The sequence below is a fragment of the Oncorhynchus keta genome, chromosome 25 (genome assembly GCF_023373465.1).
Source record: "Oncorhynchus keta strain PuntledgeMale-10-30-2019 chromosome 25, Oket_V2, whole genome shotgun sequence".
NCBI lineage: Eukaryota > Metazoa > Chordata > Actinopteri > Salmoniformes > Salmonidae > Oncorhynchus > Oncorhynchus keta.
In genome coordinates, this window is record NC_068445.1 from 27,669,774 (window position 1) to 27,735,577 (window position 65,804).

At 40.3% G+C, this 65,804-nt stretch overlaps 1 protein-coding gene across 1 annotated transcript; it reads left to right on the top strand.

The window, feature by feature from the left end:
• The first annotated feature begins 39,080 nt into the window (after nucleotides 1-39,080).
• Nucleotides 39,081-60,032, top strand: LOC118357875 (neuropeptide FF receptor 1-like). Its single transcript, XM_035735187.2, has 3 exons — nucleotides 39,081-39,499; nucleotides 56,749-56,848; nucleotides 57,203-60,032. Exons 1-3 carry the CDS (start codon nucleotides 39,121-39,123, stop codon nucleotides 58,221-58,223), a joined length of 1,500 nt encoding a protein of 499 aa, XP_035591080.1. The 5' UTR covers nucleotides 39,081-39,120; the 3' UTR covers nucleotides 58,224-60,032.
• Nucleotides 60,033-65,804: the final 5,772 nt, after the last annotated feature.

Below are 65,804 nucleotides of genomic sequence, written 5' to 3' on the forward strand. Positions count from 1 at the left end.
AGTCGCTGGTGAGACAAGGACATCCCTACCAACCAAGCCCACACATGCACATTTGTGACCTGTTGGAGGTCATTTTGCAGGGCTCTGGCAGTGCTCCTCCTGCTCCTGCTGCTGGGTTGTTTCCCTCCTACGGCCTCCTCCACGTCTCCTGATGTACTGGCCTGTCTCCTGGTAGCGCCTCCATGCTCTGGACACTACGCTGACAGACACAGCAAACCTTCATGCCACAGCTCGCGTTGATGTGCCAACCTGGATGAGCTGCACTACCTGAGCCACTTGTGTGGGTTGTTGACTCCGTCTCATTTCACTAGAGTGAAAGCACCGCCAGCATTCAAAGGTGACCAAAACATCAGCCAGGAAGCATAGGAACTGAGAAGTGGTCTGTGGTCACCACCTGCAGAACCACTCCTTTATTGGGGGTATAATTTCCACCTGTTGTCTATTCCATTTGCACAACAGCATGTGAAATTTATTGTCAATCAGTGTTGCTTCCTACGTGGACCGTTTAATTTCACAGAAGTGTGATTAACTTGGAGTTACATTGTGTTGTTTAAGTGTTCCCTTTATTTTTTTGAGCAGTGTATAAACTCAGCAAAAAAAGAAGCGTCCCTTTTTCAGGACCCGGTCTTTCAAAAATAATTGGTAAAAATACAAATAACTTCAGATCCTCATTGTAAAGGGTTTTGACACTGTTTCCCATGCTTATTCATTGAACCATGAGCAATTCATGAACATGCACCTGTGTAACTGTCATTAAGATACTAACAGCTTACAGACGGTAGGCAATTAAGGTCAGTTATGAAAACTTAGGACACTATAAAGAGGCCTTTCTACTGACTCGGGGAAAAACACCAAAAGAAAGATGCCCAGGGTCCCTGCCCAGCTGTGTGAACGTGCATTAGGCATGCTGCAAGGAGGCATGAGGACTGTAGATGTGGCCAGGGCAATAAATTGCAATGTCCGTACTGTGAGACGCCTAAGACAGTGCTCCAGGGAGACGTGACGGACAGCTGATCGTCCTCGCAGAGGCAAACCACGTGTAACAATGCCTGCACAGGATCGGTACATCCGAACATCACACCTGCGGGACAGGTACAGGATGGCAACAACAACTGCCCGACTTACACCAGGAACACACAATCCCTCCATCAGTGCTCAGACTGTCCGCAATAGGCTGACAGTCTGGCCTGTGTGCTTGTAGGCCTGTTGTAAGGCAGGTCCTCACCAGACATAACCGGCAACTACATTGCCTATGGGCACAAACCCACTGTCGCTAGACCAAACAGGACTGGCAAAAAGTGCTCTTCACTGAAGAGTCGCGGTTTTGTCTCACCAGGGGTGATGGTCGGCTTTGCGTTTATCGTCGAAGGAATGAGCATTACACAGAGGCCTGTACTCTGGAGCTGGATCGATTTTGGAGGTGGAGGGTCCGTCATGGTCTGGGGCGATGTCACAGCATCATCGGACTGAGCTTGTTGTCATTGCAGGCAATCTCAATGCTGTGCGTTACAGGGAAGACATCCTCCCTCATGTGGTACCCTTCCTGCAGGCTCATCCTGACATGACCCTCCAGTATGACAATGCCACCAGCCGTACTGCTTGTTCTGTGCGTGATTTCCTGCAAGACCGGAATGTCAGTGTTCTGCCATGGCCAGCGAAGAGCCCGGATCTCAATCCCGTTGAGCACATATGGAACATGTTGGATCGGAGAGTTAGGGCTAGGGCCATTTCCCCCAGAAATGTCCAGGAACTTGCCTTGGTGGAGTGGAGTAACATCTCACAGCAAGAACTGTCAAATCTGGTGCAGTCCATGAGGAGGAGATCCACTGCAGTACTTAATGCAGCTGGTGGCCACACCAGATACTGTTACTTTTGATTTGTTCAGGGACACATTATTCCATTTCTGTTGGTCACATATCTGTGGAACTTGTTCAGTTTGTCTGTTGAATCTTATATTCATACAAATATTACACATGTTAACAAAGTTTGCTGAAAATAAACGCAGTTGACAGTGAGAGGACATTTTTTTTTTTTTGAGTTTCTATATATATTTTTGTTTCTAAAAACATGTTTTTGCTTTGTCTTTATGGGCTATTGTGTGTATATTGAGGGGTGAAAAACGATTTAATCAATGTTAGAATAAGGCTGTAACAATGTTAAACAGTCAAGAGGTCTGAATACTTTGAGTGCACTGTATGTGTAATCTAACACTTATACAACTACTACAACCTTTTTATTGTAATTCAAATTATTTTAACTTACTATATTTTTTCGCTGCCCAGTGGCACCAGAAGTGGTCATTTGATTTGCGAACTCCATAACATGTGCGTTTACTGAACTACAGAAACACTGCTAACCAGATGGTGCATGCATACTGAAGTAAAGGGAACTACACAAAAAAAAAAGTTTCCTTCATTTTTCCCAGACCTCAAACATGGTCCCCTGATGTGATTTAGGCATTATTCTGAACACAGAAAATCCAAGGAAATCCACATTTGATATTTTCTGGCGAAACCTGAAATAAAATGGAGCAAATCCGAAACCTGAAAAAACAAAACGTAGAAAACGGAGTAGTTAAAAAACAGAATTGGATTTTAAAGTGCCTTATCAACTTTTTTAGAGTGTGTATTCTTCTGCAGCACAGCATTTGAGGAAAGTTGAGATCAGGTCCAACATTGTTTGGGCCATCCTAGAAAGAGTTTAGAGTAATACTTGTATATACCATTTATCCAAAGTGACTTACATTTTGATGTATGGGTGATCCTGGGAATCTTTACCATTATCCTGGTGTTGCAATGCTCTACCAAGATGCATGACAAGGTTATACATTTTTTGTGAAGCCTCCATTTTAATGTGATTTATAATGCCTTTATGCCACACTTCATAAAGAACAGGTTCATGTCATTTTTGACATGGTGGGTTATGTCTGATTTGACATGGGTTATGTCACACAGCTATTCCATTTTATCAACCTTTTATAGAGCATGATGAACAGTTCTAGATGCTTGTTAAGACTTTATGTAGCTCCTATGAAGGCATTATGAACGCTTTATGAAGCCTGTTTAAGCTGAACCTTTGTTGGAAGGAGACCAAATCAGTTTCTATGATTTGAAATGACCCTATATTCAAGAGAATGCTGTGTCTCAACCGATGACTGGCACAACACAAACAGCTCAGACAATGTAAACTAGGGTCCACGATACAACATACGGGAAAATTATAAACATTTGAGTTGAATTATAAAATAGTTTGACAACCTTTTTTGTAAGCTTTCAAATGACATTGATTTTGATATTTAGATCTTAAAGCATCATTGACAAATAATTAATAGAAGATTGAATATTTGACATTTTGGCCTTACCCAGGCCTCCTTTAAGACACCGTAATGATTCATCTGTAGGAGCTACACAGCAAAAATTGGTAATATATGAAGCTTTACCTCTTGCTCTGTGATGAGTATTTTTTTAATTAAATAAAAATATTGCATAAAATATTCAGACATTAATAAATAAATATATATACAGTTTTTAATTTGGCTAGTCAAAAAATATATATTGTTGAACCTATCCACTCTACGGGCATATCAAAGTTCCAGTGGGATCTCTGCTAGTTTGAAAGTTATGGCCCATTTTTTGAGAGAAATTGACATGGTAGGCAATGTAATCAATCACGTCCCTCCTTTTATTGCACTTCCTTCGAATCGCCAGCAGAGGGCAACCATTTTGAATCGATTTTCACATTCTGTTGCTAATGGTTACATATTGGATCATAACTAAAAGTTGCAGAGATCCCGCTCTTGAACTTTGATATTTTTAAATTGAATTGAAGACACTGCTTATATTACAGAGCAAGTGGTAAATCTTCATGACACCAATTCTTAAAGAAAGTCTGGTTAAGGCCAAAATCTCACGTTTCAACTTCAATTAATTATTTTAATTATGCTTTATTAACATACAAATGTCATATCAACAACACTTCCTCCAAAGCACCCTTCTATGTGTTAAGCGGGGTGGAGCAGGTGAACCCAAGTGCAGACTCAGACGAGGAGACAGGGATAAGGTAACCAAGGTATTTATTGAAAAGCAGGGGGAGATGGGGTGCAGGCCAGGGGGAGCTCAGTTGGGTAGCAGGGAACCAGGAACTGGGCCAAGGGGAGTAGGGGAAGCTGGTCCGGAGCAGAATCCAAGGAAGCAGTATAGTGGGGGGTCCAGGGCAGGGAAGCAAGACTGATGAGATGAGGGACTGACGACACAGGGACCAGAGTCAGAGAGGACGGAACTGTAGCGGAGAGAAATGCAGCGTCAGGCTAGGGAAAACAAGCAACACAGGATAACAAGATCTATGCAGGAACAAACGGCTTGAAATGCAGACTGACTGAGCAAAGGCTACAATCTGGCAGGACTGAGTATTTGTAGAGGTCTTGATTATGGAACAGGCTGCAGCTGGTGGGGATCTGCTCTGACTCCAGCACACCTGTTCTACTCACACAATCAGATACACCCACACAGAGAGGGAGAGAGCACTGGGAGTGGTGGCAGGTTAGGGAGACACAGTATGAGAAGTAGAGGGTGTGGCAGGGCAGATGTAACACTATGGATTACATTTAGTGAAAATCCCCCAAATCAAGGTATATTTTTTTTGTTCTAGTTTCCCCTAAAGAGAAAGGGTGTCATTTGGGACATAACCGTAACGTCTTATCACCATTACCTCAGATAATAAGGGAAATATATAACAAATATTTGCATGACAATTACAGAAGATGGGTAGGTATAGACTTCTGAACCATTGAACTTGACAACAGTAAAAAACGTACGTGAATAATGGCATTGAATCAGTCCAGAGGCTATGACTCAGCTACTCACATCACTTACCGCCACAGGAGCTGTCCTGACCTACAGAATAATAACTTTCGAACACTGATTGAAACCAGTTTGTCCTTAACATTGATCTCTACTCTCACACTGTGGAGGTGGTGATGACATTCTAATAATAGTGCCTATAGTCTTGTCACAGGATGATTCGTCTTTCAGTATTCTAGCACCTGGTCACAGCATGATTTCTTTGTAAAAGAATATAGCCAGTTACCGGGTGTGACCTGCTCGCTTTTTCTTTAAATATAGTTGATGGATGCAAGGAACAGGACATTAACTAGTAGTGATTTGACTGATCACTAATACACATGAAGGAGGCTCTCTCTGGCTGTACAATAACGTATGTAGGAGAGTCTTCAATGGCTCAGGGGGATAGGCTCATTCTGTTTAAGCCAATTAGAAGGAACTTGACTCTGTAGTGGATGCGGTTACGTAAGATCAGACTGCTTGGGCTACTCATATGCTGTGTGCAGCAGCAGTGCAGTTGATGGATACAGTGAACTGCTGCATGTTGCATAAATACTGTACATTTGACTATTGTGATTCATAATTGTCATGGTAATTTGATGTCCAGTCAATGAGCATTATGGGTCAGTCTACCGAGTTTCAATATTGGCCTACAAATGTTTAAATTATTTACATTGTGATAAGGGGGGAGTGGGATAAGTTGAGACACCCTTGTTTCTAGGAAACCATACACAACAGTGGAGGCTTCTCAGAGGAGGAAGGGAAGGACCATCCTACTCAGTGAATTTCAGAAAAATGTAAAGAGATAATGACCACTCTACTCCACTACCATTATCAACTCTCTTGACATTAACTGAAGCCGTATCTCATGTTGCCCGCACAACCACTGGCATATTGAATGTTTCCTCTCCAACCATTGAAGAATCTAACAAAGTAGCCATCCAGTGAGTAGACCTGTACATTTTCTCATTACTGTGTGTAGAGTCGATCACAATCACATTATTACACATCAATGATTTCACTCCTTGGACAAACAAATGTTTTGATATTTTGTCTGTGTAGTGTATTTTGTTATTGTTTTTGGTCTCCCCAGTCAAATCCTGTCCTGCCCTCAGTGGAAGAGTTGAGCTCTGCTCCAACACCATCCATCCATCCATGATGAGCCTGTCCTGCACTGAAGCCTATGAACACCTCAACCCCTGTCCTACACTGAAGTCAAGTCTCTGAACACCTCAACTCATGCCTCATACCCTCATTTAATCACTGCTGTGATCCTTTCCCAACACTGTGTAAGTAACCCTCTCATTCCAATTCCCCATAATATACATGTCTTTATTAAATGCTTTAGGTTAAAACAATTTGTTATTGACGATTATTGAAACACGCTTTGTCTCTGTGCGGTTGGCGCCTATACCATGGGTCTCCCATCCTGTTAATTTTTTTTCAACAATAACTGCCAGGGTACGATTAAGCAACAAGGCCCGAGGAGGTGTGGTGTATTGGCCATAGAGGTCGACCGATTATGATTTTTCAATGCCGATACTGATTATTGGAGGACAAAAAATTGTGTGTGTGTGTGTGTTTGTGTACTAATGACAATTACAACAGGACTGAATGAACACTTATTATAACAAATAAATGAAATCAATTTAGTCTCAAATAAATAATGAAACATGTTCAATTTGGTTTAAATAATGCAATAGCACAGTGTTGGAGAAGAAAGTAAAAGTGCAGTATGTGCTATGTAAAAAAGCTAACATTTAAGTTCCTTGCTCAGAACATGAGAACATATAAAAGCTGGTAGTTCCTTTTAACATGAGTCTTCAATATTCCCAGGTAAGAAGTTTTAGGTTGTAGTTATTATAGGAATTATAGGACTATTTTTCTCTATACCATGTGTATTTCATATACCTTTGACTATTGGAAGTTCTTATAGGCACTATAGTATTGCCAGCCTAATCTCGGGAGTTGGTAGGCTTGAAGTCATAAACAGTGCTGTGCTTCAAGCATTGTGAAGAGCTGCTGGCAAACACAGTGTCATGACGTTGGCCTGGGGGGTAGGTTTATGACAGTCATAAATACCTCTTCCCCCCCTCTTTCCTCTTTCTACCCTACTGATGTGACATTTGAAAACCCCTTGGTTAACATAGAGATTCTGGGAACATCAGAAGGTGGGGGGAAATGAACTATATTCTGGTAATCCGACCAATTGAACATATACGGTGTTACTTAATGAATATGATGTCAGTTCGGTTGTCATCTGAGACATTCTCATCAATGATAAGATGACATAAACTCTACAGTGGACAGTCTACACATCAGAGTTATCGGATTCACATGGAATTGTTGTTCAATTTAAATGTTTGAATATAAAATTATTGGTGAAGAGATTAAATGTAATTTTAGCTTCCAAATGAGAGATTTGGGTTAGGGCTCTGCTCAATCAGTGGCGCGCCCCTGTGAAGAGACATGGGTTATAAAACTTTTCAAACACGCCCTCCTCTCCCTTCCTATATAAAGCCTTGATGGAAATATAACCTCCTGTTCCAAGTACGTGAGGTCTGCAGCCTCTGCGTTAAAAGGACTAACATGTCAACTACAGAACTAAGCCAATCTCAGCGTGAGCTTTGGTTGCGAATGGAATGAACTTTGAACTCTTATTCACTACAGAAGTGATACCTCCTAGCCGTTGAGTTAGCCACAGTAGCTGCAAACGCAGGCTAGGAAAGAACAGACAGAGTATCCAGTCTACCACACAACAACGTTACTACCACGTATCCAATTGACCACCAGAGACATTCTTCAAAGGACTCGGTTTGGCAACACGGCCTTCCATACCGAAGCGCAGCTCAGAGTAAATATTTATTGCATTTTCCTTTTCCAAATGAGCGGTAATTTAGAATGCACAAGATACTGTATTTACGATAGCACAGCTTCTCCCTTTGTCCCTCAGTCTTCCCGCTCTATCACTCAAACCCAGCCCCTTTTCTTTTGTGTAACCAGCTGTCATATCTGTTCCGCCCGCTAGGGACGTTTTCCTTTATGATGTAATTTGTCATCAAGGTATGATTCATTCTTTGTACATGTAATTCTGTGTGATTAGTAAGGTATTTAGTAAATAAATAATTAAACCTAATTTTATATTGCTGATTCAACTTGTTAGCCAGGGTTCGTGAAGATAACCAAGAATTTACAACTTTCAGATGAGACTGAATTAAGGTGACAATTAATATTGACTGCTATTGATGTAAAATATTACTAGGTCTTTGAGTTTATTCGGAAGATAACAGCTCTATAAATATTATTTTGTGGTGCCCCGACTCTCTAGTTAATTACATTTACATGATTAGTTCAATCAGGTAATATTAATTACGGAGAAAGGATGTTATAGAATAGCATGTCATATCACTTAACCCGGCATAGCCAAAGACACGACAACAGGAAAGTGCTCTTTGAATGAATGATTACGAGCCTGCTGCTGCCTACCACCGCTCAGTCAGACTGCTTTATCAAAAATCAAATCAGACTTAATTATAATATAAACACACAAATCCGGAAACTATCATTTAGAAAACAAAACGTTTATTCTTTCAGTGAAATACGGAATCGTTCCGTGTTTTATCAAACGGGTGGCATCACTAAGTCTAAATATTGCTGTTACATTGCACAACCTTCACTGTTATAATTATATAAAATTCTGGCAAATTAATTATGGTCTTTGTTAGGAAGAAATGGTCTTCACACAGTTCGCAACGAGCCAGGCAGCCCAAACTGCTGCATATACCCTGACTCTGCTTGCACAGAACGCTGGAGAAGTGACACAATTTCCCTAGTTAATATTGCCTGCTAACATTAATGTATTTTAACTAAATATGGAGGTTTAAAAAATATACTTGTGTATTGATTTTAAGAAAGGCATTGATGTTTATGATTAGGTACATAGCTTTTTTTTGTGAATGTGCTTGTTAAATCATAACCCGTTTGGCGAAGTAGGCTGTGATTCGATGATGCACTGCTCAAAAAAATAAAGGGAACACTAACATAACACATCCTAGATCTGAATGAATGAAATATTCTTATTAAATACTTTTTTCTTTACATAGTTGAATGTGCTGACAACAAAATCACACAAATTATCAATGGAAATCAAATTTATCAACCCATGGAGGTCTGGATTTGGAGTCACACTCAAAATTAAAGTGGAAAACCACACTACAGGCTGATCCAACTTTGATGTAATGTCCTTAAAACAAGTAAAAATAAGGCTCAGTAGTGTGTGTGGCCTCCACGTGCCTGTATGACCTCCCTACAACGCCTGGGCATGCTCCTGATGAGGTGGCGGATGGTCTCCTGAGGGATCTCCTCCCAGACCTGGACTAAAGCATCCGCCAACTCCTGGACAGTCTGTGGTGCAACGTGGCGTTGGTGGATGGAGCGAGACATGATGTCCCAGATGTGCTCAATTGGATTCAGGTCTGGGGAACGGGTGGGCCAGTCCATAGCATCAATGCCTTCCTCTTGCAGGAACTGCCACATGAGGTCTAGCATTGTCTTGCATTAGGAGGAACCCAGGGCCAACTACACCAGCATATGGTCTCACAAGGGGTCTGAGGATCTCATCTCGGTACCTAATGGTAGTCAGGCTACCTCTGGCGAGCACATGGAGGGCTGTGCGGCCCCCCAAAGAAATGCCACCCCACACCATGACTGACCCACTGCCAAACCGGTCATGCTGGAGGATGTTGCAGGCAGCAGAACGTTCTCCACAACGTCTCTAGACTGTCACGTCTGTCACATGTGCTCAGTGTGAACCTGCTTTCATCTGTGAAGAGCACAAGGAGCCTGTGGCGAATTTGCCAATCTTGGTGTTCTCTGGCAAATGCCAAACGTCCTGCACGGTGTTGGGCTGTAAGCACAACCCCCACATGTGGACGTCGGGCCCTCATACCACCCTCATGGAGTCTGTTTCTGACCGTTTGAGCAGACATATGCACATTTGTGGCCTGCTGGAGGTCATTTTGCAGGGCTCTGGCTGTGCTCCTCCTGCTCCTCCTTGCACAAAGGCGGAGGTAGCGGTCCTGCTGCTGGGTTGTTGCCCTCCTACGGCCTCCTCCACGTCTCCTGATGTACTGGCCTGTCTCCTGGTAGCACCTCCATGCTCTGGACACTACGCTGACAGACACAGCAAACTTTCTTGCCACAGCTCGCATTGATGTTCCATCCTGGATGAGCTGCACTACCTGAGACACTTGTGTGGGTTGTAGACTCCATCTCATGCTACCACTAGAGTGAAAGCACCGCCAGCATTCAAAAGTGACCAAAACATCAGCCAGGAAGCATAAGAACTGAGAAGTGGTCTGTGGTCACCACCTGCAGAACCACTCCTTTATTGGGGGTGCCTTGCTAATAGCCTATAATTTCCACCTGTTGTCTATTCCATTTGCACAACAGCATGTGAAATGTATTGTCAATCAGTGTTTCTTCCTACGTGGACAGTTTGATTTCACAGAAGTGTGATTGACTTGGAGTTACATTGTGTTGTTTAAGTGTTCCCTTTATTTTTTTGAGCAGTGTATATTAACAGGCACCACATTGATTATATGCAACGCAGGACAAGCTAGTTAAACTGGTAATATCACCAACCATGTGTAGTTAACTAGTGATTATGTTAAGATTCATTGTTTTTTATAAGATAAGTTTAATGCTAGCTAGCAACTTACCTTGACTCCTTGCTGCACTCGTGTAACAGGTGGTCAGCCTGCCACGCAAGTCTCCTCGTGGAGTGCAATGTAATCGGCCATAATTGGCGATTACCAATTTGTTATGAAAACTTGAAATCGGCCCTAATTAATCGGCCAATATTCCATGTCTACGGGCTGTTCTTAGGCCCGACGCGAAGCGCCTTGTATAGTCTTTAGCAGTGTTATATTGGCCAAAAACCACCAAACGTCTTATTGGCAGATTTCCCTAAATAAATTCCGGCACCAAGCAAATTTCAGTTCTGCTGAGCTCAAACTTCAAAGTTCCCAAAATTTGGTGCAACTTCCGGCGCATGTTTAATGTGAACACTGAGGCTGTAACTGCTTCACTGTTTTAAGTGACTAAGTACTGTAGGCTACTGTGGCTATTTGATCATAATGTAGGCCTACCAGAGTGGCCTACTATACAAAACAATGTAGAAAATGCATCGCATAAATATTTTCACATGGAAATAGCAGTTCTATCATTCAGCCTACAGTAGTAGCCAATGTGTCGTGTTCAATGTAGGCCTACCGTCCATGAGGCTTTTGAAAAAAAACATGCAGGGCTTGACATTAACCTGTTTATCCACTTGTCCTTCAGACTAGGAGGTGACTGAACATTTTGTTGTGTTGTTTGATGCAAGAAACCACTTGACAAAATAAAACGCATTATTATTTCCATACCATTATTTCAGAGAATCAGACAAATTATGCCACCCTCTGCCAATGGCTACTTAGCTTATTCAAGGCTTGTCTCAAAATACAACACTGCCCCTTTAAGACATAAAAAAACAGCTCTTTACTTGACTCGCTGTAATGGAAATGTTTATATTTGTGCTTGTAACTAATTTATGTGCTGTTCTATAAACCAATTTCTCGAATGTCCCTGTGTAAGAATTTTTGGCTAGAAATGTTCACGTTTTGTTCTCTTGTTGGAAGCAATCACTCCCACATTTCTGACTACAAATGAGCTATAACTGGGCTAATAACTCACTAAATAGCAAAAAAACGGATACTGGCACTAAGACCACACTCAACCAGCTGTATTAGGCCATAAGCAAACAAGAAAATGCACATCTAGAAGTGACCGTCCTAGTGGCCGGGGACTTTAATGCAGGCAAACTTAATCTGTTTTACCTAATTTCTACCAGCATGTCAAAGGTGCAACCAGAGGGAAAAAAACTCTGGACCACCTTTACTTCACACACAGAGACACATACAAAGCTCTCCCTCGCCCTTTACTGGAATATGTTCCGGGATTCATCCAATGGCATTGAGCAGTATACCACCTCAGTCACCGGCTTCATCAATAAGTGGATCGATGACGTCGTCCTCACAGTGACCCTACTGACATACTCCAACCAGAAGTCATGGATTACAGGCAACATCTGCACCGAGACTAGAGCTGCTGCTTTCACGGAGTGGGACACTAATCCGGATGCTTATAAGAAATCCTGCTATGCCCTCAGATGAACCATCAAACAGGCAAAGCATCAATACAGGACTAAGACTGAATCCTACTCCACCGGCTCTGATGCTCGTCGGATGTCGCAGGGCTTGCAAACAATTAGACTACCAAGGAAAACCCAGACGCGAGCTGCCCAGTGACACGAGCCTACCAGATGGGATAAATGCATTTTTTTATGCTCGTTTCCAGACAAGCAACACTGAAGCATGAGAGCACCAGCTGTTCCGGACGACTGTGTGATCCCGCTCTCCATAGCCAATGTGAGCAAGACCTTTTAAACAGGTCAACATTCAAAAGGCAGCGGGGCCAGACGGATTACCAGGATGTGTACTCAGAGCATGTGCAGACCAACTGGCAAATGTCTTCACTGACATTTTCAACCTCTCCCTGACCGAGTCTGTAATACCTACAGCAATAGTCAAGACTGGACACACCTACTCAACCAAGGGGTTTTCTTTATTTTTACTATTCTGCATTGCAAAATAATAGTGAAGACATCAAAACTATGAAATAACACTTGGAATCATGTAGTAACCAAAAAAGTGTTGAACAAGTCAAAATATATTTTAGATTCTTCATAGTAGCAATCCTTTGCCTTGATGACAACTTTGCACACTAGTGGTTACAGCGTTGGACTAGTAACCGGAAGGTTGCGAGTTCAAACCCCCGAGCTGACAAGGTACAAATCTGTCGTTCTGCCCCTGAACAGGCAGTTAACCCACTGTTCCTAGGCCGTCATTGAAAATAAGAATTTGTTCTTAACTGACTTGCCTGGTTAAATAAAGGTAAAATTAAAAAATTAAAAATTCTCTCAACCAGCTTCACCTGGAATGCTTTTCCAATAGTCTTGGAGTTCCCACATATGCTGAGCACTTGTTGGCTGATTTTCCTTCACTCTGTAGTCCAACTCATCCCAAACCATCTCAATTGGGTTGAGGCCGGGTGATCGTGGAGGCCAGATCAACTGATGCAGCACTCCATCACTCTCATTCTTGGTCAAATAGCCCTTACACAACATGGAGATGTGTTAGATTATTGTCCTGTTGAAAAACGAATGATAGTTCCCACTAAGCGCAAACGAGATGGGATGGCGTATCGCTGCAGAACGTGGGCCGTGAATTGTAAATAAATCAGACGGTGTCACTAGCAAAGCACCGTCACACCACCTCCTTGCTTCACGGTGGGAACCACAGATGCAGAGATCATCCTTTCACTTACTCTGCGTCTCACAAAGACATGGCTTTTGGAACTAAAAATCTCATATTTGGACTCATCAGACCAAAGCACAGATTTTCACCTGTCTAATGTCCATTGCTCGTGTTTCTTGGCCCAAGCAACTCTCTTCTTATTATTGGTGTCCTTTTAGTTGTGGTTTCTTTGCAACAATTCGACCATGAATGCCTGATTCACGCAGTCTCCTCTGAACAATTGATGTTGATGTCTGTTACTTGAACTTTGTAAAGTGTTTATTTGGGCTGCAATTTCTGAGGCTGGTAACTCTAATGAACTTATCCTCTGTGGCAGAGGTAACTCTGGGTCTTCCTTTCCTGTGGCAGTCCTCATGAGAGCCAGTTTCATCACAGCGCTTGTTGGTTCTTGAAATGTTCTGAATTGGCTGACCTTCACATCTTAAAGTAATGATGGGCTGTCTTTTTCGCTTTGTTTATATGAGCTGTTCTTGCCATAATATGGACATTGTCTTTTATCAAGTACGGCTATCTTCTGTGTACCACCCCTACCTTGTCAGAACACAACGTATTGGCTCAAATGCATTTAGAAGGAAAGAAATTCCACAAATTAACAAGGCACAACTGTTAATTGAAATGCATTCCAGGTGACTAACCTGGAAGCTGGTTGAGAGAATGCCAAGATTGTGCAAAGCTGTCATCAAGGCAAAGGGTGGATACTTTGAAGAATCTCAACTATAAAATTATTTTTGATTTGTTTAACACTTATTTGGTTACTAAACTATTCCATATGTTATTTCATTGTTTTGATGTCTTCACTTTTATTCTGCAATGTAGAAAATATTAGGTGTGTCCAACCTTTTGACCGGTACTGCACATGTTTCAAGAAGATCACCATAGTCCCTGTGCCCTAGAAAGTGAAGGTAACCTGCCTAGCACTCACGTTGATAGCCATGAAGTGCTTTGAAAGGGTGGTCATAGCTCACATCAACACTATCACCCGGGAAACTGTAGATCCACTCCAATTCACATACCGCCACAACAGATCCACAGATCGCACTCCACACTGCCCTTTCCCACCTGGACAAACGGAACACTTATGTGAGAATGCTGTTCATTAAATACAGCTCAGCGTTCAACACCATAGTGCTGACAAAGCTCATCACCAAGTTAATGACCCTGGGACTAAACACCTCCCTCTGCAACTGGCTCCTGGACTTACTGATGGGCCACCCTCAGGTGGTAGTCAACAACACATCTGCCACACTGATCCTCAACGCGGGGGCCCCTCAGGGGTGAGTGCTTAGTCCCCTCCTCTACTCCCTGTTCACCCACGAATGAGTGGCCAAGCACGAATCCAACACCATTATTAAGTTTGTTGACGACACAATGGTGGAAGGCCTGATCAACGATGAGACAGCCTATAGGGAGGAGGTCAGAGACCTGGCAGTGTGGTGCCAGGACAACAACCTCTCACTCAATGTGAGCAAGACAAAGGAGCTGATGGTGGACTACAAGAAAAGGAGGGCAAACATGCCTCCATTCACATCGGCAGGGCTGTAGTGCAGCACGTCAAGAGTTTGTCCACATCACCAACAAACTATCATGGTCCAAACACACCAAGAAAGTCGTGAAGAGGGCACGACAAGGGCCTATTCTCCCTCGGGAGACTGTAAAGATTTGGCATTGGTCCCCAGATCCTCAAAGTTCTACAGCTGCATAATCGAGAGCATGGTTGCGTCACTGCCTCGAAAGCTTTGAAAGTGACTAATATTGCGTTGACTCGATCACAATTCCTACAGTAAAGTGAAATGTTGATAGTGTTAACTAATGGTGAAAACTCTAAAGTTGAACTTCACTCAACTTTAATCTCGAGCTTCTCTGCACGGGCTGATGGGCGCAGCTTAGAGGAAACATTGCTTATTGCTATTATAAACCGCTTACCAACATAAATGTAACAGTAAACAAGTAGTTTTAAGTCATACCCAAGGTATAATGTCTGATATACACAAGGCTAGAATGCTGTTTCAGCCAATCACCATCCAGGACCAAAACTATCCGGTTAATAATGAAGCAATAAGGGGTGGGGTCTATGGCAAAATACCACAGCGAAGAGCTGTTAGACACGATGCAGCGGATTGCCTGGATTCAGCCCTTAGCTGTGGTATATTGGTAATATACCACAACCCCGCGAGGTGCCGTATTGCTATTATAAACTGGTTAACAATGTAATTAGATGATAAAAAATACATACCACGACTTTCAGACAATCAGCATTCAGTGCTCGAACCACGCAGTTTATGATATTGCAATATAACACCCACATCGAACCACACCCCCAAGCCGCAAATCTTGTTTTGCTTAATAAGCAGCCGACCAACAAATGTGGAAGTGGTGAGTTCAGCTGTTCTTTAATTTGACAAACTCTTGCAGGGTGACGCCAGGTGCCAAATTCATCAGCCATCATCTAAAGTAATAATAACCCATGTAATAATGAAATACATTTCTGAAATATACCCCTGATCATTGTTACATCAATTTCAAAGATTATTAAACTGTGCTTCAGTACAGATTACCTTTTTTATTTGTCATATCTGACTGTATTTCATATTTGGAAGCTACACAAATTACACTTTTGTATTGATGAACCATTCTGAATGACACGCAGGAAAGAACAAAGACCTGGCTAAATACCATGGAAATATCAATGATGCCTTGACAGCAAAGCAAATTCAGCCAGCCCTTTCAAACTTAACGTAAAGCATTTGAAAGCAGCAAACCTCTTGTCAAAACTGTAAATTTATGGATTGAGGACACAATAGAGGCACTGAAGGGATGCTTTCTGTGCACATAACTTCAGAACTCTTCATAAGATAATAAAGCACAAAGATTAACACAGGCTATGTCCATCTTTTGGTGATGACCAAATATGATATGACTTAAAGACTAACTGTTTCTGTGATGACTTTGTGATTGGGTATACTTTGTTTTACAATCTGTAAATGAGTGTGAACAGGTCAGAGATTGAGAGGTTAGTGCAGTTGACCTTTTCTAAACTTATTTTACTGTCAAAACAACAGACTAGAGGAAATCAGTTTCGACTAGCCTGAGGCATTCCATAATGACACCAGAGAAAGTCATAGCCTACAGGTATTTGGGTGTAAACATCCATCTATGCTGTATACATTCCAGAGTTTAGCAACTGTATTTTCTTTATGAAACACAGATGTTTTTGGAGTTCACTACTTGGACAGAATATTATCTAGGTGAACCACAATCATATGCTTTAGAATTACACAACTGTAATTTTTTTACAATGCCCACTGTAGGGTCTTTGGAGTTGACTAGGTACATACAGCATATCCTCCAGGTAAACACACAGTAGGCGCCACAGTTCAACTACAACAACAAATATACATTGGGTATCATAAGTATTGCATTTCTTAATATTTTATTGTTACCAAGTGGGATTAAAATGGATTTAATTGTCCTTTTCTGTCAATAATCTACAGGAAGAACACATTTATTAGCGATTCATGACAAAACACTAATATACCTTGATTAGATAAGTATTCATCCCCCTGAGTCAATACATGCTAGAAACACATTTGGCATTTATTACAGCTGTGACTTTTCTAGTAGAAATCTGTAGGAGCTTTGCAAACCTGGATTGTGCAATATTTGGACATTATTCTTTTAAAAAGGTGTTGGGGATCATGGCTAGACAACAATTTCCAAGTATTGCCATAGATTTTCAAGCAGATTTAAGTCCAAACTGTAACTTGGCCACTCAGGAACATTCACTGTCTTCTTTGTAAGCAATTCCAATGTATGATTGGCCTTGTGTTTTAGGCTATTGTCTTGCTGAACGGTGAATTCCTCTCCTAGTGTCTGGTGTAAAGCAGACTGAAACAGATTTTCCTCTAGGATTTTGCCTGTGCTTAGCTCCACCTCATTTCTTTTTATCCTGAAAAACTCCCCAGTCTTTGGTGATGTCACGCATACCCATACCATGATGCAGCCACCGTCATGCTTGAAAATAAGGAGGCAGCTACTCAGTAATGTGTTGTATTTTGCCCCGAATATAAGGCTTTGCCAGAAAGTGTATTAATTTGCCTTGTTTTTTTGCAGTATTACGTTAGTGCCTTGTTGCATAGAGAATGTATGTTTTGGAATATTTATATTCTGTATATTTGTATTCTTCTTTTCCCTCTGTCATTTCTCATTATTGTAGAGTCACTACTGTTGATCCATCCTCAGTTTTCTCCCATCGCAGCTATTGAACGACTTAACTGCTCAAGGATGTCACCATTAAAACTGCTTTCTTCCTGTCCTGCAGCACAGTTCAGAATGATGGCTATCTTTTTGATGTCTCTGGGTGGTTTATTGCATTATCCATAGCATAAGCATTAGCTTGACCATGCATAAAGAGATATTCAATGTCTTAATGTGCTATTGTTACCCATCTACCAATCAATACCCTTCTTTGAGGCATTTGGAAAGCTCCCTGGTCTTTGAAGTTGAATCTGTGCTTGAAATTCAGTATTTGACTGAGGGACCTTACAGTTGTTATACTGCATGCATGGGGGTCAGAGGAATATATTGTCAACCCCTGTTATTTCATGTAACTTATTATGTTATTTGTTAAGCCAAATGTTACTCCTGAACTAATTTAGCCTAACCTAAACAAAGGGGGTGAATACTTATGCAATGACTATATTAAAGTTATTTAATTTCAATTCATTTGTAAAAATGTGTAGAAATGTATTTTCATTTTGACATGATGGAGTTTTGTTTAGATCGGTGACCAGTAAATCTATTTCAATCCCAATTTGTAATACAAAAAAAAACAATTTTAAAGATCCAAGGGGTGTGAATACTTATTATATATGGGCCTTATAAGACCCAGGGTCTTTGGAGTGGAACTCATTCTCCAGGAGTACAGTACATTCCAGAGGTCAGCAGCAAATCAACAACTGTATGAAAGGTATATTACAGTAGGGTCTTGAAGTTGATAAGAAAACATTGCTTCTCTCTGTTGTAGACAGCCCTCTGATGCAAACTGCTGTGAAACCCAGCCTCTCTACCTGTCAGCTATTTATCAGTCCCTATCTCGGCAACAATACAATTTGTATTTCATTCTGAATACCAGCTGCTTCCTTCAGTTGGGCATTATACTGCACACTCTTAGTGTGATTCAGATTAAAGGGATGTAACAAGTAACAAGCATACTGTGGAGGTACAGATTGACAGTTAGTCGGAAGTTTACATACACATTAGCCAAATACATTTAAACTCAGTTTTTCACAATTCTTGACATTTCATCCTAGTAAAAATTACCAGTCTTAGGTCAGTTAGGATCACCATTTTATTTTAAGAATGTGAAATGCCAGAAAAATAGTAGAGTGATTTTATTTCAGCTTTTACTTATTTCATCACATTCCGAGTGGGTCAGAAGTTTACATACTCTCAATTAGTATTTGGTAGCATTACCTTTAAATTGTTTAACTTGGGTCAAACGTTACGGGGAGCCTTCCACAAGCTTCTCACAATAAGTTGTGTGAATTTTGGCCCATTCCTCCTGACAGAGCTGGTGTAACTGAGTCAGGTTTGTAGGCCTCCTTGCTCCCACACACTTTTTCAGTTCTGCCCACACATTTTCTCTAGGATTGAGGTCAGGGCTTTGTGATGGCCACTCCAATACCTTGACTTTGTTGTCCTTAAGCCATTTTGCCACAACTTTGGAAGTATGCTTGGGGTCATTGTCCATTTGGAAGACCCATTTGTGTCCAAACTTCCAGACTGATGTCTTCAGATGTTGCTTCAATATATCCACATAATTTTCCTACCTCATGATGCCATCTGTTTTGTGAAGAGCACCAATCCCTCCTGGAGGAAAGCACCCCCCACAACATGATGCTGCCACCCCCGTGCTTCACGGTTGGGATGGTGTCCTTGGGCTTGCAAGCCTCCCCCTTTTTCCTCCAAACATAACGATGGTCATTATGGCCACACAGTTTCATCAGACCAGAGGACGTTTTTCCAAAAAGTATGATCTTTGTCCCCATGTGCAGTTGCAAACCGTAGTCTGGCTTTTTTATGGTGGTTTTGGAGCAGTGGCTTCTTCCTTGCTTAGCGACCCTTCAGGTTATGTTGATATAGGACACGTTTTACTGTGGATATAGATACTTCTGTACCTTTTTCCTCCAGCATCTTCACAAGGTCCTTTGCTGTTGTTCTGGAATTGATTTGCACTTTTCGCACCAAAGTACGTTCATCTCTAGGAGACAGAACGCGTCTCCTTCCTGAGCGGTATGATGGCTGCGTGGTCCCATGGTGTTTATACTTGCGTACTATTGTTTGTACAGATGAACGTGGTACCTTCAGACGTTTGGAAATTGCCCCCAAGGGTGAACCAGACTTGTGGAGGTCTACACATTTTTTCCTGAGGTCTTGGCTGATTTATTTTGATTTTCCCATGATGTCAAGCAAAGAGGCACTGAGTTTGAAGGTAGTCCTTCAAATACATCCACAGGTACACCTCCAATTGACTCAAAAAATAATTTTGCAGGCCCAATTTTTCAGTTTTTGATTTGTTAAAAAAGTTTGAAATATCCAATAAATGTCGTTCCACTTCATGATTGTCTCCCACTTGTTGATTCTTCACAAAAAAATACAGTTTTATATCTTTATGTTTGAAGCCTGAAATGTGGCAAAAGGTCGCAAAGTTCAAGGGGGCCGAATACTTTCGCAAGGCACTGTACCTATATAACGTACAATTTTGCCCTACACGTGCAACACAGCATTCTTAACCTAGCCCACACAATGTCTGCTGTGTGGATCGAGCAGTCAACAAGTCGAGCAGTCATTTGAAAGAGTAAGAAAATTTCAGCAAGACAACTCAAAGGTGAAATCCATGAAAACCAAGATAATGGAATGCATTACCCTTGACAATCAACTGTTCTTCGTCGTGGGTGATGTTGGCTTTCGTCGACTGTTCGAGCACTGGTGCACACTACCAAGGGTGCTATTTTTCTGATGTTGCCCTACTGGAGCTACATGACATGCATACTATGGAACGCCGTTTGGGTCTTTGCGTGTCAAAAAAGATACAGTAGCACTGTCAAAGCTGTACAAAAAAGTCTGCAAACAAGCAAATGCCGACCACAAAAGATGTGCGTACAATACCGCGTTGGTAGTAAAGCATCATTTGTTCGACCGCAACTTCCTGGGGTAGCTAGCTTTAGCTTGGTATCTAGCTAGCACCAATACAACCAGTCTGAAAACAATGACCAGTAGAAACTGCAGTCATTTTCATTATTCTTAGCAATGATTTAGGAGTCCTTGTGAGTAAGTATTAGCTAGGTAGCCACTTGTTGTTCGCCTATTGAAATTGAACTTCAGTTCATGAAAATAAATATCTAGCCAGCTACTTAACCCTGTTGCCCAAAGCTAACGTTATAAGCAGCCAGCAAGCTTCATCTGGCTGGTGAGGCTCGACCGGACTGGGTTATGTGTTGTGAATCTAGCCACAATAAGGATTAGGCAAAATAGCGGAATTTGCGGTTTGCCTTCAAAATAAAACTGTCATTGCCAGTGATGCAAATTAATAGAAATAGTAGAATTATGCCATACTCTTATTTTGAAGGCTAACTGCAATGTCCACTATTGTGGCTAATCCTTATTGTGGCTAGCTTCACATAGATGGGTCCGACCACCATTAATCAAATAAGAACTGTCTTATAAATTAGGTTTATTTTAGATGGTGACACCAAGCCATATTGTTAGCTAGCTAACTATATAGCTACTGAAACAGATTGACATTTTGCTATGTTTTTGGGGAAGAACATATATTTTTCTTAAATGTATTTAACTAGGCAAGTCAGTTAAGAACAAATTCTTATTTACAATGACGGCCTAGGAACAGTGAGTTAAATGCCTTGTTCAGGGGCAGAAGGACAGATTTTGACCTTGTCAGCTCGGGGATTCGATCTAGCAACCTTTCAGTTACTGGCCCAATGCTCTAACTACTAGGCTACCTGCCGCCACTGTTTGCATCCATGAGCTAGCTAGCTTTTTTTATGACCAGCACTGTAGGTGCGTGAAACAACTTTACCAGCATCATTTCATACGTATCAATGAATCGTTTTAACATATGAAATATGAGTGCTAGTGTAATCAATGTTTAATACCTACGTAAGAAATGTATGAATGTGTTAAATTACGTGACTTGCAGTCATATTCAGGTCCTGATAGGTCATGACATGTCAAATAGTGTATATTTTTTGACATGCAAAGACCCAAACGGCGTTCCATAGAAATCCTTGTTGATAATGAAATGACTGAGTAAATGAACAACAAAACAGCACAGCAAGTAAGTGAAAGAAATGGGTTTTGATTATATTTTACTGGTAATGGGGAGATACGTAAATGCCAACAAAATAACTTTTTGGTCAGTGTGTGTGTGTGTGTGTGTGTGTGTGAGACCTTTTATTTAACTAGACAAGTCAGTTAAGAACCAATTGTTATTTACAATGATGGTGATGCAGACGATGCTGGGCCAATTGTGCGCCACCCTATGGGAGTCCCAATCACGGCCGAATGTGTTACAGCCTGGATTTGAACCAAGGACTGTTATGCATCCGTGTGTGTGTTAACTATTTAATTGAACTAGAATGCATAAAAGGTTGCTAAAATGTTAAATATCGTTATCGTTTTTTGGGGGGCAAGGAAAATATTGGATATCGGTATCGACCAAAAATGTCATATCGGTGCATCACTACTTTCAATCCCTTTGACGCAAAAAGAAGTTACAAATAAATACATCGATGGGGGGTGAATACTTATGATTGTCACGTTCTGACCTTAGTTCCTTTATTTTGTCTTTGTTTTAGTATGGTCAGGGCGTGAGTTGGGGTGGGCAGTCTATGTTAGTTTTTCTAGGTTGTGTTTATGTGTTTGGCCTGGTATGGTTCTCAATCAGAGACAGGTGTCGTTAGTTGTCTCTGATTGAGAATCATACTTAGGTAGCCTTTTCCCACCTGTGTTTTGTGGGCGAATGTTTTCTGTATGTCACCTTTCAGAACTGTTTCGTTTCATTCTCTGTTGTTATTTAGTTTAGTATTCTGTTGAATAAATGAACCACGCTGCATATTGGTCCGATCTCTCCTACTCCTCCTCAGACGAGGACGACGAACGTTATGATGATACCCACTGTATAGGCCTACTTTATGAGACCCATGGTCTTTAGAGTGGACGCCATGTTCTCCAGGAGTACAGTACACTACGTTCCAGAGGTCAGCAACAAGTCAACCACTGTATTTTGTATGAGAGGTACAGTATATTGCAGTAGGGCTATGGAATTACGCTTTGACTCAGTTTTTTCACTTAACAATGTACTGTATGCCTAACAAAATCCATTGATCTCCGTGTTGAACAAACCATATTCTTTGCACAAGAACTACCCGTGTCCACTAAAAAATGTACAAAAACGTATTTAGTGGAAGAACTGTGCTGACACAAACTTTGTTAAAGGAATTACGATATTCTCTCAGGTTTTAATGCGACCACGTTTTTCAGAAACTCTGTTAAATATCTGTCCCGAATTACAATTCAAAGATGTCTGCAGAAAGACTGGGGTGTCAGCTATGACATGACACCTTAAGTTTGAACAAATCTATTTTGGTTACAGTAAGTGAAGTGGATTTACACCCGGTAATGGAATTAAATCAATGAGTCCCTGATCTGTACTATACAGAAATGCATAATTATGGATATGAATGTCATTCTCCCGATGTCTCACAAGTTTGGACAGTGCAGCAGAGTACAGTATTGTAGAGCATAGCAGTACATTAGAGTACAGTACAATATACTCTACTGTACACTACATTTCTTTGCTATACTCTCTTTTACTGTATTGTATTGGACTTTACCATTGTACTGGACTGTTCTCTACTGTGCTCTGCTCACTGTACTGTGCTAGCCAAACTTATGAAACATACATCTATGATAGGTTCAGATTTGGTCCAGTCTGGTCCGTCTGTGGACATTAACATTAAGGCCAAGGTGGACTGACCAAATTTCAACCACTTTTCAACACGCATGGAAGTCCGGTGTCGGTTGGTGTTCAGTGGCTGAGGATGCTGGTTAGAGTAAATGGAGAGTGAGGGGACACATGGGTAGGTGTCAGTAAGAGCTGGGAGAGGTGACAGTAAATTGAGGGAGATAAAGGAAGAGAGAGAGACTGGGAGGGTGTGATTGTCCAGATTTGTTATACATTCTTGGTTTGACCACCAGACGACAGAAAGAAAGAACAGCTTTCCACTGGACAGAACAGTATGCTGTTGGAAGGGAGGATTTTAGCAGGTGACAACTGTGGCTTGTAACTTATGATTTCCCATTTTTGCTAATTCAGCTGCAGTAAATCCCTTAGATTGTTACTACTAAATAATTCATTAAAAAAAATGTATATCAGTAAAATCACTAACTAATTGGTAGGTTTTCCATTACTTGTTACTTCTGTGAACTTTCATTATCCTCCCTCCACATTAGGGAGACAAATGTGAAAATATCTTAGATATGTGGGTTTTTGGCAGTGGAATTACACAAGGGGTCTTAGGAAATGTCTACTTACTGAAGGGAAAGAGTTTCTGCCCCCCCCCCCCCTAAAAGTGTTGATGTTAGTTGGCAGGAGTCTTTACGTCAACATTGTGTTCTGATGTATTTCTGGTAGCTTTTAAGAATGTTTTTCCTAAGACATCTTTTCCATCTGTTTGACCAGAAATCAAAGCCTTTACTTATGCCTAATTTCAAAGATGGAAAATGGTTGAAAAATGTATCTATGCCTTCATTTCCCCCAAAATATAGATTCTTAGCTTTCATTTGACATCCAATTTGTTATGCTCCTATCACATGTTGGTGCTCATGGATCCTTTTACATGGAAATGCCCAGTAGGGTCTGATAAGAAGTTGATCAGAAAACATTGCTTCTCTCTGTTGTAGACATCCCTCTGATACAAACTGCTGTGAAATTCAACCTCTCCACCTGTAGGCAATTTATCAGTCCCCATCCCAGCAACAATACAATTTGTGTTTCATTCAGAATACCAGCTGCTTCCTTCAGATAGGCATTATACTGCACACTCTTAGTGTGATTCAGGTTAAAGGGATGTAACAAGCATACTGTGTAGGTACAGATTGACAGTGTGTATGACTAAGTGATGCCCCTCCCTACCTTCAGTCGATTGTCTTCTTGAACGAACACTCTCATTTGTCTTTTCTTACTAGCACTGACTTTTCTGATAGCTACTTATTGAGGAACAGTCTTTCCCACCTAGCTATCTTAAACCTTAAAATGAGGGACAATTATCATGTTTTCTTATTACCTTCAAATGAATCACTAATCACATTAAATACATACTGATATTCAGAAATGACTGTCAAATCAAAAATAATAACCAGGGTTTTTACAATGATGGTGAAAACTTGGAGAAATGTTGAGCTTAATCTTCCTAAAACATCTACATATCGTATGGTTTTGGAGATTTGAGTACTAATTGTATCAGGGCATTGCATGCATTGGCCTATAGGCTTAGGTGTCCACTATGATATAAAAACGTTATTGCCTATATAAAAGGAAGAGAAGCTTAAGCTTAGCCCCAGAGAGAGAGATGGACTGTGGCATGCCATGACACCAAGATGCATTTTTTTTACAAGTCAGATGGCTACTGCGTCTGCTATACAGATGTACAGAAGGAGGCTAATTCATACATTTTCAATCAGAGTATTGTGTATAGGGATAAGCATTAAATTGTTAGATTATAGGAGTAACTCTGATAGGCCTGAAACATTCTCCCTCACTTCAAGTTCAAGAGTTAGTTGGAGCGTCGGCCACGCTGCCTTAATATCATAGGCTTGCAGTAGCTAAAGATGAATAATAGCCACACCAAACCTTCACAAAAGGTTTTCAACTTTATTAGGGTAATATCAAAAGTAAGTCAAGTCATTGTTTATAGGGAAAATACAAGCAATATTGTGGCAAACACACCATTACAGTTGGAACTTAATTTGGCCAAAGAACATGGCTCAACAGAATGAAACCAAACACTTGCAAACTGGTTTAAACCTTCACAAAACTTTTGACAGCAATAGGCTGTTATTTATTTTACAACAGACCTCAAACTAAATATGGAGCACACAATTAAAAAGACAGATCTAATTTAATTTAGCCAATGAATATGTCTCAACAGAATTAAGCAAAACAGGTTTTGCATATTGAAAGAACTGGTTTAGATTAACAAATAGGCCTACAATAATAACAATGGTATACAATAATAATAGGGAGTTGCATAGTGGCCTGCATTCTCAGGTTATTCCACTACATCCATTAAAACTTACATTAAATTCCCCTTGTAGGCTTTTCACTTGCCATGCATACTTTTTTCCCTCTAACTTTTTGTTTTACTTCAATGAAAAGTAGCCTAGGTCAAGGCTCCTCTTTTGCTCTCTCCTCAGCATCAAGTGCACACAAGGTGTAAGAAAATGCTGCTGAAGTGCGAATTCGGGGTGTAGGCTATGATAGACAGCCTCTCTTGGACAAGTTGGCCTGATACAATTTGATTTATGGGCTTAAAACAAAAAAATATTGGCCAAATGCTGAAAATTACCAGCTAAGGGAAACCCTGGAGCATTTTCCAATCAGTTATCTTTCCATCAAATTGACTGTGTGTAAATATGTAGTGCACATAAAAATACAGTTTGCGGTTAAATTCCCATGTACCCAATAACAAATACAACTTAAATGGGTTTCCATTGCATTTTCAACTCTAGGCATACTGATGGTTTTGTCACAAGATTATTTTTATTTGTCAAATGGCAGCCAAGCATCGATCATCATGTCACCAGAATAAGAACCTCAATATTTATCGACATGAGCATCAACCTCTTCACTGTGCACTTTCACCATCATGTGAAGTTCATCATAACGTATTTCATCTGTAGACTAATAAACTGCATTCTTTGATGTGTTGACATTTTATCAGACATGTATGCTACTTTACTCACATAAAAAGGTTGGATGGAAACCTGGTTAATGTCAAGCCATTTTGTACTGGGTCTGTGTTAGTACTGGCTGGATGTGGATCAACTGAGTCTGTGCTTGTACTGGCTGATGATCCAGCATCTCCTCTGCTGACAAACTTAAGCATAGTACCTGTATATTATAGATAACAATAATATTATTAATTTATCAGCTGCATTAGGCCAATCAAACGGTCTCCCCCAGATTTCCTTTTATACATTTTCAAATATAAAATACTACAGTATTTATACTATGGCTTGGCTAAATACTTGATGGTTATTATTTACTGAGAGATCTGCATCCATATGCCCAGCTAATCAACATTTCAAATTCAATATATAAATCAATAGTCAATGTCAATCCATTGCTTTCCATCTTGCATTAGCCCAGAGTTGTAACTAAACCTTGACTGAGAGACTAGATAATCATTGTCTTGTTTTGAAATTGTACGCCTATGAGGAGTGTCATCACGCCCGTATATTGTCTGGACTGGTCCCCACAGAGGTTGCTATTGGAAAGCGTGAGTTTAATTTTGTGCACACGCATATGAACACATGTTCACGCGCAATGCGGTTCTTTTCAGAACTGCAGTTTATAAACACCATTGCCATTTTATCAAATGTAATTAATAAATAGTTGTGTTTCCCTCTCTTTTTTGTCAAGCACCAAGTCACTGAACACACCCCTGGAAGTGGCTGGTAAACAAGCAAGACACAGACAGACCAAGAGATGCACTGCCCAGCTAGGTTACCAAGACAGACAGACTAGAGAGAGATGCACTGCAAGCTAACACATCAACTTTACTGTTATTTGCTGACATCAAACTTGGAGCGAACACAAGTTTACCTGATTGCTGATCCCACAATTCACTTTCATGGTGTTTTTTTCTCTCTTTTCGTGGCCAGAAGGATGGTTCCGCTTCATCCTCTCATCGAAGTTGTAAACATTGATACGCGCTTTGACATGTGGGTAAGGAAGGGCCCTTTCGTAATTTGCGGGGCCCTACACAACTTCCGTAGTGAGCATATAGGCACCGGCAGAGCCTGGCGGCCCTATCAGCTATTCCGATTTGTTCTTGTCGGTTAATATAAAAAGTGTATGCAGCTTAGAATGTTTTTGTGTGATATGATTGCTATTTAGCCTATTGCAGATCTGGACAAATTAGTATGACATCCTGGCATTTAAACTATATTTAAAAAAAAAAAAAATACATTTCACGTACTATAAAAGGTTATATTTTCGCATACACTAAATGACTACTATTTAGAATGCAAGTATACTGTAGGTATTTGATTACGGACACAACCTCTATATATGTCAGGCCAGGGTCAGCAATGCTTGCGTTCTTCTGGTGTGACGTTGCGTGCCAATGGTTGCGTGCCATATCATCGACTGTGCAGTCGGGCACCAGATTGCGACAGCATATGTGGTTAGCGGATCGGTAAAACACCTATCCAGGTGTTGTAAGATCTGGCATGTGGCATCAACGTCAGAGCAGGGGAACACAAACAATATTTTCACTGTTTTCCGTGGCCTTCTAGAATGCTGTTTCAGGAAGGTACAGTATGTATCTGTGCAAAAGGCAATGACAGAAAAAAATGTCAGGGTTAAGGTCACTTGTTGTAAATGTCTCTCATTGTACAATTCTTAGAGAGCATAGAATGGCTATGTTAACAAAGACAGACAAATTCTGAGATTTTGCCCAATTATTGTCAAAATAGCAATTAGCGGGGGAAAAATTGCATAATTGGGCTGCCTGTGTAAACGCAGCCATAGAGAGCATGTAATGATCATTGTACACGACTCCGTCAAGGATGCAATGTGAAATTAAGGATCGATGCTTCTAAGGGGAAGTGGTTGTGGTCTTGGAAATCATTTTGAAAAGTAAACTTTTCCAGATGTCAAATGCAACCATAAAGCTGCCTCAGTAAATGGGCTTAAAAAGTTTAAAACTTTACTGTGACATTTGTCTTGCCTTATGTAATGTTTTATTGAAAATGGGCATGGCATTACTGCTCCATTATACCCACCATGTCCTTTCCTATGAGTGCCCACTAGCTTGGATTATATTTATCTGAGTGAACTCAATTCTACAGCATCATGTCTAAAATAAGTACCAAGTAAAATAAAAATGTTTTCAAAAGATGGCATGAAAACATTTAAATGTACCGATATTGCGGGAAGAAATAGTCATGGTGACAATTTAGAATGATTCCAACTGAATGTATCATTTAATTGGAGATAGATTGACGTGTCTACTGTACAGTACACATTTACTTAACAATATTATCACAAACCACTTAGCACACAATTTGCTATGACTGAATCACTATCTTCACATTTCCCAAGAGATATTACAGAAATGAACTGAGTATTTGTCAACTGAGAGACAGACGGTAATTCAGAAAGCCAATGAACATAACAATCAAGATGATGTCAAACTGACGCTGAACTAGAAGAGATGAATTTTGGATAACTCTAATAAATTGATTAAAGAAACGTAGGCTACAACTGAACTCAAGATCGGCCACTTTTAGACCCTGGACTAACTTAACTGTGTTAAGGCTGGTCCCATGATGGTGGTTATTGACTTGGCTGCTGTCCTGCTGTCTTAGAATAACCTCACATTCAACAATAGGAAAGCCTTTAAACCATGGATGGTATAACATGTTCAACATAGACAGTAACCAGGTTTTCATCCAACCTTTTATGCGAGTAAAGTATGTTGGATGAACAATGTCACGACAGGCCTGATGGAAACAGCAAATTTGTTGATATATTTTCCAAATGTCGACAAAATAAAATCCGCTAAGACAAGATGGGATCTTTTTGTGTCTGTACAATTAAGTATGAGAGAGATGGTGATTAGAAATGCATTTAGCCTCATATAGATATAATAACCATCTTATTGGAGTAAACTTGGAGTTGTGATGTGTTGGGAAAGAAGGCACTTTATTAGGCTAGAGATAAAATGAATTATGAATGTGGTGAAAATGCACACGGTGATGGATGCTCCTTTCCAATAAATATCAAGAGTCTTATTCTGGAGACATGATGATTGATGCTTTGATGACTTTTGACAAATAAAAATAATCTCGCTCATCATTTAGGCTGATTTACCCACACTGTATCTGCAAGCTGTTGGCTAGAAAGACCAGAGTGGACACATTCGCAATAAAACACATATTTTTTTTACAAAACCATCAGTTGAGTTGAAAATGTGATGTAAACCCATGGTCGACCTAACTAACTTTGCATTGAACATACATACATACATACATACATACATACATACATACATACAAACAGTGGGGCAAAAAAGTATTTAGTCACGTACATACATACATACACGTACGTACAGTGGGGAGAACAAGTATTTGATACACTGCCGATTTTGCAGGTTTTCCGACTTACAAAGCATGTAGAGGTCTGTACTTTTTATCATAGGTACACTTCAACTGTGAGAGACGGAATCTAAAACAAAAATCCAGAAAATCCCGTTGTATGATTTTTAAGTAATTCATTAGCATTTTATTGCATGACATAAGTATTTGATCACCTACCAACCAATAAGAATTCTGTCTCTCACAGACCTGTTAGTTTTTTTTTAAGAAGCCCTCCTGTTCTCCACTCATTACCTGTATATAACTGCACCTGTTTGAACTTGTTACCTGTATAAAAGACACCTGTCCACGCACTCAATCAAAGACTCCAACCTCTCCACAATGGCCAAGACCAGAGACTGTTTAAGGACATCAGGGATAAAATTGTAGACCTGCACAAGGCTGGGATGGGCTACAGGACAATAGGCAAGCAGCTTGGTGTGTTTGCAACAACTGTTGGCGCAATTATTAGAAAATGGAAGAAGTTCAAGATGACGGTCAATCACCCTCGGGCTGGTGCTCCATGCAAGATCTCACCTCGTGGGGCATCAATGATCATGAGGAAGGTGAGGGATCAGCCCAGAACTACACGGCAGGACCTGGTCAATGACCTGAAGAGAGCTGGGACCACAGTCTCAAAGAAAACCATTAATAACACACTATGCTGTCATGGATTAAAATCCTGCAGCGCACGCAAGGTCCCCCTGCTCAAGCTGCGCATGTCCAGGCCCGTCTGAAGTTTGCCAATGAGCATCTGGATGATCCAGAGGAGGAATGGGAGAAGGTCATGTGGTCTGATGAGACAATAATAGAGCTTTTTGGTCTAAACTCCACTCACTGTGTTTGGAGGAAGAAGGATGAGTACAACCCCAATAACTTCATCCCAACCGTGAAGCATGGAGGTGGAAACATCATTCTTTGGGGATTCTTTTCTGCAAAGGGGACAGGACCACTATTGAGGGGAGGATGGATGGGGCCAACAACCTCCTTCCCTCAGTAAGAGCATTGAAGATGGGTCGTGGCTGGGTCTTCCAGCATGACAACGACCCGAAACACACAGCCGGGGCAACTAAGGAGTGGCTCCGTAAGAAGCATCTCAAGGTTCTGGAGTGGCCTGGCCAGTCTCCAGACCTGAACCCAATAGAAAATCTTTGGAGGGAGCTGAAAATCCATATTGCCCAGCGACAGCCCCGAAACCTGAAGGATCTGGAGAAGGTCTTTATGGAGGAGTGGGCCAAAATCCCTGCTGCAGTGTGTGCAAACCTGGTCAGGAACTACAGGAAACTTATGGTCTCTGTAATTGCAAAAAGTTCTGCTTTTCTGATGTATCAAATTCTTATGTCATGCAAATTAATTAGTTAAAAATCATACAATGTGATTTTATGGATATTTGTTTTAGATTCTGTATCTCACAGTTGAAGTGTACCTATGATAAAAATTACAGACCTCTACATGCTTTGTAAGTAGGAAACACTGCCAATTTTGCAGGTTATCAAATACTTTTTCTCCTCGCTGTATATTATATCACTATGTCATCACCCACAGCCTTTTATCCACAGGTCAATTTGATGGAAACACATCTATGGTGGGAAAATGTGCGCCTTGTTTTAATGAATATTCACATAAAAATCTGTTGCCAATTGGATGGAAACCTAGCTAATGACCACGTTTCCATCTATAGTTATGTGGGTAAACTCATTATGTATAAAATAAAAATCACGACACCTGTGATGGAAACAGGAATTTTCACTAGGCTATACCGCACTGTATCTGTGAGCTATTGACTAGAGCGCACGTGCCAACACTAGTGGTCACATTTGCTATAACTACGCAACATTTTCTGTGACAAAACCACCAGTAGGCCTAGAGCTCAAAATGCGATTGAATCCTGTCATGGAAATTCTACACAGGGACACGCGAAATCAATCTTCAATTAATCATTGTTTATTAACAGTTAACTGTAGAGGCACCATAGCACATATCTGTTAGGAGCTCTCTCAGGGCAGTCCCGTTAAGATCTCTTATACTGCTTACAGGCGTGATTTAGCTTATTCATCATTCATAATTAATTAATCATTAACGCTTGGTTCATGCATGTGACTGACCAATACCTCACGAGGCTTCTTCTCTCCAAGCTGAGACTTTGAAACTGAGAGAATTTCGTTCTCAAAAAAAGGTTCTGGGCTTACTGCCAAATTGAAAACACTGAACGAATCCCCACGAGTCAGTCACTCGCATGAACACAGAAATGTGTTATTAGAAAAGCACAAACAGTACAAAGACATTGGTTATTATAAAAGCACAAACATAAAATGTTCCATCACAAACCCATTTAACTTATATTTTATTATTTTTAAACACAAAGTTATTTTTAAATGCACTATGTATTTAGGCACAGACTTTTATCTGCAACAAGTCAATTGGGTGGAAACGAAAATGTGCATATTGTTTTTATGCTGATTTTAGACATTCGTATGAAATGTGTCACCAATTAGATGAGAACCTAGCTAAAGACACCTATGCCCCCACCCCCTCATACTCATCCTGTCATTGAGCATTTTAAGCAGCTAAACTGGCTATCTGTGGGGCGAAAAAAGTAACATTAATTAACATGGTCTGGTCCACAGAATTTTCATGGACTCAGCCCCCAGGTACCTATCTAACTATTTTACATTTGCTAGAGATGTCCACCAGCATAATACCAGAGCCAGAGACTCTAATATTCACTCTTTTAAATATAAGACTTTATCTGGTAAGAAATTGTGTTTATCTACAGGCGCTGTTGAGTGGAACAAAACTACCATAGCAACTCAAAGCCATACCAACCATAGACACATTACAGACATAAAGTGGTTATCTATGTAATTGCATATGTATTTATGTAAAAAAATAGGGACTACAATGGAAATAAGTCCCCGACTATATTGTGCAATCCCGGTCACTTTTAAAAATCACATACAATTATTATCTGTAAGGTCCCTCAATCGAGCAGGGCATTTCAAACACAGATTCAACGACTTAGACCAGGGAAGTTTTCCAATGCCTCACAAAGAAGATCACCTATTGGTAGATGGGTAAAAACATATCCTTTCGATCATGGGGAAGTTATTAATTACACATTGGATGGTGAATTAAAACACCCTGTCACTACAAAGATACAAGCGTCCTTCCTAATTCAGTTGCCTGAGAGGAAGGAAACCACTCTGTAAAACCATTAGAGTTTAATTCATGGCTGTGATAGGAGAAAACTGAGGATGGATCAACAACATTATAGTTACTTCACAATACTAACCTAATTGACAGAGTGAAAAGAAGGAAGCCTGTACAGAATAAAAAATATTCCAAAACGTGCATCCTGTTTGCACTAAAATAATGTGGAAAAGAAATTTACTTTTTGTCCTTAATACAAAGTGTATGTTTTGGGCAAATCCAATACAACACATTACTTTGTACCATTCTCCATATTTTCAAGAATAGTTGTGACTGCATCATGTTATGTGTACGGTTGTAATTGTTCAGGACTGAGAAGTTTTTCAGGATAAAAATAAATGGAATGGAGCTAATCACAGGCAAAACCTAAAGGGAAACCTTGTTCAGTCTGCTTTCCAGCAAACACTGGGATATTAATTTACCTTTCAGCAGGGCAGTAACCTACAACCCAAGGTGAAATATACACTGGAGTTACTTACCAAGAATACAGTGAATGTTCCTGAGTGGCTGAGTTGTCTTGCAATGAGCAACAACCTATTTGACAGAGCTTGAGGAATTTTTGAAAGAATAATTGGAAAAAGGTGTGTAAAGCTCTTAGAGACTTACCCAGAAACACTCACAGCTGTAATTGCTGCCAAAGATGCTTTTACAACGTGTTGACTCAGGGGTGTGAATACTTATTTAAGTGAGATATTTCTGTATATAACTTTCAATAAATTAGCAACATTTAATAAAAACATGTTTTCACTTAGTCATTATGGGGTATTCATTGTGTGTAGAGGGGTGAGAGATTTTTTATTTAATCCATTTTTTATTCAGGCTGTAACACAACAAAATGTGTAATAAGTCCAGGTGTATGAATACTTTCTGAAAGTCATTGTTTTTAACTGACAAAATCCAAACTGTGCAGCGGCCATTTGATGAATGGAAAGAGAAATCGTTATAAAACACCAAAAGGTTTCATGACAAGCCAAGCCTTCAATACTGGTTAGGCCTACAAGGTAGGGATGGATGTATTTTCTGTTTGTCCAGATTGACATAGTCATAGTACATTTATTTAGGTGTTGAAAACGCAAACCATGATATCGAAACGCCCAAAGTCGGTATGCTTTGTTTATTGGTTGTGTGGTACATTGGCACACAAACCTATTGGTCGAAAATGTGTTGCATATATTTTATAGAACTATAAATATGGCATCAAAATGTTAAATCTGATTTCCCCCTATCTGATTGTCTGCAGCCAGCTCTGATAGTATGGTACGCCTATAGGCAGGGAGAGTGAGCTTATCTGTGGTGGTCAGCAACCCTAAACCTTCTGGCCTGTAGCCCTGCGTGGCATTTACTAAGTGGCAAAGTAATTATCTATGCTTATAAACACTATAATGTGGAGTGTCACGCCTCTCCATTATAGTCGCTAGAGTAATTGTTATTCGTGGTCATAAACATCATTTTGAGTGAGTTCTATGAGGGGGAGGGTGTGGGCATTTTGTTACTTAAAAAAGTATATTTACAGTACATTTCGAAGCGTCATTTAGACCTGCTTGATTATTGGTCAAAAGGGCTTCAGTGATGTTTGCAGTAATTTTTACATGATCAAAAAGGTAACACAATGTATTGTTCTGCCTCATATTTTGAAGAGCTTCCATTTCAATGGCTGTTTCATCATTTCACCAGCCTCAAGATAAGTCATGAAACAAATATGAATCATTACCAATATTTCATTCCTGCAAGGACAGGTTGAGTGGTTGAGGTGTCCAGCTGAGCCAATTACTACCAATTTTCAATATGGATTTGTTCTAAATTATAGTACTTTTTAATATTATTTTCTGAATATACTGTAAAAATAGTCATCACTCTAGTTTGTAGATGTGGACTTGAGTTTTATGTGCATATAATTGCATCCTTGTGCTTCATCTCAGTGCATCTGAGGTAAGCGTACATTACTACAATGAAACAGTTGTGATATGAGATCATTATTATTCATTCTGAAAGCAATGTCCTCAAGCCCAGATCAAAGGTAGATTACATTGTCTTTGTCCCAATAGCCAAACTTGTGCACTACCAAGTATGAAGTGATGTATTGGCCAAAGTATACTGAACGGAAATATAAACACAACATGTAACAATTTCGAACATTGTACTGAATTACAGTTCATAGAAGGAAATTATTCAATTTAAATAAATGTATTAAGTCCTAATTTATGGATTTCACATGACTGGTCAGGGACGCATTCCTGGGTGGGCCCCTGTGACGTTGGAGGTGGCTTATGGTAGAGAAATTAATAAATTCCCTTGCAACAGCTCTGGTGGACATTCCTGCAGTCAGCATGCCAATTGCACAATCCCTCAACTTGATAAATCTGTGACATTGGGTTGTGTGACAAAACTGCACTTTTTTCAGATTTTTTTTGTGGATCATTAATATTGCGGAAAGAATGTTGCTTCCATCAATGTAATTGTCTGCATCATTTCCAATCCCCCATATATTTTGGGGGTAAATATATATGCAAGCATGCATACATATATACATACCTATCTAGAAATACATACTTTTTTTTAGAATAGAATATACCTTTATTGTTCCCCGCAAACCCTACCACCCTTCCCCAATTATATGCATATCGTAGATTCTAGGCATGAGTAGCAGGCAGTTTACTTTGGGCACCTCAGTCATCCAAACTTCTGAATACTGCCCCCTACCCCGAAGAAGTTAAATTAAATTGGTAAATGTTTTTATTTATCACACTTTTCTTTAACCATTTATGTTCTTTAGTTCAGGGCTGAGATACAAGTTCCTTCCCTTTTCCCCTTCTACTTGCCTCTTCCATTTTTGTGGCAATGCTGCAATTTTGGGTAGAGCAGACATGTCCATGTCTGTGTTAGCTGTATGTGTGACAACTCCACCAGTCCTATTTATGATATCATTCACAAACATTATACCTTTAAAAAATATATATGTTTGATCAATTAGTATATTTAAGTTGAACCACTATTTGTTGTATTATTTGTTCTGTCTTTTCAGGTGGATTAAAGTGAAATTGCAACCAACTTTTTGTTTAAAAAATAACGATATTTTGGAGATTATTTCCTTTTCAAACAACTGAAAGTGAGCAGGTGTAATCTGAATAAAGGGAAAAGGCCCTTCTTGAACACAGGATGAGACATTCTTGCCAATTTACTAGAGAACCAGTTTGGATTTAAGTATAACATTTGTATGAATGATGCCTTTAGTAAGAGGTCTAATGCTTTAATATTTAATCATTTCTGCCCTCCGAATTCATATTCATTATACAAATAGGCCCTTTTAATTTTGTCTGGCTTGCCGTTCCAAATAATAATTTAATATTGTTTGTTCATATAATTTAAAAAGCAGGACACTAGGTGTATGCAAAACCATAAGAAAATAGGTCAACTGTGATATGACTAAAGAGTTAGTCAGGGTGATTTTTCCACAAATAGACAGGAATTTTCCTTTCCATGGTAGCAAGATTTTATCTATTTTTGCTAACTTTCTATAAAAAGTTATTGGAGTGAGATCATTTCTTTCTTTTGGGATTTGTATACCGAGTATGTCCACATCTCCGTCAGACCATTTAATTGGTAAACTCCATGGTAATGTAGAATTAGCATTTTTTTGTGATCCAATACGCAATACAGTACAGAGGATAGCAGAAGTATCTAGATCCTCTATGAGGCCGTGGAGAGATTATCATTATGGTTTTAAAAGAAAACATGAATCATCAGCGTACAATGACACCTTAGTTTTTAAGCCACGGATTTCTAATCCCTTAATATTATTATTGGATCTCATTTTAACAGCTAACATTTCGATGGCAATAATAAATAGATATGCCGATAGTGGACAACCTTGTTTTACTCCTCTAGATAGTTTAAAACTTTCTGAGATGTAGCCATTATTTACTATTTTACACCTAGGGTTACTATACATCATTTTAACCCATTTTATAAGAGATTCCCCAAAATTGAAATACTCTAGACATTTAAATATAAACTCCAGTCGTACTTTATCAAAAGCCTTTTCAAAATCAGCTATGAAAACCAGGCCTGGTGTCCCCGAAATGTCATAGTATTCTATTGTTTCCAGTACTTGTCTTATATTATCTACAATGTATCGTCCATGTAAAAATAATGTCTGATTAGGATGAATAATATCTGACAATACTACTTAAATTCTATGCGGCAAGCATTTTTCTTGGATTTTTGCATCGCAACACTGAAGTGTAAGAGGTCTCCAATTTTTCTAATGGACTGGATCTTTATATATACCATTTGGGTCCTGTTTCAGTAATAATGAAATCAGACCTTCTTGTTGCGTGTCTGATAATCTACCATTTATATCAGATTGATTAAAACATGCTAATAATGGTCCTCTGTGTATATCAAAAAAAGTTTGGTATACTTCTGCTGGTATGCCATACAGCCCTGACTTTTTCCCATCCTTAAAGGCCCCAATTGCATCAAGAAGTTCCTACTCTGTAATTTGACCTTCACATGATGTTTGGCCTTGTACAGATGTTAATTTTACATTATTATTAGGGAAAAAATCCATACAATTAGTTTGTTAATGGAGATGGAGGAGACTGAAATGAAAACATATTCTTAAAGTAACTTTACTTCCTCTTTCAAAATATAATTTGGTGAACCATGCATGACTCCATCATTTGTAACAAGTTTTAATACATCTTTTGGTAGCATTTCTTATGTTGAAGATTGAAAAATAATTTGGTGCATTTTTCCCCATATTCCATACAGTTCGCTTTATTTTTATAATATGTAATATATTATAATATATTAATTATTCACTGGATCTTTCTTGAATAAGTTCCTCCATTTCTTTTAGTTTTTCCTCTGACATATTCTGTGCCTCTATGGTACAGTTTTTATCTAACTGTACTGTTAATCCTTCAATTTCCTTTGATAATATGGACTCTTTTGATATAAATTGCTTTTGTTTTATAGATGAGTACTGAATTGCATGGCCTCTAATGGCACACTTAAAAGTATCCCGTACAATAAGGGGATCTGATGTACCTATGTTATGTCTGGAAAAAGGCAGTTATAATTTATTTTTTCCTAGTTCTAAACAATGTATAATTTAGTAGGCTTTGATTAAATTTCCAATATCCTCGCCCTCGTGGAAATATTGTACGGGTAATACATATGCCAACTATGTGATGATCCGACCGCATTCTGTCCCCTATCAACACTTTTCTAACTTTTAGTGTCTGAGAGAATGGCATAAGAAAGTAGTCGAGACGACTAGCTTGATTAAGCCTCCGCCATGTATATCTCACTTGGTCAGAGTATTTAAGTCTCCATTTTAGAGTGGACTTTTATTGCCCCCAGCACAAAGTGTAATGATCATGCTGTTTAATCAGTTTCTTGAAATGCCACACCTGTCAGGTGGATTAATTATCTTGGCAAAGGAGATATGCTTACTAACAAATTTGTGAACACAACTTTTTGTGCATACAGTATGGAACATTTCTGGGATATTTTATTTCAGCTCATGAAACATGGGACCAACACTTTAAATACATGTTGCATTTATATTTTTGTTTAGTATAAGTAGGCTATGAACAATTCTTACACAAATTACAGAAAGATTCAAAGCACTGGAGATACACTGTGTGAAGATGAATTTTATTGCATCTTCATTTATTCCTTTTAAATGTGCGATTCTGTTACTTGTGTGTTAATTGGGCCCAAAACGGTTTCATTGTTCAAATCATTCCATATATTTAAACATTTACCATCAACTTCATCTTCAACGTCAGTCGTTTGTTGTCAATTTAAGTGTGTTCAGGTGTGTTGACCTTTGAGCGTGTTAATTGGTCTGTGTCTTGAAAGGTTGTCTATTTGAACAGTGGGAGGGAGATGTAGACATGATATATGCTCTGCAGCAACAGTTTTTGTTGTGTTTAATAAGCTTTTAGCATGGTGTGTTTTAACTTCCTTAAAACCATCTGTTTTATAGCCTAATAAATATTTATTTGATTTTGACCATTTTTATCAGTCCAGTTATTTCATCTTGTTGACGTGCACAGGGTATGGCCAGCACTGTCACACACTGTATGGATACACAGTGAATGAATACATTATCATTTCACAATAGTTCCTGATTGTATGTTTTTGTTTGTTTTACAAGGTGTGGTGTGTTATCAGACCTATTCATCCTGGAGAAGGAAGAAGTGATGGAGGTGTGGAACAGTGGTGAAGAGGAGGGACTGACTGAACTGGAGGGCTCCTCAGACACCATGACAGCCCTGACCACCTCCAATCACCTCCTCCTCCATCACAGAGCTATTAACGACTCCAACTACACCACCACCAACAACATCACCTACTTCCCTTACTACCAGCACTCCCTCCCTGTGGCTGCTAGCTTCATCCTGGCCTACCTGTTCATCTTCCTGCTGTGCATGGTGGGTAATGTACTGGTGTGTCTGATTGTGCTGGGGAACCGTCGCATGAGAACCGTCACCAACCTTTTCATCCTCAACCTGGCAGTCAGCGATCTGCTGGTGGGCATCTTCTGCATCCCCACTACTCTTGTGGACAACCTCATTACAGGTAGGTAAAACAACTTGGTTTAACTAAGCTGGTGAACTCAACTCTGTCTGAGTTTGGCGAATGCAACTGAGCAGGATAATGCAACTCAGCATCATCAACTCTATTACATCCAGTGGTGGAAAAAGTACCCAATTGTCATACTTGAGTAAAAGTAAAGATACCTTAATAGAAAATGACTCAAGTAATAGTGAAGGTCACCCAGTAAAATACTACTTGTATAAAAGTATTTGGTTTAAATATACTTAAGTATCAAAAGTAAATGTATAAATAATTTCAAATTCCTTATATTAAGCAAAGCAGACGGCACCATGTTCTTGTTATTTTAATGGATAGCCAGGGGCACACTCCAACACTCAGACATCATTTACAGATAGCCAGAGGCACACTCCAACACTCAGACATCATTTACAGATAGCCAGGGTCACACTCCAACACTCAGACATCATTTACAGATAGCCAGAGGCACACTCCAACACTCAGACATCATTTACAGATAGCCAGAGGCACACTCCAACACTCAGACATCCTTTACAGATAGCCAGAGGCACACTCCAACACTCAGACATCATTTACAGATAGCCAGAGGCACACTCCAACACTCAGACATCCTTTACAGATAGCCAGGGGCACACTCCAACACTCAGACATCATTTACAGATAGCCAGAGGCACACTCCAACACTCAGACGTCATTTACAGATAGCCAGAGGCACACTCCAACACTCAGACATCATTTACAGATAGCCAGAGGCACACTCCAACACTCAGACATCATTTACAAACAAAGCATGTGTGTTTTGTGAGTCCGCCAGATCAGAGGCAGTAGGATGGCCAGGGATGTTCTCTTGATAAATGTGTGAATTTGACAATTTTCCTGTCCTGTTCAGCATTCAAAATTTAACGAGTCCTTTGTCAGGGAAAATGTATGGAGTAAAAAGTACATTCTTTTCTTTAGGAATGTAGTGAAGTGAAAGTTACAGTGGTCAAAAATATAAATTGTAAAGAAAAGTACTGATACCCCGAAAACTACTTAAGTTGTATTTTTACTTCACACCACTGATTACATCCCATTCATTGAACTCCATATCAAGTTGAATGTGTTGATCAATGTGAATTTAACTACAAACTTTTAATTCCACTCTAGAAACAATCCATGAATAGTGTAATATCCGTGACACATCAATATCAGACCTAAAGATTGAGTCAGATCCATTTCCACTCAGGTCTGGTATGTAGATATTAAAGTAATTTGTGAATTGAATGACTCATCAAAAAGAAAGCACATAAACAAACAATTTAGATGAACAATGTATATCAGGCGACTATTAATATGTTATTGTTCATAGACTGGGTTTAGATTTTGGAGGGACCAATGGATGCCCATAAGCATTAAAAATGTTATACTTGTCCACTATCTTTTTGTCAACCCAAGACCAATGTGAATGCCAATTCAAATCCTGCCTGTGCATATAATTAACATGACATTGCTAGAAAGTGAATTAGATAATATGATTAATTAATTAATCCTCATATTAAAACGTCCATGCATAGTTGATGCCACATCATTATGAATCAGCCAGGGAAAATGTTGGACAATTAAAATGGGGGATTTACCCCACGTTACCCTACTGTACACTGATCATATTAGACATAGGCCAATGTACAATTATCAATTTAGACATTTAGTGTAGAGGCAACAGAGATTCATCAGAATTTCAGGTGTGACCATGTTTTGAGGTTAGTGTATGTGAACATGTACTTTGAATGAAAACAAGCTTTTATTTTGGTTTCTGATGTGGTACGGCAGTTGAACTAAGCTAATGAGACATTTATAAGTTATATTCTTCAAGAATCAATGCGTACATCATTCATTTATAAGTCCAAAAATGGATGTACCAGGGTCGTTCCACAAAGTTGGTGCCTTTAAAAACTGGTGCAGTATTTTGACATGTTTGTCATGAATTTACTTTCATCAATCTGATGACTGTTATTTATCTAATTAACTAACTATGTTGAATTGTTACCCAATTGAATTAATCATGTAACAATTAACTCATTAGGATTTGGGGCACCACTAGAGCAGTTCTAGAACCTTCTCCCGAATTAAACTCTAAAGGTCTTTACCAATGGGGCGGCAGGTAGCCTAGTGGTTAGAGCATTGGGCCAGTAACCGAAAGGTTGTTAGATCAAATCCTCGTTCTGCCCCTGTTCCTAGGCTGTCATTGTAACGGCGCTCAGAGCCCAAACCAGCCAAAAGAAATATCCACCATGTTGCGCAGTCAACATTAGTCATAAATAGCATTATAAATATTCACTTACCTTTGATGATCTTCATCAGAATGCACTCTCAGGAATCGCAGTTCCACAATAAATGTTTGTTTTGTTTGATAATGTCTATTTACGTCCATTTATGTCCAAATAGCTTCTTTGTTAGGGCGTTTGGTAAACAAATCCAAAATCGCTTTAAGGTCCAGCCGGACGAAAAGTTCAAAAAGTTATATTACAGGTCAAAGAAACTTGTTAAACTAAGTATAGAATCAATCTACAGGATGTTTTTATCATAAATGTTCAATACTGTTCCAACCGGAGAATTCCATTGTCTGGAGAAAAGCAATGGAAAGAGAGCTACCTGTCATGTGAAATGCGCGTGACTGAGAATGAGGCTGCTGGCAGACCCCTTAGTCAAACAGCTCGCATAAGGCCCCCCTTCACTGTAGAAGCCTGAAACAACGTTCGAAAGACGGGTGACATCTAGTGGAAAATAACCCATATCCCACTGTGAATTCGATAGGGGCTGAGTTCAAAAACCACAAACCTCAGATTTCCCACTTCCTGTTTGGATTTTTGCCAGCCATATGAGTTCTGTTGAATGATGTCACAGACATCATTCAAACAGTTTTAGAAACTTCAGAGTGTTTTCTATCCAATACTAATAATAATATACATATATTAGCATCTGGGACTGAGTAGGAGGCAGTTCACTCTGGGCACGCTATTCATCCAAAAGTGAACATTCTGCCCCATATTCCAAAGAAGTTTTTAACTGACATGCCAAGTTAAAAACAAATAAAACAACTATCACATCCATAAACAGTCAACTTATTAACCATAACCTCATATAATATCATCCTTATGAACAGTTGTATCCTTGCATCTGCAAAAACCTGAGCCTTACTGATGATTCAGTACTACACAACTTGGTTTAATGAATTATTTACTAGCTAACTAAATAGTAACACAGGATAGACATACACACGTAATACATAAGAAACAGGTCCCTAGTGGACTGACAACAATATGGCTGCTTGTTACAAAAGACATGGAGAGAAAGGAAGAGAGGGACAGAGACACTTAACGTTGCTACATTTAGAAACTAGTCTCACTTATAATAATAATAATATAATATATGCCATTTAGCAGACGCTTTTATCCAAAGCGACTTACAGTCATGTGTGCATACATTCTACGTATGGGTGGTCCCGGGAATCGAACCCACTACCCTGGCGTTACAAGTGCCATGCTCTACCAACTGAGCTACAGAAGGACCACTTTACACACGAACCACCACTTGCATGGAGTAAAATCATGAATGTATTCACGTGAAAAATGCCTTTTGTTTCCCGTGTTGTTCGATGTGTATCTATCTGAACCGGGCAACCTTGGAAAGGGGTTGGGCCTTTTCTCAGAACGCTTCTAAGGCCTTGATTGTCAAAAAGGTGTCCCCACACATCTTCTAATGTTGTTCTCCAGTCATCCGGTGACTTGTTGTGTAGTCCTGAACAGAACTACAAGTTTTTTCTCCTCCAATTCGCCCTGAAATAAATATGTATGAATCAAATACATTATACATTTAAAATGTTTGTACATGTTTATTTGTTATATTCTAAACAGAGGACAGGTAACTAAGTGGCGCAGCGGTCAGAAGCACTGCATCTCAGTGCTAGAGGCATCACTACTAGCACCAGGGTCAGCGCACTCTCAAATGTTGTTTTTGCCATCATTGTAAGCCTGCCACGCACACACTATATGATACATTTATTAAACATAAGAATGAGTGTTAGTTTTTGCCACAACCCGGCTTGTGGTAAGCGACAAAGAGCTCTTATAGGACCAGGGTACAAATAATAATATAATCAATCATTTTGCTCTTTATTTAGCCATCTTACATATAAAACCTTATATGTTCATCAAAAATTGTGAATAACTCACCACAGGTTAATGAGAAGGGTGTGCTTGAAAGCATGCACGTAACTGTTAAATTGGAGAGAATCTGTCTTAAATCATTTTCCACACACAATCTGTGCCTGTATTTAGTTTTCATGCTAGTGAGGCCCGAGAATCCACTCTCACATACAGTTGAAGTCGGAAGTTTACATATAATTTAGGTTGGAGTCATTAAAACTTGTTTTTCAACTACTCCACAAATTTCTTAACAAACTATAGTTTTGGCAAATCGGTTAGGACATCTACTTTGTGCATGAATTTTTCCATCAATTGTTTACAGATTATGTCACGTATAACTCACTGTATCACAATTCCAGTGGGTCAGAAGTTTACATACACTAAGTTGACTGTGCCTTTAAACAGCTTGGAAAAGTCCAGAAAATGATGTAATGGCTTTAGAAGCTTCTGATAGGCTAATTGACAAAATTTGAGTCAATTGGAGGTATACCTGTGGATGTATTTCAAGGCCTACCTTCAAACAGTGCCTCTTTGCTTGACATCATGGGAAAATCAAAAGAAATCAGCCAAGACCTCAGAAAAAAAATTGTAGACCTCCACAAGTCTGGTTCATCCTTGGGAGCAATTTCCAAATTCCTGAAGGTACCAATTTCGTCTGTACAAACAATTGTATGCAAGTATAAACACCATGGGACTACGCATCCGTCATACCGCTCAGGAAGGAGATGTGTTCTGTCTCCTAGAAATTCACGTACTTTGGTGTGAAACGTGCAAATCAATCCCAGAACAACAGCAAAGAACCTTGTGAAGATGCTGGAGGAAACAGGTACAAAAGTATCTATATCCACATTAAAACGAGTCCTATATCGACATAACCTGAAAGGCAGCTCAACAAGGAAGAAGCCACTGCTCCAAAACCCCCATTAAAAAAAGCCAGACTACGGTTTGCAACTGCACACGGACAAAGATTGTACTTTTTGGAGAAATATCTTCTGGTCTGATGAAACAAAAATATAACTATTTGTCCATAATAAACCATCGTTATGTTTGGAGGAAAAAGGGGAAGGCTTGCAAGCCGAAGAACACCATCCCAACCATGGGGCATGGAGGTGGCAACATCATGTTGTGGGGGTGCTTTGCTGCAGGAGGGATTGGTACAGTTCACAAAATATATGGCACCATGAGGTAGGAAAATTATGTGGATATATTGAAGTAAAATCTCAAGACATCAGTCAGACAGTTAATGCTTGGTCGCAAATGGGTCTTCTAAATTGACAATGACCTTAAGGACAACAAAGTCAAGGTATTGGAGTGGCCATCACAAAGCCCTGACCTCAATCCTATAGAAAATTTGTGGGCAGAACTGAAAAACTGTGTGCGAGCAAGGAGGCCTACAAACCCAACTCCGTTACACCAGCTCTGTCAGGAGGAATGGGCCAAAATTCCCCCAACTTATTGTGGGAAGCTTGTGGAAGGCTACCTGAAATGTTTGACCCAAGTTAAGCAATTTAAAGGCAATGCTACCAAACACTAATTGAGTGTATGTAAACTTATGACTCACTGGGAATGTGATGAAGGAATTAAAAGCTGAAATAATTACATTTCTCTACTATTATTCTGACATTTCACATTCTTATAATACATTTACATTTACATTTAAGTCATTTAGCAGACGCTCTTATCCATAAAGTGGTGATCCTAACTGACCTAACACAGGGAATTTTTACGAGGATTAAATGTAAGGAATTGTGTAAAACGGAGTTTAAATGTATTTGGCTAAGGTGTATGTAAACTTCCGACTTCAACTGTAGGTACGTGGTTGCAAAGGGCATCAGTGTCTTAACAGCGCAATTTGCCAAGGCAACTGAGCGCAGTCCTATCCAGAAATCTGGCAGTGGCTTCTGATTAAATTACATTTTCACAGAATCGATTCTTGCAATTTCGATGAGGCCCTCTTGTGTCGTCCGTTTCAGGAAAGTACCTGCGTAATTGCACACCCAGCTCATTCAGGTGCTTCGCTATATATATATATTGTTTCAAAACATCTCCTGCCCATGTCACAGATGCATTGTGAAACAGTGTTGTTTGATGAAGATATTGTCTGTATAGTTTTCTGTCCCTTTTCCGCCGGTATTGTCCCAGTCATATCCACGGTAGCAGGAAGAATGAAGTCCTCCACAATAGTATGGGACTTGCCTGTCCTAGCCACTCGGTAGCTCACCATATAAGATGCTTCTAGCCCCTTCTTATTAATGGTATCCTGTGCTTTTATACACGTCTTACTACTCGAACGTCATCTTTATTCTCACTCAAAAACTCTTGTGGCTTATTTTTCAAATGGTTATGTTTCATTTCTAAATGTCTGCGCAAGAGTGAAGGTTTCCCGCGAGATTGGATGTTAATTATTTGACTAAGCTACCTGTATTTGACATTGTGGTGTTATTTTGCTGAACACTAGATGGTTTCATTTTATTTTTGGCAGGGAAAGAAGGTTACTCAGGCGAGAAAAAACTGTCACCCAAATGTATAGCCCTGTTGGAAAATATAAATGTACTTTTTTGAAAATGTGAATCACATTTCAAAACGGTACATTTATATTTTCCAGTTTTGAAAATGTGAATCACATTTTTATTTGGCGTACCCCCGACAGCATTGCGCGTAACCATAGTCCCACACTATTGAGAAAGAGGAGGAATAGAAAAAAAGAGGGGACGAGAGAAGAATTGAGACAAATGTCGTACAAACTGAAAGCATGGTTAGAATAGTGATCCTAGGCCCATCAGTGCACCTTGTCTGGTGCGGAGTGTGTATTGTTTGAATGGCAGCTATAAGTGTATTATATTTAGACCTCCTCCCTCTCAATACCCTGCGACAGCCTCCTCACAGCCACAGGTCAAGCATGCTCTATGCTTAACGACCCCCTTGTCAGCCAGGATAAATAGCCCAGCAGCCCTGATTGCTAAATTATATCTTCACTTAGTCATCTATCAATCACATGCCTGCATTAGGAGGAGGGCAGGATCCCACCCCCCACCCATTTCAACCCCTGACAGCCTGATAGACGGAGGGGGGGACGGGAGGGAGGAGGGGAGGGACGGGATGAGACCGGTGGGTTTAAGTGTAGTGGGGGGTGTGATGTGTGGCAGGGAGGAGAGAGAGAGAGGAAGTTTCTCTTCTCTCAGAGATCCATTAGCTAATGGGTGTCTTAAGCCCTGTCACTTATCCCCACTGCCGTCACCACACACTCATCTACTACGCTTCAGAGACGGAGTGTGTGTATTCCTATATTCATTGTGACTTCAAGTGACCCTAACAGTCTATACCCTAACAGTCTACGACTTTGACCATTTTTTGCACATTATTTTATTTAAAAGTCTGCAAGCTCTGTCTGTTTGGTTGTTGATCATTGCTCAACAGACATTTTCAAGTATTGCCATAGATTTTCAAGCCGATTTAAGTGAAAACTGTAACTAGGCCACTCAAAAATTTTGCTTGGACTGTCTGGGAGTGGTCTGATTGTAGGGGACAAGTTTGTAATAAGAGGCATGCCATTTTACACACCGCTAGGGCATGTCTAAATAATTATGTTGGGCTATAGTGCCATCACAGATTTTGTCCATTACCCCCCTGGCAACTATTTCCAATATGGCCACCAACCAGCTCCATGGGTCCATATTGGACAGTAGGCACATGTCCATATCTCCATAAATAAAAGGTAAATAAAGCCCAATGATAGCTTAAAATGTGTGGGGTGATGTGGAGAACACACATATGCGGTATATTGGTCTGCCTTTAAAAAGCAACAACCCCTTTGAAACAAATCCCTATTCTAGTTTCAAAATTGTGTACAAAGTATAATAAGATAATATTGGTCATGAAGTCAGTCTTGTCTAAAACAGAGTTTGCAACGTCCGTGTGTCACAACGGGCAAATTAAGGTTGGGTTTTGATTTGAAAATGTCCATTTGGCCACTAACATGGGGTGAAAAACTGCAGTGATTGCTCTCTATCCAATAACATAGACAGTGAGACAGACCTTCCCATCAGCTCTGACTTGGTTTACATAAGACAACATTTTGCGCATTTTTGAACTTGAGAAATACTGCACCAAACAGCTTAGTTAGATATACAATTGCGCAACTAAAACATCCAATGTAAAAATGTATTACAGATTTCTTGTGTTATCTTAGATTAATTCTGGTATTTTGAGAAAGTGAAATATGCTTCTGCATCTACAGTGTGTCATGGGGGACAAACATCATTAATCAATCGTGGAATCGATTAGGAAACACACCTGATATAGTGACCCAAATTAGTTTTTTTGTAATGTCCTCATGCCTAGTTACAATATTTTACATGTATAGTAAACACTCTAAAAACTGATATATGTTCCCCAGAAGTATGCTGATTACAATGATAAACTACTTTTAATGGCCAAAAGTATGTGGATACCACTTCAAATTAGTGGATTTGGCTATTTCAGCCATGTTCGTTGCTGACAGGTGTATAACATTTTGTACACAGCCATGCAAACTCTGTAAACCAACACTGGCAGTAGAATGGCCTGTACTGAAGAGCTCAGTGACTTTCAATGTGGCACCGTCATAGGATGCCACCTGTTCAACAAGTCAGTTCATCAAATTTCTGCCCTGGGAGAGCTGCCCCAGTCAACTGTAAGTGCTGTTATTGTGAAGTGTAAACTCACAGAACGAGACCGCCGAGTGCTGAAGCGTGTAGTGCGTAAAAATGGTCTGTCCTAGGTTGCAACACTCCCTACCGAGTTCCAAACTGCCTCTGGAAGCAACGTCAGCACAGGACTGTTCGTCGGGAGCTTCATGAAATGGGTTTCCATGGCCAATCAGCTGCAACCAAGCCTAAGATCACCCTGCACAATGCCAAGCGTCGGCTGGAGTGGTGTAAAGCTCACTGCTATTGGACTCTGGAGCAGTGGGAACGCATTTTCTGTAGTGATGAATCATGCTTCACCATCTGGCAGTCCGACAGACAAATCTTAGTTTGGCTGATGCCAGGAGAAAGCTACCTGCCCTAATTCATATTGTCAACTTTAAAGTTTGGTTGAGGAGGAATAATGTTCTGGGGCTGTTTTTCATGGTTCATACAGCATACAATGACAGTCTACGATTCTGTGCTTCCAACTTTGTGGCAACAGTTTGGGGAAGACCCTTTCCTGTTTCAGCATGACAATGCCCCCGTGCACAAAGTGAGGTCCATATAGAAATGGTTTGTCGAGATCGGTGTGGAAGAACTTGACTAGCCTGCACAGAGCCCTGACCTCAACCCCATATAACACTTTTGGCATGAATTGGAATGCCTACTGCGAACCAGGCCTTATCGCCCAACATCCGTGCCCGACCTCACTAATGCTCTTGTGGCTGAATGGAAGCAAGTCCTCGCAGCAATTTTTCATTATCTATGGAAAGCCTTCCCAGATGAGTGGAGGCTGTTATAGCTGCAATGGGGGGACCAACTCCATATTAATGCACTTGATTTTGGAATGAGATATTTGATGAGCATGTGTCCACATACTTTTTGGCCATGTAGTGTATCTGTGACCAACAGATGCATATCGGTATTCCCAGTCACGTGAAATTCATAGACTAATGAATTTATTTTAATTGACTGATTTCCTTATATAAACTGCAACTCAGTAAAATAAAAAAACATTGCATGTTGCATTTATATTTTTGTTCAGTGTATATTCGATAATCAGAAATGTGGATAGATTTCTGGGCACTTTTTTTGCCACTTATTAAAAAGGAAACATATACATGTAACTGCCAAAATAAAGGAAGCTCCAACCGAAAGTGTCTGAATAGGTTATTGGGCCACCATAAGCCAGAACAGCTTCAATGTGCCTTGGCATAAATTCTACGTGTGTCTGTAACTCTATTGGAAGGATGCGACACCATTCTTCCACAAAAAAATGTGGTGTTTTGTTGATGGTCATAGAAAAAGCTGTCTCAGGCGCCGCTCCTGAATATCCAATAAGTGTTCATTTGGGTTGAGATCTGGTGACTGAGACACACACACACACACTTTAAACCCCCTATGGTTCTTTGAGACCCCTCTTTCAAAGTCAATTAGATCTTGTCTTATAGCCTGTTACACAGAATAATGGGCAAATTGGCATTTTTATACATGACCCTAAGCATTATGGGATGTTAATTTCTTAATGAACTCAATCATACCTTTGTGGAAGTACTTGCTTTCAATATACTATGTATCCCTTATTTACTTGTGTTTCCATTATTCTGGCATTTACCTGTATATGGCATATTTGAGCCATTTTCTTGTGTTCTCCCCATCACCTTTTAAGGAGAAGTTTACCTAAAATCAAGAATGTCCCAAGTGATTTCATACATTGAAACTAGTTGAAGTTTGCTCTCTCCCTCTCCCTGTTGTGAAGTGAGACAGCTGGGGAAAAATTGGGCCAATTGTGTGACGCCCTATGGGACTCCCAATCACGTCCAGTTGTGATACAGCCTGGAATCAAACCAGGCTCTGTAGTGACGCCTCTCGCCCTGAGATACAGTGCCTTAGACCACTGTGCCACTCGGGAGCCCCTAAAATAATAATAATGCTGTAGGGTTGCTTTGCTGCCTCTGGTACTGTGGGCCTTTAAAGTATGGAAGACATCATGACATCCATCAGCAGATTACCAAGGTGTTTTGAAGTGCAATGTTCAACCCAGTGTCCAAAAACTGTATCTGTTGAAGGTTGTTGACCTTCCAGCAGGACAACAACCCCAAACACACAAAAGCACCCTGGAATAGTTCAAGAAGAAATGCTGGACTGAGAGTGGCCAGCGAAGAGTCCAGATCTGAATCACATCTATAACCTATGGTGAGATCTAGAAACAGTAGTTTGTGGAGGGCATCCCTCAAACATGAAAGAATTAGAGCAGTTTACTGCCAAATTGCCAGTAGAAATATGCAGCAAGCTCATCAATGGCTACAAGCAGCATTTGTCTGTAGTTATCTTAGCTAATAGCTGTGCAACCAGGTACTAGCTCTGGGTTGCCAATCATTTGACCATGCCCTTTGTCTTTATTTAACTTAAATTTACAAAAATAAAATTGGTTCTGTCATGTTGGAAATCCAATACCAAGGTGTGAAGACCAACATATATTTTAAATTTCAACTTATTTTAGAATAAATAGGGAATTATTTAAGAAAAGTGTAAGGGTGCCAATATATTTGGCCGCAACTGAACCTCCACACGATCACTTTGCTGCTTTTTCTTCTCAAACACGGCTCTGTATTTTGGCCCTGCACCAGATCCAGTCCATGGTTGTTGACCTTCCAGCAGGACAACAACCCCAAACACACAAAAGCACCCTGGAATAGTTCAAGAAGAAATGCTGGACTGAGAGTGGCCAGCGAAGAGTCCAGATCTGAATCACATCTATAACCTATGGTGAGATCTAGAAACAGTAGTTTGTGGAGGGCATCCCTCAAACATGAAAGAATTAGAGCAGTTTACTGCCAAGGTACTAGCTCTGGGTCCACGACTCATTGCGAGCTCACAGAACAGGGCTCCGGGCAGCCGAGCGGAAATGGAGGAAAACTCGCCTCCCTGCGGACCTGGCATCCTTTCACTCCCTCCTCTCTACATTTTCCTCCTCTGTCTCTGCTGCTAAAGCCACTTTCTACCACTCTAAATTCCAAGCATCTGCCTCTAACCCTAGGAAGCTCTTTGCCACCTTCTCCTCCCTCCTGAATCCTCCTCCCCCTCACCCCCCTCCTCCCTCTCTGCAGATGACTTCGTCAACCATTTTGAAAAGAAGGTCGACGACATCCGATCCTCGTTTGCTAAGTCAAACGACACCGCTGGTTCTGCTCACACTGCCCTACCCTGTGCTCTGACCTCTTTCTCCCCTCTCTCTCCAGATGAAATCTCGCGTCTTGTGACGGCCGGCCGCCCAACAACCTGCCCGCTTGACCCTATCCCCTCCTCTCTTCTCCAGACCATTTCCGGAGACCTTCTCCCTTACCTCACCTCGCTCATCAACTCATCCCTGACCGCTGGCTACGTCCCTTCCGTCTTCAAGAGAGCGAGAGTTGCACCCCTTCTCAAAAACCTACACTCGATCCCTCCGATGTCAACAACTACAGACCAGTATCCCTTCTTTCTTTTCTCTCCAAAACTCTTGAACGTGCCGTCCTTGGCCAGCTCTACCGCTATCTCTCTCAGAATGACCTTCTTGATCCAAATCAGTCAGGTTTCAAGACTAGTCATTCAACTGAGACTGCTCTTCTCTGCATCACGGAGGCGCTCAGCACTGCTAAAGCTAACTCTCTCTCCTCTGCTCTCATCCTTCTAGACCTATCGGCTGCCTTCGATACTGTGAACCATCAGATCCTCCTCTCCACCCTCTCCGAGTTGGGCATCTCTGGCGCGACCCACGCTTGGATTGCGTCCTACCTGACAGGTCGCTCCTACCAGGTGGCGTGGCGAGAATCTGTCTCCTCACCACGCGCTCTCACCACTGGTGTCCCCAGGGCTCTGTTCTAGGCCCTCTCCTATTCTCGCTATACACCAAGTCACTTGGCTCTGTCATAACCTCACATGGTCTCTCCTATCATTGCTATGCAGACGACACACAATTAATCTTCTCCTTTCCCCCTTCTGATGACCAGGTGGCGAATCGCATCTCTGCATGTCTGGCAGACATATCAGTGTGGATGACGGATCACCACCTCAAGCTGAACTCGGCAAGACGGAGCTGCTCTTCCTCCCGGGGAAGGACTGCCCATTCCATGATCTCGCCATCACGGTTGACAACTCCATTGTGTCCTCCTCCCAGAGCGCTAAGAACCTTGGCGTGATCCTGGACAACACCCTGTCGTTCTCAACTAACATCAAGGCGGTGGCCCGTTCCTGTAGGTTCATGCTCTACAACATCCGCAGAGTACGACCCTGCCTCACACAGGAAGCGGCGCAGGTCCTAATCCAGGCACTTGTCATCTCCCGTCTGGATTACTGCAACTCGCTGTTGGCTGGGCTCCCTGCCTGTGCCATTAAACCCCTACAACTCATCCAGAACGCCGCAGCCCGTCTGGTGTTCAACCTTCCCAAGTTCTCTCACGTCACCCCGCTCCTCCGCTCTCTCCACTGGCTTCCAGTTGAAGCTCGCATCCGCTACAAGACCATGGTGCTTGCCTACGGAGCTGTGAGGGGAACGGCACCTCAGTACCTCCAGGCTCTGATCAGGCCCTACACCCAAACAAGGGCACTGCGTTCATCCACCTCTGGCCTGCTCGCCTCCCTACCACTGAGGAAGTACAGTTCCCGCTCAGCCCAGTCAAAACTGTTCGCTGCTCTGGCCCCCCAATGGTGGAACAAACTCCCGACACGACGCCAGGACAGTGGAGTCAATCACCACCTTCCGGAGACACCTGAAACCCCACCTCTTTAAGGAATACCTAGGATAGGATAAGTAATCCTTCTCACCCCCCTCTAAAAGATTTAGATGCACTATTGTAAAGTGGCTGTTCCACTGGATGTCATAAGGTGAATGCACCAATTTGTAAGTCGCTCTGGATAAGAGCGTCTGCTAAATGACTTAAATGTAAAATGTAAATGTAAATGGTGTAACACAGAAGGAACAGCTGTATCTTTGAGTATTCTTCAGGGATCTGTCCCCATCATTTTACATCTATTTCATAGTCGTCGGCATTCAAGTACTTACTACAGACACCTTGCAACATAATACTGTAGCAGCGTAATATTTACATCGTATTTGTTTCTAATTGCTATGAACAATGTTCTGCATCTGTGACATTTTGTGCCTTCTTCCCTAGATTGCATATATAAATTGCAACCAGGGACCGAACACCAGCTCTTAAGATTTCCACGTTTCAGAACAAACTTTACCTTTGATAACTCTCTAAACTTTTGAACCAGTTCGTTCTAAAGGCACTCGGACATCTGAGCTATCTTTGTTGCAGGTGCATGGTTGCAGTTGAATAACATGAGAAAAAAGAACAAACCCGCACACTGCTCTTTATTAAGCTTTGACGAAGGCCTTGAAGCCAGTATGTAAAGCTTAATAAAGAGCAGTGATACTAGCAAGGAGGGGGGAGCTTGTTATTCTTTTCTCATAAACCAGTTCCTTCTCCCACCAAAAAGTAAGGGGATGTAGTGTCCTTTTACATAGAAGGGATCCCCCAACATCTCTGCTCTTGTCAGATGGTCACATAAAATAATGCTATAAAATAATTGCAAATGTTATAGGTGGAAAAGTACACATTTCCTGACTCAAGTTGTCACGTATACGCAGAGACTCAGGAAGTAGGTGCAGAAGGAGAGGTTAATAACAATGATGCAAGGCAAATGAACAAAACAGGGGATGCGTACTGAACATGAAAACACACCAATACTGCCTTATTACTGAGGACTAAATAGAGGGAAGGCAATCAAGGTGATGATGAAGTCCAGGTGTGCGTAATGATGGGGAGCAGGTGTGCGTAATAATGGTTGCCAGGGCCCGTGGTTAGTAGACCGGTGACATCGAGCGCCGGAGAGAGGGAGCATGAGTAGGAGTGTCAAAACCGATAATACTTTTGATAAAAATAGCCAATTTGGCAGTACACTTTCAGTAAAACATCGAATTTTTCCATGATTCACAGATTTCTGAAACACCCATTTCCTCACAGCGGAGAAGAGCGAGGCTTGCTACAGGGAGAACGATGGAAAGAGTAAACTCCACTGAACTAGTTTCAATGTATGGAATGATTTGGGACATTCTCTCAATGGCCTACACACAATAACCCATAATGTCAAGGTGGAATTATGTTTTTTTACACATTTTTACAAATTAATACAAAATAAAAAGCTGAAATTACTTAAATCATTAAGTATTCAACCCCTTTGTTATGGCAAGTCTAAATAAGTTCAGGATTAAACATTTTGCTTAACAAGTTGCATGGACTCACTCTGTGTGCAATAAAAGTGACTACCTCATCTCTGTACCCCACACACAATTAATTATCTGTAAGGTCCTTTTGTCGTGCAGTGAATTTCAAACACAGATTCAACCATAAAGAACAGAGAGGTTTTCCAATGCCTCACAAAGAAGGGTACATATTGGTCGATGGGTAAAAAAAAAGATATACCTTTGAGCATGGTGAATTATTAATGACACTTTATATGGTGTATCACTACACCCAGTCACCACAAATATAGTCCTTCCTAACCCAGTTGCAGGAGAGGAAGGAAACCAAGGAAGGAAACCAGTCTAAGGATGGATCAGCAACATTGTAGTTACCCCACAATACTAACCTAATTGACAGAGTCAAAAGAAGGAAGCCTGTACAGAATAAAAATATATTCCAAAACATGCATCCTGTTTGCAACAAAGCACTAAAGTAATACTACCAAAAATGTGGCAAAGCAATTAACTTTATGTCCTGAAAACAAAGTGTTGTGTTTGGGGCAAATACAATACCACATTACTGAGTTTTCCCCTCCATTTTTCAAGCATAGTGGTGGCTGCATCATGTTATGGGTAAGCTTGTATTTGTTCAGGACTGGGGAGTTTTTCACTATAAAAAAGAAACGGAAAGGCACTAAGCTCACGCAAATTCCTATAGGAAAACCTGGTTCAGTCTGCTTTCCACCAGACACTGGGAGATTAATTTATCTATCAGCAGGACAATAACCTAAAACACAAGGCCAAATCTACACTGAAGTTGCTTACCAAGTAGACAGTGAATGTTCCTGCGTGGCCGAGTTACAATTTTGACTTAAATCAGTTTGAAAATCAATGACAAAACTTGAAAATGGTTGTCTTGCAATGATTGACAACCAATCCAGGTGGGCAAAGCTCTTAGATACCCAGAAAGAATCACAGCTGTAATCACTGCCAAAGGTGATTTTAACATATATGTATGGCATCAGGGGTGTGAATATTTATGTATATTAGATATTTCGGTATTTCATTTTCAATATATTTTCAAAAATGTCTAAAAACATGTTTTCACTTTGTAATTATGTGGTATTGTGTATAGATGGGTGAAATATTTTTTTCAATAATTTTGAATTCAGGCAAAATGTGTTATTAATACTTTCTTAAGGCACTGTATTATCTATGATGATATAGCCATGTGACTCTTGTCTAATATGGCCCCAGGGAGCTGGGGTAATATGAAAACATATGCGATGGCAGTATAGCTTAAAATACTTATAAGGACTACTCCTAGCTGTGTAAAATGTGATGCCTCTATCACAAAAGCCACAATTCTCCCAAAATTTGACGATTAGCCGCCGGACTATACTGCCTGGTGATGTCACCAGGGAAGCCAAAGCTCCACCCATGCAAAGCCTGCTGATTAGAAGGGCCTGTGTGAATTTTATTTTTAAACATCAACTATGAGGAAATAACACTGATTAAAAAAACAATCCCATTTTTACAGTGTTGGTTTCATTAGCTGTTGTACAATATGATACAAAGCACACTAAAAACAGAATGTTTCCCTGGCCTGCAGCCACACTAACTTGGGCTCCCAAGTGGCACAGCGGTCTAAGCCACTGTATCTCAGTCCTAGAGGTGTCACTACAGACCCTGGTTAGATTCCAGGCTGTATCACAACCGGCTGTGATTGGGAGTCCCATATGGCGGCACACAATTGGCCCAGAGTCGTCCAGGTTAGGGTTTGGGTAGGGTTCCATCATCGTAAATAAGAATTTGTTCTTAACTGACTTGCCTAGTTAAATAAAGGTTAAAGAAAAGAATAACGGTGAAAATTAAATGGGAGTATTTTAATACTATACTCTATTGACGTTTAGGCCAGGTTGTAGGCCAGATCATTCATTAAGGTCATTAATTTCACTGAACACAGATCTTCTATGAAGAAGGGTCAAATCTATACTCCCATTTGTGCAGAATCTAACCACTCAACACACACGCTTTCACCACTGTGCTGTATATGGCCTAGTACTGTACACACTCAAGTTACACACATTTTGCTGGGAAAGTCTATATTTTTTATTTACAATTATTTTACAAGATGATGATGTTGATAATTGTCATTTATTTTGTTGACAGGCTGGCCATTTACCAACTCTGTGTGTAAAATGAGTGGTCTGGTGCAGGGGATGTCTGTAGCTGCCTCAGTCTTCACCCTGGTGGCCATTGCAGTAGACAGGTTGGTATGATGGAGATCTACAGAGAGGCAGGGGCGTGTGGTGTGAAGGAGAGGTGGTGGTAGTGAATGGAGAATAGTAGATTTGATCCATAAATGACCTACTGTTTTTTTTAGGTTTGCAAATGCCTCTTCCTCTACCTCTTTTACAGTTTATTTGCTTCATTATTTTAACTTGTTTAAACTTGTTGATTGGATGGCTGGATAGATAGAAGAGACAGGAAGGATAGAGAAAGGTTTGCAGAACTATTGATAAAATATGGAAGTTCACACAGATTTGAAATTGATTTGCCTTGCCCCAAAAAAACAAACAGCAAGTGTTCTTCCTTTTCCTCTGTCTATTTCCGCTCTCCACAGGTTCCGCTGCATTGTGTACCCTTTTCAACCCAAACTCACCCTAATAGTTGCCAAGGTGACCATAGCAATGATCTGGGTCCTGGCTGTGGTAATCATGTGCCCCTCAGCAGCTGCCCTGACCGTGGTGGAAGTGGCAGATCACTACATGGTGTATAACCAGGACTACAACAAGACTTACCCCCTGTACTCCTGCTACGAGAACTTTGCCGACCCGAAGATGCGGAAGGTCTACACCACAGTGCTGTTCGCCCACATCTACTTGGTGCCCCTGGCTCTCATCACTGTCATGTACGGACGCATCGGCGTGAAGCTCTACACCTCCGTGGTGTCAAGAAGAGAGCCTCAGGATGCAGCACATCCTCCTCCTCGAGCCAGACATGAGGGGGGCAGGCATCTGATCTCACAGAAGAAGATCAAGGTGATCAAGATGCTGATCGTAGTAGCCCTGCTGTTCATGCTGTCCTGGCTGCCCCTGTGGACTCTGATGCTGCTGACAGACTACGCAGGGCTGGACGAGGAGCAGCTGGAGCTCCTGACTGGATACATCTTCCCCTTCGCCCACTGGCTGGCTTTCTCCAACTCCTCTGTCAACCCCATCATCTACGGATACTTCAATGAGAACTTCAAGAGGGGCTTCCAGGCAGTCTACCAGACCAACTCCTGCTGCCGCCCGGAAAATAGGGTTGAGGTAGCAGGGAGGGGAAACCGGGAAGGCAGAGCAGGGGGTGGGGGTAATGGTGGAGAGGGTGGAGGCGGCCTGAGGGAGCCTACAAGCAACCCCAATCCTCTCCCATTTGGGGCTAGAAACAAAGTGTATACTGACGGTAATGTGATGCACTCTGTCCATCTTGAGCTGGAGTTGAAGAAAAATTCTAAGGTGGGAAGCAACACGGTCCATGTTGAGGTTGGGGGGACTGGGGCAGGCGGAGGAATAGGGAATGGAAATGGGATGAACAAAAAGGGGCTACAGGTTGACGAGCAGACCAGCCCAATGGGAGTTTGTCAGGCCTGGGATCATTAGTGGGGATGTAAACCGTGGAGGTGCTTTCAGCATCCCGAATAATATTTTACGTTTAGATGTACATTACATTTACAATCTAAACTCATACTTAATGCATAGAAAAGATAGGCACCATCTTATTTTCTTTTCTTTCAGATGGCATGTGTGGACTCAAATTGTGAAGGAAGTGGACTCATCTCAACATTAGATTAGATCGTATAGGGTTTTGAAAATGTCTGAAAAACTAAAATCTAAGAGCCACTAAGTACTCTCCAAACACCAAAGATAGACTTGAAAAGAAAGAGAACAAAGCAAAGCAAAGCAAAGACATCAATCATGGTGATACCCTTATTCTGTTTTTGCTTGTAATATGAATTAGTGAAAATGAATTATGTTTTGCTCAGTGAAGATTTCTTTGAACATTGTCAGCAAAACAACGAGAGGGGATATAGTTGAGACGATTTCATGTCAACTTTCTAGCCCTAAAGTAGTCTCAATCTGAACACTGTCAACAATATAGATGTCTCTTAAAATGTCTCAAAGAACATAATGCCTCAGAAAAAGGCAGTTTGGTTCAATTCAATCTTGAAACTTGAAGCAAAACAAATTTCCGCACAGAGGGGAAGTGTATTATCTGATACTACAGAGCACAACAAATCAAATGATATCTAATTAAATCAAAGGTTATTCATCATATACACAGGTAAGCGGTGCAATTAAATACTTACTTGCGAGCTACCTCAACATTGCAGTGAAATATCAAATTTAAAAAAGTATAAATGAGAGTAATGACTAACACAATAAGTTATACGTTTTAAACAACTATTAAAAAGTACACGGGTGGAAAAGAACTGTTTTGGAGGAGCAGTATTGGACTGAAATCTAGTCCCTGTCACTAGTGAAAACAGGGACCAAACTATTTATTGATCAATACATTTGTACATGTTACTGAACAAGCATATCAGTTTAATAAGGAGGGAGAAAGATGTATTTTATGTAAGGTTTTATTAAAGTTTTCTGAGAATGCCCTTACTCTATAGGACTGATAGAAAACGCCAAAAGGGGCTGAGTCAAACAAAACAAATGCTCACAAATATTGCTAAGGGCTAGTCAGACAGTTTTTCTAACTATGGAAATATTAATATGCCTTGCCCAGAGTTTGGTAGGACAAAATGTATGTGTTTCAGGGTTTCTTAAACTGTAGATATTCTATATATATATATACTATATTATTCTTCATTTGGGTCATTGGAGGACGATTTGGGTCCCTGGAGGACATTACACTTCTAATTTTGGTTTCAAACTTGAAAAGTTTAAGAACCCCTGGTATAAAGCAATGATTTATATATACACTAGATGACTGACGGGGTGCCATTCATGCTGTTCACAGCGTAGTAGCCAGGGCAACAAAAAAAAACAGAAAAGATGAGCCTCGCACATCAACGCTCTTTACCCACTACAATGTTTAATTTATGCATCTATATCATAAAACTGAGGCTACCTTTACATTATATTATGTGAGCAAAACATACAAATACAAAAATATGGAAAAACATTTTTCTTAAAGTATAATTTCTAGACAGTACCTAATGTTACTGTCCCCACTATGACAAAAATACTTAAATACATGTCATTGTGTGCTTGAAACATTTAATTGAAATACTGTAGAATTCCATTTATTCCTTTGGAGGACTGCTTCTTCTAAGGAGAATCAATATGGTCGTCCAGTGACTTCAAAGCCTCTCATTGGCCAATATATAGCATCTGCAATCTAGAGTTTATATACATCCCTAGTATAAGCACTAGAGGACTGACAGGGGCTGCTGTTTTGAAGCCACTATGCAGCCATTTTTGTATTCCTCCACCATTGTAAAAAAAATATGTATTCCTGTGTACATTAGTTTTGCAAACAACATTTTATTACAGACACCTTAATGCATACTTTGAACTTAAACATTTTAATACAAAATATAAAACATCAAAATCCACAAAGAAATGTTTATTTGGACACAAAAATCAACATTTTACAATGGCCAGCTCAGTCTCCGGACATGAAACCCATGAAAAGCTGTAGTTTGAATTGAAGAGGGTAGTCCATAAGTGCAGACAAAGGATTTCAAGGATCTGGAAGGATTCTGTGTGTAGGAATGGTCTAAGATCCCTCCCAATGTGTTCTCCAACTCATAAAACATTGTAGAAAAAGGTTCAGTGCCATTATCCTCGCAGGGTGAGATATTGAAAGGTATTTTTTTAATAAAAAAGTATTACTTGTTATTTAATGATCTCTTTCTCTGAATTAGTATAAAATAATATAATTTCCTAAATTTTTCCAGCATACAATATAATTTAGTATTTTAATTGTTTATTTTATACGGTTATTTTGAAGGGTGTCAAAAATTTCAACCCCACCGTACATCATTGGGTAGACTTACTCAGGTGCTGAAAAGACAGAGCACTAATTCAACTGAAAAGCACGCTCAGGTCAGAGGTATGACACAAAAAAATTGCTATTTTTCTATTCCATATGTCATTGTTAAGCAATGTCGTTATGGTTACTGTACCCATAGAGACCTAATTAATTTACAACTAATATAGTTTTAATGGTAATCATCTGGCAAGTCCTTACAAAACTCAATCTAGCTAATATTTTATAGAACACAAGATAACGAACCGTAACCTGATAAGACAAATACAATCTAAAAAAAGTTAACAGCCTCATTTGCAACTGTTTAAATATCAAAGCGGCTTGCTTGCAAAAAGATCTGCTGAATAATGTTTGTGTTAGTCTTTACACAGTATGGTTGCTATGGCGTTATGCTGCTTGGTGTACTGCAAGCCTCCACATGTGTGTTGTGTACAGTATATTGTATTATGTGGTTAATTTGTGGTGGGAGCTTTGTGGGCAGGAGGGGATGGGGCGAAAGGAGAAAGCATGGCGTCAACGGCTTTTCACATTCTCCCATTTACAGACTGGAAATGCATGCAACTGTTGTTTGTTTAAAAGAAGCAGGGTTGGGGTTTATTTCAAATGTGTCAGTTTTGTCAAATAACATTTCCTCTGTGGTGATGTGTGGGAGTAAAAAACAGTGCCAGCAGGACCAGAGTAGAAATAACAGATAAAAACAAGGATCTGCTGAGACCCTCAGTAAATTTAATAAATATTGGACAAAAACTGAAAAAAGCTTGTTGTCAGAACAACAAAGGATGTCCAAACTGGATTAGGTGCTGTCCAGACAGGTAGTAGCACGGCTGAGGTCTCAGTCCTGTCTTCACCATGATCCTCCTGAGAAAGAAATATAGGAAAACAGAAGACAGGGTAGCTTTGTTTAGGCAGTGGCATGGCACCAGATAAGCTCTGGCCCAATCCTAATGTCAACCTTAAGTCCTCATGCCCTTTGCACTTTGGAGATCACATCTCACTGGAAAACCTTGAGGAATATTGGACTTTCAGTTTACCTCCTGAATTAAATTGGAAATTGTATTGACCCAATCTGTAATGGAAGTGTTTATGCAGTATACATGATTCTATGTTGACACAGACAGAGGGCTACTTACTGCCTGCTGACACAGGTATAATTCTGACAACTGGAAGCCTCTCCTGTGAGGCAAGCCTACCAGGTTGTAGTAGAATGTTTTTTACAATACCCAAATGGCATTTTGTACATTTTATTTAACGATGGGATAAGAGCCACTTAGTACATACTAATGCAGGATCAATGTAATTAACCCATTTCATCTTATGATTGTCAGATTACTGTTTGTGTTATCTATTTGTAGTGGGAGTGGTGTTTGAAAATGTATGTTTATGTATCCTGATATTATTGATGTTCTGGGAGTAATTGTTTTATCATAACAAACCATGTTTAACCTGAGTTCATGTTGCAATGACAGATTAGTCAAAATTATTCATATTACAGATTTCAATCAAATCAAATTGAAAGTAATCGTTGCTATTAATTGAATCTGTCTTGAAACATGAACATGGTAATTGTGATAATTGGTTGCTATGCTACATGTAAATTGATACTCCACCATGTGTTTTAAATGGTGCCTTGCATTGAAAATAGTCTATAAAGTGGGTGGAGGAACATTGCTTAATAAATGTATTTTGAAAATGCAGTGTAAGGTGTTCTGCACTTAAAAAAGATGATATAAGTTTTCTAATCATCCTTCTCTTAAGATCATACCGCATTTGGGTAAACAGCGCAACTGTTTACCACAGCGTCTGTTATTGTTTTTGTTGAGAGTAGCGTCTGGCAGATTGGTGCAAAAAAAAATTTGCTGTACATATTCTTCTGTTTATCCCACATGCAATGACGTCAGAGTGGGGGAAAAACTGTTTGTTGTTTGCCGTTACTTCTTTGTTGTATTATCCAAAAATGGATGTGGCAGTTTTACCAGGGTGTACTAGCTTTAAAGTGGCAATCAGCAGTAGAAACAATAAGAGTTCTGCACGCCCTGTTTCTGTAAAAATCTGAGCGATGAGGCTGGAGAAATGTAACCACGCTCAAATTCATAGACAGAGCTATGGATGCAAGGACTGCCCATCCATGGTGTAAAACATGATAGTTTTAACCATGTTTTGAGGTTATATAGTGTTTGTTAACATTTACTTTGTTTACAAACATTGTCGTAAAACAAGTTAATATTTTGGGTTCTGATGCGGCACAACAGTTGAACTACACTCATGAGACATTTATAAGTTATATTTTTCAAGAATGTACACAAGTTGTTTGGTATTTGGTATTTATTAGGATCCCCATTTAGCCGCTGCAAAAGCATCAGCTACTCTTCCTGGGGTCCACATAAACATGACATAATACATAGCACAGAACATTATTAGTCAAGGACTGAAATACATATCAGTACATACACACAATATTTAGGTCTAATACAGTGCAAATTGCAATACAACATGTATAAAATAGCTGTGCTTTTTTATTGGTTTTATTGCTAGCTTGCTTTACCTAGGGTGGCAGAGAGTTCCATGTAGCCATGGCTCTATTTCATACTGTGTGTTTCCCAGACTCTGTTTTCGACCTGGGGACTGTGAAGAGACCTCTGGTTGCATATCTTGTGCTCTACCGATGAGTGTCCGAACTATGTGCCAACTGGTTGAACAGACAGTTCGGTACCTTCAACACATCAATACCTCGCACAAAAACCAATAGTGAGGCAGTCAATCTCTCCTCAACTTTGAGGCATGCATGTTGCTGACACTTATCCGCCATGTAAGTGAGATACGTGCTGCTTTTTTTTTGGACCAATTGCAATTTACCTACAGTATGTCCTCCTTTGCCACACATGACTACACAGCTGGACAGTAGTCCAGGTGTGACAACTAGGGCCTGTAGAACGTGTCTGGTTGACTGAGATGTCAAGAAGGCAGAGCAATGCCCTATCATGGAGAAGACCTCTTCCCATTTCAGCAACCATTGAGTCTATAGGTTTTGACCATGAACGCTTGCTATCTAGGGTTACACCCAGCAGTTTAGTCTTATCTTATCAGCAACATTATTCAATAATAGATCTAAATAAGGTTTAGCGTTGGGCGAGTGAATTGTACCAAAAATGATGCTTTTAGTTTTTTCAAATATTTATCACTAGCCTATTGCTAGTTACCCATTCTAAAACAGACTGGAGCTCTATGTTAAGTGTCTCAGTTAATTATTTGACTGTTGCAGCCGACGTGTAATCTGTTGAGTCGTCAGCGTACATAGACAGACAGGCTTTATTCAAGGTTAGTTTGTAAAAACAGAAAACAAGTTATTACACTGCCCACTGCCCTGCAGTACACCATACTCAACTGAATTTGCATGAGAGAGTCTTCCATTAACGAAAACCCTCTGTGTTCTTTTAGATAGGTAACTCTCAATCCATAATAAGGCATATAGGTTATGATTAATGACATCACAAGCTGCACTGAAGTCTAACGAAACAGCTCCCACAATCTACTTACTTTCAATTTCTTTCGGCCAGTCATCAGTCATTTGAGTCAGTGGCGAGCATGTTGAGTGCCCTTCCCTATAAGCTCCCGAGTGGCGCAGCGGTCTAAAGCACTGCAACGCAGTGCTAGAGGCGTCACTACAGACCCGGGCTGTATCACAACCGGCCAAAATCGGGAGTCCCATTGGGTGGAGCACAAGCGTCGTCTGGGTTAGTGGAGGGTTGGCCTGGTTTGGCTGTCATTGTAAATAAGAATTTGTTCTGACTCGCCTAGCTAAATAAAAAAATAAAAATAAGCATGCTGAAAGCCTTAGTTTTATGTAAAATAACTATGTATTTGATCAAACACAATTTTTCCCTAAGTTTGCTTAGCACTTGTAAAAGTCTGATTGGTCAGCCTATTCTTGGGTAGCAGAATAACCTTTGCCTAACCCATGTCTGAGGGCACATGCCTTCTGCTTAAATTTAAGATGTGGCAAACAGGATTCACAATGTATTCCGCTACAAACCTCAGCAATTTACCATCTAGGTTGTCGGTACGAGGTGGTTTGTCCTTATTTATATATAGCAACAATATTTTCACCTCTCAAATCTATAGTGCTTGTCTTTCATTATTTGGTCCATTATGAATGAATATGAAGGCTCAGCATTTGTTGTTTGCATGTCATGCCAAAATTGGCTAATCTTGTCAACAAAAAAATTATTAAAGTGGTTGCCAATATCAAAAGGGTTTTGTTATGAGCAAGCCATCTGCCTCAATGAAAGATGGACCCGAGTTTGCTTTCTTGCCGAGAATTTAATTTTAAAAACTCCAGAGCTTTTTACTATAATTATTTATGTATCTTTTTTCCATAGTATAGTTTCTTCTTCTTTTTGTTTAGTTTCGTTATGGGATTTCTCAATTATCTCTTTGTCTGCCAGTCTGCTGTGTTGTCAGACTCATTTGCTTTTCCCTTTGCCTCATCTATCTCAGCCATACCGTTTTTCAATTCATAATTTATCCATGGGGATTTGGCAGTTCTAACAATCAGTTTCTTGATGGCTACATGCCTATCAGTAACCGGAAGAAGCAGTTTCATAAATACTGCAGCGTCCGGATCCTTCTCACTACACACATCAGACCAACAAATATTTTACACATCTTCGACAAAGGAATCATTGCAAAAGCTCTTGTATGATTGTTTATACACAATTTTAATTGCAGACTTTGGAACTTTGGTTTTTCTAGATTTGGCTATTATATTATTATCACTAAATCTGATGGGTGTGGATATTGCTTTAGAGCATATTTCTGCAGGATTAGTAAAGATGTGATCAATACACGTGAATGATTTCGTTCCTGTTCTGTTTGTAAATGCCTTGGTAGGTAGACTGATGACTTGAACCAGATTGAAGCTACTGGTTACAGCTTGGAGCTTCTTTTTGAGTGGGCACATGAGCATTTTTGGTATGTTATTAGGATCCCCATTAGCTGTTGCAAAAGCAGTAGCTACTCTTCCTAGGGTCCATACAAAACATGACATAATACAGAACAGTGGTTCCCAAACCTTTTCTAGTCCCGAACTCCTTCAAACATTCAACCTCCAGCTGCGTACCCCCTCTAGCACCAGGGTCAGCGCACTCTCAAATGACGAGTTGTCACAACCCGGCTCGTGG

Excerpts from the sequence above, each read along its gene's own strand:
- LOC118357875 (XM_035735187.2), top strand. The coding sequence starts at position 39,121 with ATGGAGGTGTGGAACAGTGGTGAAGAGGAGGGACTGACTGAACTGGAG. Across the intron at positions 39,500-56,748 it reads TGTGGACAACCTCATTACAG|GCTGGCCATTTACCAACTCT; the intron begins GTAGGTAAAACA and ends TTTTGTTGACAG. Across the intron at positions 56,849-57,202 it reads GTGGCCATTGCAGTAGACAG|GTTCCGCTGCATTGTGTACC; the intron begins GTTGGTATGATG and ends CGCTCTCCACAG.